Raw genomic sequence first — 72,089 nt, 5'->3', positions numbered from 1 at the left:
CCTGGCTGCAAATGTGAAAATAAAACACTTCACATACTCAGGAAAGTGTTTTTATCTCCTTTACAGTATCAGAATAGGGCCTGCAAGGCCTTGGGCCTACTTCCAGCCTCCTGGCACCAGTTTTTCTGATACTTGTGACATTTGCAGGTGTTAGGCTTTAAGGGGATGAAGTCGCACCTTCTACCCAGGGTTATGGAACTCCGCGCAGGGTGAGATTTCAGGGACCACCCCTGGATGGAAGTGTGAACATAAAACACTTCAAATACTCAGGAAAGTGTATTTAGCTGCTTTACAGTATCAGAATAAGGCCTGCAAGGCCGTGGGCCTACTTTCAGCCTCCTGGCACCAGTTGTACTGATACTTGTGACATTTTGCAGGTGTTAGGCATCAAGGGGATGAAGTCGCACCTTCTACCCAGGGTTATGGAGCTCCGCGCAGGGTAAGATTACAGGTTTCACGCTTGGCTGCAGGGGTTAAAACAAAACACTTCACAGACTCAGGAAAGTGTATTTAACTCCTTCACAGCATCAGAACAAGACAAGGCCTGCAAGGTCTTGGGTGTGTTTCCAGCCTCCAGGCACCAATTTACTGATACTTGTGACATTTTAAGGTGTTAAGCTGTGAGGGGATGAAGTCGCACCTTCTACCCAGGGTTATGGAGCTCCGCGCAGGGTAAGATTTCAGGTTTCACCCTTGGCTGCAGGTGTGAAAACAAAACACTTCACAGACTCAGTAAAGTGTATTTAACTCCTTCACAGCATCAGAACAAGGCCTGCAAGGTCTTGGGTGTGTTTCCAGCCTCCAGGCACCAATTTACTGATACTTGTGACATTTGCAGGTGTTAGGCATCAAGGGGATGAAGTCGCACCTTCTACCCAGGGTTATGGAGCTCCGCGCAGGGTAAGATTACAGGTTTCACCCCTGGCTGCAGGGGTGAAAACAAAACACTTCACAGACTCAGGAAAGTGTATTTAACTCCTTCACAGCATCAGAACAAGGCCTGCAAGGTCTTGGGTGTGTTTCCAGCCTCCAGGCACCAATTTACTGATACTTGTGACATTTTAAGGTGTTAAGCTTCAAGGGGATGAAGTCGCACCTTCTACCCAGGGTTATGGAGCTCCTCGCAGGGTAAGATTTCAGGTTTCACCCCTGGCTGCAGGGGTGAAAACAAAACACTTCACAGACTCAGGAAAGTGTATTTAACTCCTTCACAGCATCAGAACAAGGCCTGCAAGGTCTTGGGTGTGTTTCCAGCCTCCAGGCACCAATTTACTGATACTTGTGACATTTGCAGGTGTTAGGCATCAAGGGGATGAAGTCGCACCTTCTACCCAGGGTTATGGAGCTCCGCGCAGGGTAAGATTACAGGTTTCACCCCTGGCTGCAGGGGTGAAAACAAAACACTTCACAGACTCAGGAAAGTGTATTTAACTCCTTCACAGCATCAGAACAAGGCCTGCAAGGTCTTGGGTGTGTTTCCAGCCTCCAGGCACCAATTTACTGATACTTGTGACATTTTAAGGTGTTAAGCTTCAAGGGGATGAAGTCGCACCTTCTACCCAGGGTTATGGAGCTCCTCGCAGGGTAAGATTTCAGGTTTCACCCCTGGCTGCAGGGGTGAAAACAAAACACTTCACAGACTCAGTAAAGTGTATTTAACTCCTTCACAGCATCAGAACAAGGCCTGCAAGGTCTTGGGTGTGTTTCCAGACTCCAGGCACCAATTTACTGATACTTGTGACATTTGCAGGTGTTAGGCATCAAGGGGATGAAGTCGCACCTTCTACCCAGGGTTATGGAGCTCCGCGCAGGGTAAGATTTCCGGTTTCACCCCTGGCTGCAGGGGTGAAAACAAAACACTTCGCATACTCAGTAAAGTGCATTTCACTCCTTTACAGTATCAGAACAAGGCCTGCAAGGCCTTGGGCCTACTTCCAGCCTCCTGGCACCAATTTACTGATACTTGTGACATTTGCAGGGGTTAGGCTTCAAGGGGATGAAGTCGCACCTTCTACCCAGGGTTATGGAGCTCCGCGCAGGGTGAGATTTCAGGGTTTACCCCTGGATGGAAGTGTGAACATAAAACACTTCACATACTCAGGAAAGTGTATGTAGCTGCTTTACAGTATCAGAATAAGGCATGCAAGGCCTTGGGCCTACTTCCAGCCTCCCTGCACCAGTTTTACTGATACTTGTGACATTTGCAGGTGTTAGGCATCAAGGGGATGAAGTCGCACCTTCTACCCAGGGTCATGGAGCTCCGCGCAGGGTGAGATTTCAGGGTTCACCCCTGGCTGCAGGTGGGAAAATAAAACACTTCACATACTCAGGAAAGTGTATTTAGCTCCTTTACAGTATCAGAATGAGGCCTGCAAGGCCTTGGGCCTACTTCCAGACTCCTGGCACCAGTTTTACTGATACTTGTGACATTTGCAGGTGTTAGGCTTCAAGGGGATGAAGTCGCACCTTCTACCCAGGTTTATGGAGCTCCGCGCAGGGTAAGATTTCAGGTTTCACCCCCGGCTGCAGGTGTGAAAACAAAACACTTCACAGACTCAGTAAAGTGTATTTAACTCCTTCACAGCATCAGAACAAGGCCTGCAAGGTCTTGGGTGTGTTTCCAGCCTCCAGGCACCAATTTACTGATACTTGTGACATTTGCAGGTGTGAGGCATCATGGGGATGAAGTCGCACCTTCTACCCAGGGTTATGGAGCTCCGCGCAGGGTAAGATTTCAGGTTTCACCCCTGGCTGCAGGGGTGAAAACAAAACACTTCACAGACTCAGTAAAGTGTATTTAACTCCTTCACAGCATCAGAACAAGGCCTGCAAGGTCTTGGGTGTGTTTCCAGCCTCCAGGCACCAATTTACTGATACTTGTGACATTTGCAGGTGTTAGGCATCAAGGGGATGAAGTCGCACCTTCTACCCAGGGTTATGGAGCTCCGCGCAGGGTAAGATTTCAGGTTTCACCCCTGGCTGCAGGGGTGAAAACAAAACACTTCACAGACTCAGTAAAGTGTATTTAACTCCTTCACAGCATCAGAACAAGGCCTGCAAGGTCTTGGGTGTGTTTCCAGCCTCCAGGCACCAATTTACTGATACTTGTGACATTTGCAGGTGTTAGGCATCAAGGGGATGAAGTCGCACCTTCTACCCAGGGTTAAGGAGCTCCGCGCAGGGTAAGATTTCAGGTTTCACCCCTGGCTGCAGGGGTGAAAACAAAACACTTCGCATACTCAGTAAAGTGCATTTCACTCCTTTACAGTATCAGAACAAGGCCTGCAAGGCCTTGGGCCTACTTCCAGCCTCCTGGCACCAATTTACTGATACTTGTGACATTTGCAGGTGTTAGGCTTCAAGGGGATGAAGTCGCACCTTCTACCCAGGTTTATGGAGCTCCGCGCAGGGTAAGATTTCAGGTTTCACCCCCGGCTGCAGGTGTGAAAACAAAACACTTCACAGACTCAGTAAAGTGTATTTAACTCCTTCACAGCATCAAAACAAGGCCTGCAAGGTCTTGGGTGTGTTTCCAGCCTCCAGGCACCAATTTACTGATACTTGTGACATTTGCAGGTGTGAGGCATCATGGGGATGAAGTCGCACCTTCTACCCAGGGTTATGGAGCTCCGCGCAGGGTGAGATTTCAGGGTTCACCCCTGGATGGAAGTGTGAACATAAAACACTTCACATACTCAGGAAAGAGTATTTAGCTGCTTTACAGTATCAGAATAAGGCCTGCAAGGCCTTGGGACTACTTCCAGCCTCCTGGCACCAGTTTTACTGATACTTGTGACATTTGCAGGGGTTAGGCTTCAAGGGGATGAAGTCGCACCTTCTACCCAGGGTTATGGAGCTCCGCGCAGGGTGAGATTTCAGGGTTTACCCCTGGATGGAAGTGTGAAAATAAAACACTTCACATACTCAGGAAAGTGTATTAGGTGCTTTACAGTATCAGAATAGGGCCTGCAAGGCCTTGGGCCTACTTCCAGCCTCCTGGCACCAGTTTACTGATACTTGTGACATTTGCAGGGGTTAGGCTTCAAGGGGATGAAGTCGCACCTTCTACCCAGGGTTATGGAGCTCCGCGCAGGGTGAGATTTCAAGGTTTACCCCTGGATGGAAGTGTGAAAATAAAACACTTCACATACTCAGGAAAGTGTATTTAGCTGCTTTACAGTATCAGAATAAGGCCTGCAAGGCCTTGGGCCTACTTCCAGCCTCCTGGCACCAGTTGTTCTGATACTTGTGACATTTGCAGGTGTTAGGCTTTAAGGGGATGAAGTCGCACCTTCTACCCAGGGTTATGGAACTCCGCGCAGGGTGAGATTTCAGGGACCACCCCTGGATGGAAGTGTGAACATAAAACACTTCACATACTCAGGAAAGTGTATTTAGCTGCTTTACAGTATCAGAATAAGGCCTGCAAGGCCTTAGGCCTACTTTCAGCCTCCTGGCACCAGTTGTACTGATACTTGTGACATTTTGCAGGTGTTAGGCATCAAGGGGATGAAGTCGCACCTTCTACCCAGGGTTATGGAGCTCCGCGCAGGGTAAGATTACAGGTTTCACCCCTGGCTGCAGGGGTGAAAACAAAACACTTCACAGACTCAGTAAAGTGTATTTAACTCCTTCACAGCATCAGAACAAGGCCTGCAAGGTCTTGGGTGTGTTTCCAGCCTCCAGGCACCAATTTACTGATACTTGTGACATTTGCAGGTGTTAGGCATCAAGGGGATGAAGTCGCACCTTCTACCCAGGGTTATGGAGCTCCGCGCAGAGTAAGATTTCAGGTTTCACCCCTGGCTGCAGGGGTGAAAACAAAACACTTCGCATACTCAGTAAAGTGCATTTCACTCCTTTACAGTATCAGAACAAGGCCTGCAAGGCCTTGGGCCTACTTCCAGCCTCCTGGCACCAATTTACTGATACTTGTGACATTTGCAGGGGTTAGGCTTCAAGGGGATGAAGTCGCACCTTCTACCCAGGGTTATGGAGCTCCGCGCAGGGTGAGATTTCAGGGTTTACCCCTGGATGGAAGTGTGAACATAAAACACTTCACATACTCAGGAAAGTGTATGTAGCTGCTTTACAGTATCAGAATAAGGCATGCAAGGCCTTGGGCCTACTTCCAGCCTCCTGGCACCAGTTTTACTGATACTTGTGACATTTGCAGGTGTTAGGCATCAAGGGGATGAAGTCGCACCTTCTACCCAGGGTCATGGAGCTCCGCGCAGGGTGAGATTTCAGGGTTCACCCCTGGCTGCAGGTGGGAAAATAAAACACTTCACATACTCAGGAAAGTGTATTTAGCTCCTTTACAGTATCAGAATGAGTCCTGCAAGGCCTTGGGCCTACTTCCAGACTCCTGGCACCAGTTTTACTGATACTTGTGACATTTGCAGGTGTTAGGCTTCAAGGGGATGAAATCGCACCTTCTACCCAGGTTTATGGAGCTCCGCGCAGGGTAAGATTTCAGGATTCACCCCCGGCTGCAGGTGTGAAAACAAAACACTTCACAGACTCAGTAAAGTGTATTTAACTCCTTCACAGCATCAAAACAAGGCCTGCAAGGTCTTGGGTGTGTTTCCAGCCTCCAGGCACCAATTTACTGATACTTGTGACATTTGCAGGTGTGAGGCATCATGGGGATGAAGTCGCACCTTCTACCCAGGGTCATGGAGCTCCACGCAGGGTAAGATTTCAGGCTTCGCCCCAGGCTGGAGGAGTGAAAATAAAACACATCACATACTCAGGAAAGTGTATTTAACTCCTTTACAGTATCAGAATAAGGCCTGCAAGGCCTTGGGCCTACATCCAGCCTCCTGGCACCAGTTTTACTGATACTTGTGACATTTGTAGTTGTTAGGCTTCAAGGGGATGAAGTCGCGCCTTCTACCCGGGGTCATGGAGCTCCGCGCAGGGTAAGATTTCAGGCTTCGCCCCAGGCTGGAGGAGTGAAAATAAAACACATCACATACTCAGGAAAGTGTATTTAACTCCTTTACAGTATCAGAATAAGGCCTGCAAGGCCTTGGGCCTACATCCAGCCTCCTGGCACCAGTTTTACTGATACTTGTGACATTTGTAGTTGTTAGGCTTCAAGGGGATGAAGTCGCGCCTTCTACCCGGGGTCATGGAGCTCCGCGCAGGGTGAGATTTCAGGGTTCACCCCTGGATGGAAGTGTGAGAATAAAACACTTGACATACTCAGGAAAGTGTATTTAGCTGCTTTACAGTATCAGAATAAGGCCTGCAAGGCCTTGGGCCTACTTACAGCCTCCTGGCACCAGTGTTACTGATACTTGTGACATTTGCAGGTGTTAGGCTTCAAGGGGATGAAGTAGCACCTTCTACCCGGGGTCATGGAGCTCTGCGCAGGGTGAGATTTCAGGGTTCACCCCTGGCTGCAAATGTGAAAATAAAACACTTCACATACTCAGGAAAGTGTTTTTATCTCCTTTACAGTATCAGAATAGGGCCTGCAAGGCCTTGGGCCTACTTCCAGCCTCCTGGCACCAGTTTTTCTGATACTTGTGACATTTGCAGGTGTTAGGCTTTAAGGGGATGAAGTCGCACCTTCTACCCAGGGTTATGGAACTCCGCGCAGGGTGAGATTTCAGGGACCACCCCTGGATGGAAGTGTGAACATAAAACACTTCACATACTCAGGAAAGTGTATTTAGCTGCTTTACAGTATCAGAATAAGGCCTGCAAGGCCGTGGGCCTACTTTCAGCCTCCTGGCACCAGTTGTACTGATACTTGTGACATTTTGCAGGTGTTAGGCATCAAGGGGATGAAGTCGCACCTTCTACCCAGGGTTATGGAGCTCCGCGCAGGGTAAGATTACAGGTTTCACCCTTGGCTGCAGGGGTGAAAACAAAACACTTCACAGACTCAGGAAAGTGTATTTAACTCCTTCACAGCATCAGAACAAGGCCTGCAAGGTCTTGGGTGTGTTTCCAGCCTCCAGGCACCAATTAACTGATACTTGTGACATTTGCAGGTGTTAGGCATCAAGGGGATGAAGTCGCACCTTCTACCCAGGGTTATGGAGCTCCGCGCAGGGTAAGATTACAGGTTTCACCCCTGGCTGCAGGGGTGAAAACAAAACACTTCACAGACTCAGGAAAGTGTATTTAACTCCTTCACAGCATCAGAACAAGGCCTGCAAGGTCTTGGGTGTGTTTCCAGCCTCCAGGCACCAATTTACTGATACTTGTGACATTTTAAGGTGTTAAGCTTCAAGGGGATGAAGTCGCACCTTCTACCCAGGGTTATGGAGCTCCTCGCAGGGTAAGATTTCAGGTTTCACCCCTGGCTGCAGGGGTGAAAACAAAACACTTCACAGACTCAGTAAAGTGTATTTAACTCCTTCACAGCATCAGAACAAGGCCTGCAAGGTCTTGGGTGTGTTTCCAGACTCCAGGCACCAATTTACTGATACTTGTGACATTTGCAGGTGTTAGGCATCAAGGGGATGAAGTCGTACCTTCTACCCAGGGTTATGGAGCTCCGCGCAGGGTAAGATTTCCGGTTTCACCCCTGGCTGCAGGGGTGAAAACAAAACACTTCGCATACTCAGTAAAGTGCATTTCACTCCTTTACAGTATCAGAACAAGGCCTGCAAGGCCTTGGGCCTACTTCCAGCCTCCTGGCACCAATTTACTGATACTTGTGACATTTGCAGGGGTTAGGCTTCAAGGGGATGAAGTCGCACCTTCTACCCAGGGTTATGGAGCTCCGCGCAGGGTGAGATTTCAGGGTTTACCCCTGGATGGAAGTGTGAACATAAAACACTTCACATACTCAGGAAAGTGTATGTAGCTGCTTTACAGTATCAGAATAAGGCATGCAAGGCCTTGGGCCTACTTCCAGCCTCCTGGCACCAGTTTTACTGATACTTGTGACATTTGCAGGTGTTAGGCATCAAGGGGATGAAGTCGCACCTTCTACCCAGGGTCATGGAGCTCCGCGCAGGGTGAGATTTCAGGGTTCACCCCTGGCTGCAGGTGGGAAAATAAAACACTTCACATACTCAGGAAAGTGTATTTAGCTCCTTTACAGTATCAGAATGAGGCCTGCAAGGCCTTGGGCCTACTTCCAGACTCCTGGCACCAGTTTTACTGATACTTGTGACATTTTCAGGTGTTAGGCTTCAAGGGGATGAAGTCGCACCTTCTACCCAGGTTTATGGAGCTCCGCGCAGGGTAAGATTTCAGGTTTCACCCCCGGCTGCAGGTGTGAAAACAAAACACTTCACAGACTCAGTAAAGTGTATTTAACTCCTTCACAGCATCAGAACAAGGCCTGCAAGGTCTTGGGTGTGTTTCCAGCCTCCAGGCACCAATTTACTGATACTTGTGACATTTGCAGGTGTGAGGCATCATGGGGATGAAGTCGCACCTTCTACCCAGGGTTATGGAGCTCCGCGCAGGGTAAGATTTCAGGTTTCACCCCTGGCTGCAGGGGTGAAAACAAAACACTTCACAGACTCAGTAAAGTGCATTTCACTCCTTTACAGTATCAGAACAAGGCCTGCAAGGCCTTGGGCCTACTTCCAGCCTCCTGGCACCAATTTACTGATACTTGTGACATTTGCAGGTGTTAGGCTTCAAGGGGATGAAGTCGCACCTTCTACCCAGGTTTATGGAGCTCAGCGCAGGGTAAGATTTCAGGTTTCACCCCCGGCTGCAGGTGTGAAAACAAAACACTTCACAGACTCAGTAAAGTGTATTTAACTCCTTCACAGCATCAAAACAAGGACTGCAAGGTCTTGGGTGTGTTTCCAGCCTCCAGGCACCAATTTACTGATACTTGTGACATTTGCAGGTGTGAGGCATCATGGGGATGAAGTCGCACCTTCTACCCAGGGTTATGGAGCTCCGCGCAGGGTGAGATTTCAGGGTTCACCCCTGGATGGAAGTGTGAACATAAAACACTTCACATACTCAGGAAAGAGTATTTAGCTGCTTTACAGTATCAAAATAAGGCCTGCAAGGCCTTGGGACTACTTCCAGCCTCCTGGCACCAGTTTTACTGATACTTGTGACATTTGCAGGGGTTAGGCTTCAAGGGGATGAAGTCGCACCTTCTACCCAGGGTTATGGAGCTCCGCGCAGGGTGAGATTTCAGGGTTTACCCCTGGATGGAAGTGTGAAAATAAAACACTTCACATACTCAGGAAAGTGTATTAGGTGCTTTACAGTATCAGAATAAGGCCTGCAAGGCCTTGGGCCTACTTCCAGCCTCCTGGCACCAGTTTACTGATACTTGTGACATTTGCAGGGGTTAGGCTTCAAGGGGATGAAGTCGCACCTTCTACCCAGGGTTATGGAGCTCCGCGCAGGGTGAGATTTCAAGGTTTACCCCTGGATGGAAGTGTGAAAATAAAACACTTCACATACTCAGGAAAGTGTATTTAGCTGCTTTACAGTATCAGAATAAGGCCTGCAAGGCCTTGGGCCTACTTCCAGCCTCCTGGCACCAGTTTTACTGATACTTGTGACATTTGCAGGTGTTAGGCTTCAAGGGGATGAAGTAGCACCTTCTACCCGGGGTCATGGAGCTCCGCGCAGGGTGAGATTTCAGGGTTCACCCCTGGCTGCAAATGTGAAAATAAAACACTTCACATACTCAGGAAAGTGTTTTTATCTCCTTTACAGTATCAGAATAGGGCCTGCAAGGCCTTGGGCCTACTTCCAGCCTCCTGGCACCAGTTGTTCTGATACTTGTGACATTTGCAGGTGTTAGGCTTTAAGGGGATGAAGTCGCACCTTCTACCCAGGGTTATGGAACTCCGCGCAGGGTGAGATTTCAGGGACCACCCCTGGATGGAAGTGTGAACATAAAACACTTCACATACTCAGGAAAGTGTATTTAGCTGCTTTACAGTATCAGAATAAGGCCTGCAAGGCCTTAGGCCTACTTTCAGCCTCCTGGCACCAGTTGTACTGATACTTGTGACATTTTGCAGGTGTTAGGCATCAAGGGGATGAAGTCGCACCTTCTACCCAGGGTTATGGAGCTCCGCGCAGGGTAAGATTACAGGTTTCACCCCTGGCTGCAGGGGTGAAAACAAAACACTTCACAGACTCAGTAAAGTGTATTTAACTCCTTCACAGCATCAGAACAAGGCCTGCAAGGTCTTGGGTGTGTTTCCAGCCTCCAGGCACCAATTTACTGATACTTGTGACATTTGCAGGTGTTAGGCATCAAGGGGATGAAGTCGCACCTTCTACCCAGGGTTATGGAGCTCCGCGCAGAGTAAGATTTCAGGTTTCACCCCTGGCTGCAGGGGTGAAAACAAAACACTTCGCATACTCAGTAAAGTGCATTTCACTCCTTTACAGTATCAGAACAAGGCCTGCAAGGCCTTGGGCCTACTTCCAGCCTCCTGGCACCAATTTACTGATACTTGTGACATTTGCAGGGGTTAGGCTTCAAGGGGATGAAGTCGCACCTTCTACCCAGGGTTATGGAGCTCCGCGCAGGGTGAGATTTCAGGGTTTACCCCTGGATGGAAGTGTGAACATAAAACACTTCACATACTCAGGAAAGTGTATGTAGCTGCTTTACAGTATCAGAATAAGGCATGCAAGGCCTTGGGCCTACTTCCAGCCTCCTGGCACCAGTTTTACTGATACTTGTGACATTTGCAGGTGTTAGGCATCAAGGGGATGAAGTCGCACCTTCTACCCAGGGTCATGGAGCTCCGCGCAGGGTGAGATTTCAAGGTTCACCCCTGGCTGCAGGTGGGAAAATAAAACACTTCACATACTCAGGAAAGTGTATTTAGCTCCTTTACAGTATCAGAATGAGGCCTGCAAGGCCTTGGGCCTACTTCCAGACTCCTGGCACCAGTTTTACTGATACTTGTGACATTTGCAGGTGTTAGGCTTCAAGGGGATGAAGTCGCACCTTCTACACAGGTTTATGGAGCTCCGCGCAGGGTAAGATTTCAGGATTCACCCCCGGCTGCAGGTGTGAAAACAAAACACTTCACAGACTCAGTAAAGTGTATTTAACTCCTTCACAGCATCAAAACAAGGCCTGCAAGGTCTTGGGTGTGTTTCCAGCCTCCAGGCACCAATTTACTGATACTTGTGACATTTGCAGGTGTGAGGCATCATGGGGATGAAGTCGCACCTTCTACCCAGGGTTATGGAGCTCCGCGCAGGGTGAGATTTCAGGGTTCACCCCTGGATGGAAGTGTGAACATAAAACACTTCACATACTCAGGAAAGAGTATTTAGCTGCTTTACAGTATCAGAATAAGGCCTGCAAGGCCTTGGGACTACTTCCAGCCTCCTGGCACCAGTTTTACTGATACTTGTGACATTTGCAGGTGTTAGGCTTCAAGGGGATGAAGTCGCACCTTCTACCCAGGGTCATGGAGCTCCACGCAGGGTAAGATTTCAGGCTTCGCCCCAGGCTGGAGGAGTGAAAATAAAACACATCACATACTCAGGAAAGTGTATTTAACTCCTTTACAGTATCAGAATAAGGCCTGCAAGGCCTTGGGCCTACATCCAGCCTCCTGGCACCAGTTTTACTGATACTTGTGACATTTGTAGTTGTTAGGCTTCAAGGGGATGAAGTCGCGCCTTCTACCCGGGGTCATGGAGCTCCGCGCAGGGTGAGATTTCAGGGTTCACCCCTGGATGGAAGTGTGAGAATAAAACACTTGACATACTCAGGAAAGTGTATTTAGCTGCTTTACAGTATCAGAATAAGGCCTGCAAGGCCTTGGGCCTACTTAGAGCCTCCTGGCACCAGTTTTACTGATACTTGTGACATTTGCAGGTGTTAGGCTTCAAGGGGATGAAGTAGCACCTTCTACCCGGGGTCATAGAGCTCCGCGCAGGGTGAGATTTCAGGGTTCACCCCTGGCTGCAAATGTGAAAATAAAACACTTCACATACTCAGGAAAGTGTTTTTATCTCCTTTACAGTATCAGAATAGGGCCTGCAAGGCCTTGGGCCTACTTCCAGCCTCCTGGCACCAGTTTTTCTGATACTTGTGACATTTGCAGGTGTTAGGCTTTAAGGGGATGAAGTCGCACCTTCTACCCGGAGTCATGGAGCTCCGCGCAGGGTGAGATTTCAGGGACCACCCCTGGATGGAAGTGTGAGAATAAAACACTTCAAATACTCAGGAAAGTGTATTTAGCTGCTTTACAGTATCAGAATAAGGCCTGCAAGGCCGTGGGCCTACTTTCAGCCTCCTGGCACCAGTTGTACTGATACTTGTGACATTTTGCAGGTGTTAGGCATCAAGGGGATGAAGTCGCACCTTCTACCCAGGGTTATGGAGCTCCGCGCAGGGTAAGATTACAGGTTTCACGCTTGGCTGCAGGGGTTAAAACAAAACACTTCACAGACTCAGGAAAGTGTATTTAACTCCTTCACAGCATCAGAACAAGACAAGGCCTGCAAGGTCTTGGGTGTGTTTCCAGCCTCCAGGCACCAATTTACTGATACTTGTGACATTTTAAGGTGTTAAGCTGTGAGGGGATGAAGTCGCACCTTCTACCCAGGGTTATGGAGCTCCGCGCAGGGTAAGATTTCAGGTTTCACCCTTGGCTGCAGGTGTGAAAACAAAACACTTCACAGACTCAGTAAAGTGTATTTAACTCCTTCACAGCATCAGAACAAGGCCTGCAAGGTCTTGGGTGTGTTTCCAGCCTCCAGGCACCAATTTACTGATACTTGTGACATTTGCAGGTGTTAGGCATCAAGGGGATGAAGTCGCACCTTCTACCCAGGGTTATGGAGCTCCGCGCAGGGTAAGATTACAGGTTTCACCCCTGGCTGCAGGGGTGAAAACAAAACACTTCACAGACTCAGGAAAGTGTATTTAACTCCTTCACAGCATCAGAACAAGGCCTGCAAGGTCTTGGGTGTGTTTCCAGCCTCCAGGCACCAATTTACTGATACTTGTGACATTTTAAGGTGTTAAGCTTCAAGGGGATGAAGTCGCACCTTCTACCCAGGGTTATGGAGCTCCTCGCAGGGTAAGATTTCAGGTTTCACCCCTGGCTGCAGGGGTGAAAACAAAACACTTCACAGACTCAGGAAAGTGTATTTAACTCCTTCACAGCATCAGAACAAGGCCTGCAAGGTCTTGGGTGTGTTTCCAGCCTCCAGGCACCAATTTACTGATACTTGTGACATTTGCAGGTGTTAGGCATCAAGGGGATGAAGTCGCACCTTCTACCCAGGGTTATGGAGCTCCGCGCAGGGTAAGATTACAGGTTTCACCCCTGGCTGCAGGGGTGAAAACAAAACACTTCACAGACTCAGGAAAGTGTATTTAACTCCTTCACAGCATCAGAACAAGGCCTGCAAGGTCTTGGGTGTGTTTCCAGCCTCCAGGCACCAATTTACTGATACTTGTGACATTTTAAGGTGTTAAGCTTCAAGGGGATGAAGTCGCACCTTCTACCCAGGGTTATGGAGCTCCTCGCAGGGTAAGATTTCAGGTTTCACCCCTGGCTGCAGGGGTGAAAACAAAACACTTCACAGACTCAGTAAAGTGTATTTAACTCCTTCACAGCATCAGAACAAGGCCTGCAAGGTCTTGGGTGTGTTTCCAGACTCCAGGCACCAATTTACTGATACTTGTGACATTTGCAGGTGTTAGGCATCAAGGGGATGAAGTCGCACCTTCTACCCAGGGTTATGGAGCTCCGCGCAGGGTAAGATTTCCGGTTTCACCCCTGGCTGCAGGGGTGAAAACAAAACACTTCGCATACTCAGTAAAGTGCATTTCACTCCTTTACAGTATCAGAACAAGGCCTGCAAGGCCTTGGGCCTACTTCCAGCCTCCTGGCACCAATTTACTGATACTTGTGACATTTGCAGGGGTTAGGCTTCAAGGGGATGAAGTCGCACCTTCTACCCAGGGTTATGGAGCTCCGCGCAGGGTGAGATTTCAGGGTTTACCCCTGGATGGAAGTGTGAACATAAAACACTTCACATACTCAGGAAAGTGTATGTAGCTGCTTTACAGTATCAGAATAAGGCATGCAAGGCCTTGGGCCTACTTCCAGCCTCCTGGCACCAGTTTTACTGATACTTGTGACATTTGCAGGTGTTAGGCATCAAGGGGATGAAGTCGCACCTTCTACCCAGGGTCATGGAGCTCCGCGCAGGGTGAGATTTCAGGGTTCACCCCTGGCTGCAGGTGGGAAAATAAAACACTTCACATACTCAGGAAAGTGTATTTAGCTCCTTTACAGTATCAGAATGAGGCCTGCAAGGCCTTGGGCCTACTTCCAGACTCCTGGCACCAGTTTTACTGATACTTGTGACATTTGCAGGTGTTAGGCTTCAAGGGGATGAAGTCGCACCTTCTACCCAGGTTTATGGAGCTCCGCGCAGGGTAAGATTTCAGGTTTCACCCCCGGCTGCAGGTGTGAAAACAAAACACTTCACAGACTCAGTAAAGTGTATTTAACTCCTTCACAGCATCAGAACAAGGCCTGCAAGGTCTTGGGTGTGTTTCCAGCCTCCAGGCACCAATTTACTGATACTTGTGACATTTGCAGGTGTGAGGCATCATGGGGATGAAGTCGCACCTTCTACCCAGGGTTATGGAGCTCCGCGCAGGGTAAGATTTCAGGTTTCACCCCTGGCTGCAGGGGTGAAAACAAAACACTTCACAGACTCAGTAAAGTGTATTTAACTCCTTCACAGCATCAGAACAAGGCCTGCAAGGTCTTGGGTGTGTTTCCAGCCTCCAGGCACCAATTTACTGATACTTGTGACATTTGCAGGTGTTAGGCATCAAGGGGATGAAGTCGCACCTTCTACCCAGGGTTATGGAGCTCCGCGCAGGGTAAGATTTCAGGTTTCACCCCTGGCTGCAGGGGTGAAAACAAAACACTTCACAGACTCAGTAAAGTGTATTTAACTCCTTCACAGCATCAGAACAAGGCCTGCAAGGTCTTGGGTGTGTTTCCAGCCTCCAGGCACCAATTTACTGATACTTGTGACATTTGCAGGTGTTAGGCATCAAGGGGATGAAGTCGCACCTTCTACCCAGGGTTAAGGAGCTCCGCGCAGGGTAAGATTTCAGGTTTCACCCCTGGCTGCAGGGGTGAAAACAAAACACTTCGCATACTCAGTAAAGTGCATTTCACTCCTTTACAGTATCAGAACAAGGCCTGCAAGGCCTTGGGCCTACTTCCAGCCTCCTGGCACCAATTTACTGATACTTGTGACATTTGCAGGTGTTAGGCTTCAAGGGGATGAAGTCGCACCTTCTACCCAGGTTTATGGAGCTCCGCGCAGGGTAAGATTTCAGGTTTCACCCCCGGCTGCAGGTGTGAAAACAAAACACTTCACAGACTCAGTAAAGTGTATTTAACTCCTTCACAGCATCAAAACAAGGCCTGCAAGGTCTTGGGTGTGTTTCCAGCCTCCAGGCACCAATTTACTGATACTTGTGACATTTGCAGGTGTGAGGCATCATGGGGATGAAGTCGCACCTTCTACCCAGGGTTATGGAGCTCCGCGCAGGGTGAGATTTCAGGGTTCACCCCTGGATGGAAGTGTGAACATAAAACACTTCACATACTCAGGAAAGAGTATTTAGCTGCTTTACAGTATCAGAATAAGGCCTGCAAGGCCTTGGGACTACTTCCAGCCTCCTGGCACCAGTTTTACTGATACTTGTGACATTTGCAGGGGTTAGGCTTCAAGGGGATGAAGTCGCACCTTCTACCCAGGGTTATGGAGCTCCGCGCAGGGTGAGATTTCAGGGTTTACCCCTGGATGGAAGTGTGAAAATAAAACACTTCACATACTCAGGAAAGTGTATTAGGTGCTTTACAGTATCAGAATAGGGCCTGCAAGGCCTTGGGCCTACTTCCAGCCTCCTGGCACCAGTTTACTGATACTTGTGACATTTGCAGGGGTTAGGCTTCAAGGGGATGAAGTCGCACCTTCTACCCAGGGTTATGGAGCTCCGCGCAGGGTGAGATTTCAAGGTTTACCCCTGGATGGAAGTGTGAAAATAAAACACTTCACATACTCAGGAAAGTGTATTTAGCTGCTTTACAGTATCAGAATAAGGCCTGCAAGGCCTTGGGCCTACTTCCAGCCTCCTGGCACCAGTTGTTCTGATACTTGTGACATTTGCAGGTGTTAGGCTTTAAGGGGATGAAGTCGCACCTTCTACCCAGGGTTATGGAACTCCGCGCAGGGTGAGATTTCAGGGACCACCCCTGGATGGAAGTGTGAACATAAAACACTTCACATACTCAGGAAAGTGTATTTAGCTGCTTTACAGTATCAGAATAAGGCCTGCAAGGCCTTAGGCCTACTTTCAGCCTCCTGGCACCAGTTGTACTGATACTTGTGACATTTTGCAGGTGTTAGGCATCAAGGGGATGAAGTCGCACCTTCTACCCAGGGTTATGGAGCTCCGCGCAGGGTAAGATTACAGGTTTCACCCCTGGCTGCAGGGGTGAAAACAAAACACTTCACAGACTCAGTAAAGTGTATTTAACTCCTTCACAGCATCAGAACAAGGCCTGCAAGGTCTTGGGTGTGTTTCCAGCCTCCAGGCACCAATTTACTGATACTTGTGACATTTGCAGGTGTTAGGCATCAAGGGGATGAAGTCGCACCTTCTACCCAGGGTTATGGAGCTCCGCGCAGAGTAAGATTTCAGGTTTCACCCCTGGCTGCAGGGGTGAAAACAAAACACTTCGCATACTCAGTAAAGTGCATTTCACTCCTTTACAGTATCAGAACAAGGCCTGCAAGGCCTTGGGCCTACTTCCAGCCTCCTGGCACCAATTTACTGATACTTGTGACATTTGCAGGGGTTAGGCTTCAAGGGGATGAAGTCGCACCTTCTACCCAGGGTTATGGAGCTCCGCGCAGGGTGAGATTTCAGGGTTTACCCCTGGATGGAAGTGTGAACATAAAACACTTCACATACTCAGGAAAGTGTATGTAGCTGCTTTACAGTATCAGAATAAGGCATGCAAGGCCTTGGGCCTACTTCCAGCCTCCTGGCACCAGTTTTACTGATACTTGTGACATTTGCAGGTGTTAGGCATCAAGGGGATGAAGTCGCACCTTCTACCCAGGGTCATGGAGCTCCGCGCAGGGTGAGATTTCAGGGTTCACCCCTGGCTGCAGGTGGGAAAATAAAACACTTCACATACTCAGGAAAGTGTATTTAGCTCCTTTACAGTATCAGAATGAGTCCTGCAAGGCCTTGGGCCTACTTCCAGACTCCTGGCACCAGTTTTACTGATACTTGTGACATTTGCAGGTGTTAGGCTTCAAGGGGATGAAATCGCACCTTCTACCCAGGTTTATGGAGCTCCGCGCAGGGTAAGATTTCAGGATTCACCCCCGGCTGCAGGTGTGAAAACAAAACACTTCACAGACTCAGTAAAGTGTATTTAACTCCTTCACAGCATCAAAACAAGGCCTGCAAGGTCTTGGGTGTGTTTCCAGCCTCCAGGCACCAATTTACTGATACTTGTGACATTTGCAGGTGTGAGGCATCATGGGGATGAAGTCGCACCTTCTACCCAGGGTCATGGAGCTCCACGCAGGGTAAGATTTCAGGCTTCGCCCCAGGCTGGAGGAGTGAAAATAAAACACATCACATACTCAGGAAAGTGTATTTAACTCCTTTACAGTATCAGAATAAGGCCTGCAAGGCCTTGGGCCTACATCCAGCCTCCTGGCACCAGTTTTACTGATACTTGTGACATTTGTAGTTGTTAGGCTTCAAGGGGATGAAGTCGCGCCTTCTACCCGGGGTCATGGAGCTCCGCGCAGGGTAAGATTTCAGGCTTCGCCCCAGGCTGGAGGAGTGAAAATAAAACACATCACATACTCAGGAAAGTGTATTTAACTCCTTTACAGTATCAGAATAAGGCCTGCAAGGCCTTGGGCCTACATCCAGCCTCCTGGCACCAGTTTTACTGATACTTGTGACATTTGTAGTTGTTAGGCTTCAAGGGGATGAAGTCGCGCCTTCTACCCGGGGTCATGGAGCTCCGCGCAGGGTGAGATTTCAGGGTTCACCCCTGGATGGAAGTGTGAGAATAAAACACTTGACATACTCAGGAAAGTGTATTTAGCTGCTTTACAGTATCAGAATAAGGCCTGCAAGGCCTTGGGCCTACTTACAGCCTCCTGGCACCAGTGTTACTGATACTTGTGACATTTGCAGGTGTTAGGCTTCAAGGGGATGAAGTAGCACCTTCTACCCGGGGTCATGGAGCTCTGCGCAGGGTGAGATTTCAGGGTTCACCCCTGGCTGCAAATGTGAAAATAAAACACTTCACATACTCAGGAAAGTGTTTTTATCTCCTTTACAGTATCAGAATAGGGCCTGCAAGGCCTTGGGCCTACTTCCAGCCTCCTGGCACCAGTTTTTCTGATACTTGTGACATTTGCAGGTGTTAGGCTTTAAGGGGATGAAGTCGCACCTTCTACCCAGGGTTATGGAACTCCGCGCAGGGTGAGATTTCAGGGACCACCCCTGGATGGAAGTGTGAACATAAAACACTTCACATACTCAGGAAAGTGTATTTAGCTGCTTTACAGTATCAGAATAAGGCCTGCAAGGCCGTGGGCCTACTTTCAGCCTCCTGGCACCAGTTGTACTGATACTTGTGACATTTTGCAGGTGTTAGGCATCAAGGGGATGAAGTCGCACCTTCTACCCAGGGTTATGGAGCTCCGCGCAGGGTAAGATTACAGGTTTCACCCTTGGCTGCAGGGGTGAAAACAAAACACTTCACAGACTCAGGAAAGTGTATTTAACTCCTTCACAGCATCAGAACAAGGCCTGCAAGGTCTTGGGTGTGTTTCCAGCCTCCAGGCACCAATTAACTGATACTTGTGACATTTGCAGGTGTTAGGCATCAAGGGGATGAAGTCGCACCTTCTACCCAGGGTTATGGAGCTCCGCGCAGGGTAAGATTACAGGTTTCACCCCTGGCTGCAGGGGTGAAAACAAAACACTTCACAGACTCAGGAAAGTGTATTTAACTCCTTCACAGCATCAGAACAAGGCCTGCAAGGTCTTGGGTGTGTTTCCAGCCTCCAGGCACCAATTTACTGATACTTGTGACATTTTAAGGTGTTAAGCTTCAAGGGGATGAAGTCGCACCTTCTACCCAGGGTTATGGAGCTCCTCGCAGGGTAAGATTTCAGGTTTCACCCCTGGCTGCAGGGGTGAAAACAAAACACTTCACAGACTCAGTAAAGTGTATTTAACTCCTTCACAGCATCAGAACAAGGCCTGCAAGGTCTTGGGTGTGTTTCCAGACTCCAGGCACCAATTTACTGATACTTGTGACATTTGCAGGTGTTAGGCATCAAGGGGATGAAGTCGTACCTTCTACCCAGGGTTATGGAGCTCCGCGCAGGGTAAGATTTCCGGTTTCACCCCTGGCTGCAGGGGTGAAAACAAAACACTTCGCATACTCAGTAAAGTGCATTTCACTCCTTTACAGTATCAGAACAAGGCCTGCAAGGCCTTGGGCCTACTTCCAGCCTCCTGGCACCAATTTACTGATACTTGTGACATTTGCAGGGGTTAGGCTTCAAGGGGATGAAGTCGCACCTTCTACCCAGGGTTATGGAGCTCCGCGCAGGGTGAGATTTCAGGGTTTACCCCTGGATGGAAGTGTGAACATAAAACACTTCACATACTCAGGAAAGTGTATGTAGCTGCTTTACAGTATCAGAATAAGGCATGCAAGGCCTTGGGCCTACTTCCAGCCTCCTGGCACCAGTTTTACTGATACTTGTGACATTTGCAGGTGTTAGGCATCAAGGGGATGAAGTCGCACCTTCTACCCAGGGTCATGGAGCTCCGCGCAGGGTGAGATTTCAGGGTTCACCCCTGGCTGCAGGTGGGAAAATAAAACACTTCACATACTCAGGAAAGTGTATTTAGCTCCTTTACAGTATCAGAATGAGGCCTGCAAGGCCTTGGGCCTACTTCCAGACTCCTGGCACCAGTTTTACTGATACTTGTGACATTTTCAGGTGTTAGGCTTCAAGGGGATGAAGTCGCACCTTCTACCCAGGTTTATGGAGCTCCGCGCAGGGTAAGATTTCAGGTTTCACCCCCGGCTGCAGGTGTGAAAACAAAACACTTCACAGACTCAGTAAAGTGTATTTAACTCCTTCACAGCATCAGAACAAGGCCTGCAAGGTCTTGGGTGTGTTTCCAGCCTCCAGGCACCAATTTACTGATACTTGTGACATTTGCAGGTGTGAGGCATCATGGGGATGAAGTCGCACCTTCTACCCAGGGTTATGGAGCTCCGCGCAGGGTAAGATTTCAGGTTTCACCCCTGGCTGCAGGGGTGAAAACAAAACACTTCACAGACTCAGTAAAGTGCATTTCACTCCTTTACAGTATCAGAACAAGGCCTGCAAGGCCTTGGGCCTACTTCCAGCCTCCTGGCACCAATTTACTGATACTTGTGACATTTGCAGGTGTTAGGCTTCAAGGGGATGAAGTCGCACCTTCTACCCAGGTTTATGGAGCTCAGCGCAGGGTAAGATTTCAGGTTTCACCCCCGGCTGCAGGTGTGAAAACAAAACACTTCACAGACTCAGTAAAGTGTATTTAACTCCTTCACAGCATCAAAACAAGGACTGCAAGGTCTTGGGTGTGTTTCCAGCCTCCAGGCACCAATTTACTGATACTTGTGACATTTGCAGGTGTGAGGCATCATGGGGATGAAGTCGCACCTTCTACCCAGGGTTATGGAGCTCCGCGCAGGGTGAGATTTCAGGGTTCACCCCTGGATGGAAGTGTGAACATAAAACACTTCACATACTCAGGAAAGAGTATTTAGCTGCTTTACAGTATCAAAATAAGGCCTGCAAGGCCTTGGGACTACTTCCAGCCTCCTGGCACCAGTTTTACTGATACTTGTGACATTTGCAGGGGTTAGGCTTCAAGGGGATGAAGTCGCACCTTCTACCCAGGGTTATGGAGCTCCGCGCAGGGTGAGATTTCAGGGTTTACCCCTGGATGGAAGTGTGAAAATAAAACACTTCACATACTCAGGAAAGTGTATTAGGTGCTTTACAGTATCAGAATAAGGCCTGCAAGGCCTTGGGCCTACTTCCAGCCTCCTGGCACCAGTTTACTGATACTTGTGACATTTGCAGGGGTTAGGCTTCAAGGGGATGAAGTCGCACCTTCTACCCAGGGTTATGGAGCTCCGCGCAGGGTGAGATTTCAAGGTTTACCCCTGGATGGAAGTGTGAAAATAAAACACTTCACATACTCAGGAAAGTGTATTTAGCTGCTTTACAGTATCAGAATAAGGCCTGCAAGGCCTTGGGCCTACTTCCAGCCTCCTGGCACCAGTTTTACTGATACTTGTGACATTTGCAGGTGTTAGGCTTCAAGGGGATGAAGTAGCACCTTCTACCCGGGGTCATGGAGCTCCGCGCAGGGTGAGATTTCAGGGTTCACCCCTGGCTGCAAATGTGAAAATAAAACACTTCACATACTCAGGAAAGTGTTTTTATCTCCTTTACAGTATCAGAATAGGGCCTGCAAGGCCTTGGGCCTACTTCCAGCCTCCTGGCACCAGTTGTTCTGATACTTGTGACATTTGCAGGTGTTAGGCTTTAAGGGGATGAAGTCGCACCTTCTACCCAGGGTTATGGAACTCCGCGCAGGGTGAGATTTCAGGGACCACCCCTGGATGGAAGTGTGAACATAAAACACTTCACATACTCAGGAAAGTGTATTTAGCTGCTTTACAGTATCAGAATAAGGCCTGCAAGGCCTTAGGCCTACTTTCAGCCTCCTGGCACCAGTTGTACTGATACTTGTGACATTTTGCAGGTGTTAGGCATCAAGGGGATGAAGTCGCACCTTCTACCCAGGGTTATGGAGCTCCGCGCAGGGTAAGATTACAGGTTTCACCCCTGGCTGCAGGGGTGAAAACAAAACACTTCACAGACTCAGTAAAGTGTATTTAACTCCTTCACAGCATCAGAACAAGGCCTGCAAGGTCTTGGGTGTGTTTCCAGCCTCCAGGCACCAATTTACTGATACTTGTGACATTTGCAGGTGTTAGGCATCAAGGGGATGAAGTCGCACCTTCTACCCAGGGTTATGGAGCTCCGCGCAGAGTAAGATTTCAGGTTTCACCCCTGGCTGCAGGGGTGAAAACAAAACACTTCGCATACTCAGTAAAGTGCATTTCACTCCTTTACAGTATCAGAACAAGGCCTGCAAGGCCTTGGGCCTACTTCCAGCCTCCTGGCACCAATTTACTGATACTTGTGACATTTGCAGGGGTTAGGCTTCAAGGGGATGAAGTCGCACCTTCTACCCAGGGTTATGGAGCTCCGCGCAGGGTGAGATTTCAGGGTTTACCCCTGGATGGAAGTGTGAACATAAAACACTTCACATACTCAGGAAAGTGTATGTAGCTGCTTTACAGTATCAGAATAAGGCATGCAAGGCCTTGGGCCTACTTCCAGCCTCCTGGCACCAGTTTTACTGATACTTGTGACATTTGCAGGTGTTAGGCATCAAGGGGATGAAGTCGCACCTTCTACCCAGGGTCATGGAGCTCCGCGCAGGGTGAGATTTCAAGGTTCACCCCTGGCTGCAGGTGGGAAAATAAAACACTTCACATACTCAGGAAAGTGTATTTAGCTCCTTTACAGTATCAGAATGAGGCCTGCAAGGCCTTGGGCCTACTTCCAGACTCCTGGCACCAGTTTTACTGATACTTGTGACATTTGCAGGTGTTAGGCTTCAAGGGGATGAAGTCGCACCTTCTACACAGGTTTATGGAGCTCCGCGCAGGGTAAGATTTCAGGATTCACCCCCGGCTGCAGGTGTGAAAACAAAACACTTCACAGACTCAGTAAAGTGTATTTAACTCCTTCACAGCATCAAAACAAGGCCTGCAAGGTCTTGGGTGTGTTTCCAGCCTCCAGGCACCAATTTACTGATACTTGTGACATTTGCAGGTGTGAGGCATCATGGGGATGAAGTCGCACCTTCTACCCAGGGTTATGGAGCTCCGCGCAGGGTGAGATTTCAGGGTTCACCCCTGGATGGAAGTGTGAACATAAAACACTTCACATACTCAGGAAAGAGTATTTAGCTGCTTTACAGTATCAGAATAAGGCCTGCAAGGCCTTGGGACTACTTCCAGCCTCCTGGCACCAGTTTTACTGATACTTGTGACATTTGCAGGTGTTAGGCTTCAAGGGGATGAAGTCGCACCTTCTACCCAGGGTCATGGAGCTCCACGCAGGGTAAGATTTCAGGCTTCGCCCCAGGCTGGAGGAGTGAAAATAAAACACATCACATACTCAGGAAAGTGTATTTAACTCCTTTACAGTATCAGAATAAGGCCTGCAAGGCCTTGGGCCTACATCCAGCCTCCTGGCACCAGTTTTACTGATACTTGTGACATTTGTAGTTGTTAGGCTTCAAGGGGATGAAGTCGCGCCTTCTACCCGGGGTCATGGAGCTCCGCGCAGGGTGAGATTTCAGGGTTCACCCCTGGATGGAAGTGTGAGAATAAAACACTTGACATACTCAGGAAAGTGTATTTAGCTGCTTTACAGTATCAGAATAAGGCCTGCAAGGCCTTGGGCCTACTTAGAGCCTCCTGGCACCAGTTTTACTGATACTTGTGACATTTGCAGGTGTTAGGCTTCAAGGGGATGAAGTAGCACCTTCTACCCGGGGTCATAGAGCTCCGCGCAGGGTGAGATTTCAGGGTTCACCCCTGGCTGCAAATGTGAAAATAAAACACTTCACATACTCAGGAAAGTGTTTTTATCTCCTTTACAGTATCAGAATAGGGCCTGCAAGGCCTTGGGCCTACTTCCAGCCTCCTGGCACCAGTTTTTCTGATACTTGTGACATTTGCAGGTGTTAGGCTTTAAGGGGATGAAGTCGCACCTTCTACCCAGGGTTATGGAACTCCGCGCAGGGTGAGATTTCAGGGACCACCCCTGGATGGAAGTGTGAACATAAAACACTTCACATACTCAGGAAAGTGTATTTAGCTGCTTTACAGTATCAGAATAAGGCCTGCAAGGCCGTGGGCCTACTTTCAGCCTCCTGGCACCAGTTGTACTGATACTTGTGACATTTTGCAGGTGTTAGGCATCAAGGGGATGAAGTCGCACCTTCTACCCAGGGTTATGGAGCTCCGCGCAGGGTAAGATTACAGGTTTCACCCTTGGCTGCAGGGGTGAAAACAAAACACTTCACAGACTCAGGAAAGTGTATTTAACTCCTTCACAGCATCAGAACAAGGCCTGCAAGGTCTTGGGTGTGTTTCCAGCCTCCAGGCACCAATTTACTGATACTTGTGACATTTTAAGGTGTTAAGCTGTGAGGGGATGAAGTCGCACCTTCTACCCAGGGTTATGGAGCTCCGCGCAGGGTAAGATTTCAGGTTTCACCCCTGGCTGCAGGTGTGAAAACAAAACACTTCAAAGACTCAGTAAAGTGTATTTAACTCCTTCACAGCATCAGAACAAGGCCTGCAAGGTCTTGGGTGTGTTTCCAGCCTCCAGGCACCAATTTACTGATACTTGTGACATTTGCAGGTGTTAGGCATCAAGGGGATGAAGTCGCACCTTCTACCCAGGGTTATGGAGCTCCGCGCAGGGTAAGATTACAGGTTTCACCCCTGGCTGCAGGGGTGAAAACAAAACACTTCACAGACTCAGGAAAGTGTATTTAACTCCTTCACAGCATCAGAACAAGGCCTGCAAGGTCTTGGGTGTGTTTCCAGCCTCCAGGCACCAATTTACTGATACTTGTGACATTTTAAGGTGTTAAGCTTCAAGGGGATGAAGTCGCACCTTCTACCCAGGGTTATGGAGCTCCTCGCAGGGTAAGATTTCAGGTTTCACCCCTGGCTGCAGGGGTGAAAACAAAACACTTCACAGACTCAGTAAAGTGTATTTAACTCCTTCACAGCATCAGAACAAGGCCTGCAAGGTCTTGGGTGTGTTTCCAGACTCCAGGCACCAATTTACTGATACTTGTGACATTTGCAGGTGTTAGGCATCAAGGGGATGAAGTCGCACCTTCTACCCAGGGTTATGGAGCTCCGCGCAGGGTAAGATTTCCGGTTTCACCCCTGGCTGCAGGGGTGAAAACAAAACACTTCGCATACTCAGTAAAGTGCATTTCACTCCTTTACAGTATCAGAACAAGGCCTGCAAGGCCTTGGGCCTACTTCCAGCCTCCTGGCACCAATTTACTGATACTTGTGACATTTGCAGGGGTTAGGCTTCAAGGGGATGAAGTCGCACCTTCTACCCAGGGTTATGGAGCTCCGCGCAGGGTGAGATTTCAGGGTTTACCCCTGGATGGAAGTGTGAACATAAAACACTTCACATACTCAGGAAAGTGTATGTAGCTGCTTTACAGTATCAGAATAAGGCAAGCAAGGCCTTGGGCCTACTTCCAGCCTCCTGGCACCAGTTTTACTGATACTTGTGACATTTGCAGGTGTTAGGCATCAAGGGGATGAAGTCGCACCTTCTACCCAGGGTCATGGAGCTCCGCGCAGGGTGAGATTTCAGGGTTCACCCCTGGCTGCAGGTGGGAAAATAAAACACTTCACATACTCAGGAAAGTGTATTTAGCTCCATTACAGTATCAGAATGAGGCCTGCAAGGCCTTGGGCCTACTTCCAGACTCCTGGCACCAGTTTTACTGATACTTGTGACATTTGCAGGTGTTAGGCTTCAAGGGGATGAAGTCGCACCTTCTACCCAGGTTTATGGAGCTCCGCGCAGGGTAAGATTTCAGGTTTCACCCCCGGCTGCAGGTGTGAAAACAAAACACTTCACAGACTCAGTAAAGTGTATTTAACTCCTTCACAGCATCAGAACAAGGCCTGCAAGGTCTTGGGTGTGTTTCCAGCCTCCAGGCACCAATTTACTGATACTTGTGACATTTGCAGGTGTGAGGCATCATGGGGATGAAGTCGCACCTTCTACCCAGGGTTATGGAGCTCCGCGCAGGGTAAGATTTCAGGTTTCACCCCTGGCTGCAGGGGTGAAAACAAAACACTTCACAGACTCAGTAAAGTGTATTTAACTCCTTCACAGCATCAGAACAAGGCCTGCAAGGTCTTGGGTGTGTTTCCAGCCTCCAGGCACCAATTTACTGATACTTGTGACATTTGCAGGTGTTAGGCATCAAGGGGATGAAGTCGCACCTTCTACCCAGGGTTATGGAGCTCCGCGCAGGGTAAGATTTCAGGTTTCACCCCTGGCTGCAGGGGTGAAAACAAAACACTTCACAGACTCAGTAAAGTGTATTTAACTCCTTCACAGCATCAGAACAAGGCCTGCAAGGTCTTGGGTGTGTTTCCAGCCTCCAGGCACCAATTTACTGATACTTGTGACATTTGCAGGTGTTAGGCATCAAGGGGATGAAGTCGCACCTTCTACCCAGGGTTAAGGAGCTCCGCGCAGGGTAAGATTTCAGGTTTCACCCCTGGCTGCAGGGGTGAAAACAAAACACTTCGCATACTCAGTAAAGTGCATTTCACTCCTTTACAGTATCAGAACAAGGCCTGCAAGGCCTTGGGCCTACTTCCAGCCTCCTGGCACCAATTTACTGATACTTGTGACATTTGCAGGTGTTAGGCTTCAAGGGGATGAAGTCGCACCTTCTACCCAGGTTTATGGAGCTCCGCGCAGGGTAAGATTTCAGGTTTCACCCCCGGCTGCAGGTGTGAAAACAAAACACTTCACAGACTCAGTAATGTGTATTTAACTCCTTCACAGCATCAAAACAAGGCCTGCAAGGTCTTGGGTGTGTTTCCAGCCTCCAGGCACCAATTTACTGATACTTGTGACATTTGCAGGTGTGAGGCATCATGGAAATGAAGTCGCACCTTCTACCCAGGGTTATGGAGCTCCGCGCAGGGTGAGATTTCAGGGTTCACCCCTGGATGGAAGTGTGAACATAAAACACTTCACATACTCAGGAAAGAGTATTTAGCTGCTTTACAGTATCAGAATAAGGCCTGCAAGGCCTTGGGACTACTTCCAGCCTCCTGGCACCAGTTTTACTGATACTTGTGACATTTGCAGGGGTTAGGCTTCAAGGGGATGAAGTCGCACCTTCTACCCAGGGTTATGGAGCTCCGCGCAGGGTGAGATTTCAAGGTTTACCCCTGGATGGAAGTGTGAAAATAAAACACTTCACATACTCAGGAAAGTGTATTTAGCTGCTTTACAGTATCAGAATAAGGCCTGCAAGGCCTTGGGCCTACTTCCAGCCTCCTGGCACCAGTTTTACTGATACTTGTGACATTTGCAGGTGTTAGGCTTCAAGGGGATGAAGTAGCACCTTCTACCCGGGGTCATGGAGCTCCGCGCAGGGTGAGATTTCAGGGTTCACCCCTGGCTGCAAATGTGAAAATAAAACACTTCACATACTCAGGAAAGTGTTTTTATCTCCTTTACAGTATCAGAATAGGGCCTGCAAGGCCTTGGGCCTACTTCCAGCCTCCTGGCACCAGTTTTTCTGATACTTGTGACATTTGCAGGTGTTAGGCTTTAAGGGGATGAAGTCGCACCTTCTACCCAGGGTTATGGAACTCCGCGCAGGGTGAGATTTCAGGGACCACCCCTGGATGGAAGTGTGAACATAAAACACTTCACATACTCAGGAAAGTGTATTTAGCTGCTTTACAGTATCAGAATAAGGCCTGCAAGGCCTTAGGCCTACTTTCAGCCTCCTGGCACCAGTTGTACTGATACTTGTGACATTTTGCAGGTGTTAGGCATCAAGGGGATGAAGTCGCACCTTCTACCCAGGGTTATGGAGCTCCGCGCAGGGTAAGATTACAGGTTTCACCCCTGGCTGCAGGGGTGAAAACAAAACACTTCACAGACTCAGTAAAGTGTATTTAACTCCTTCACAGCATCAGAACAAGGCCTGCAAGGTCTTGGGTGTGTTTCCAGCCTCCAGGCACCAATTTACTGATACTTGTGACATTTGCAGGTGTTAGGCATCAAGGGGATGAAGTCGCACCTTCTACCCAGGGTTATGGAGCTCCGCGCAGAGTAAGATTTCAGGTTTCACCCCTGGCTGCAGGGGTGAAAACAAAACACTTCGCATACTCAGTAAAGTGCATTTCACTCCTTTACAGTATCAGAACAAGGCCTGCAAGGCCTTGGGCCTACTTCCAGCCTCCTGGCACCAATTTACTGATACTTGTGACATTTGCAGGGGTTAGGCTTCAAGGGGATGAAGTCGCACCTTCTACCCAGGGTTATGGAGCTCCGCGCAGGGTGAGATTTCAGGGTTTACCCCTGGATGGAAGTGTGAACATAAAACACTTCACATACTCAGGAAAGTGTATGGAGCTGCTTTACAGTATCAGAATAAGGCATGCAAGGCCTTGGGCCTACTTCCAGCCTCCTGGCACCAGTTTTACTGATACTTGTAACATTTGCAGGTGTTAGGCATCAAGGGGATGAAGTCGCACCTTCTACCCAGGGTCATGGAGCTCCGCGCAGGGTGAGATTTCAGGGTTCACCCCTGGCTGCAGGTGGGAAAATAAAACACTTCACATACTCAGGAAAGTGTATTTAGCTCCTTTACAGTATCAGAATGAGGCCTGCAAGGCCTTGGGCCTACTTCCAGACTCCTGGCACCAGTTTTACTGATACTTGTGACATTTGCAGGTGTTAGGCTTCAAGGGGATGAAGTCGCACCTTCTACCCAGGTTTATGGAGCTCCGCGCAGGGTAAGATTTCAGGTTTCACCCCCGGCTGCAGGTGTGAAAACAAAACACTTCACAGACTCAGTAAAGTGTATTTAACTCCTTCACAGCATCAAAACAAGGCCTGCAAGGTCTTGGGTGTGTTTCCAGCCTCCAGGCACCAATTTACTGATACTTGTGACATTTGCAGGTGTGAGGCATCATGGGGATGAAGTCGCACCTTCTACCCAGGGTTATGGAGCTCCGCGCAGGGTGAGATTTCAGGGTTCACCCCTGGATGGAAGTGTGAACATAAAACACTTCACATACTCAGGAAAGAGTATTTAGCTGCTTTACAGTATCAGAATAAGGCCTGCAAGGCCTTGGGACTACTTCCAGCCTCCTGGCACCAGTTTTACTGATACTTGTGACATTTGCAGGTGTTAGGCTTCAAGGGGATGAAGTCGCACCTTCTACCCAGGGTCATGGAGCTCCACGCAGGGTAAGATTTCAGGCTTCGCCCCAGGCTGGAGGAGTGAAAATAAAACACATCACATACTCAGGAAAGTGTATTTAACTCCTTTACAGTATCAGAATAAGGCCTGCAAGGCCTTGGGCCTACATCCAGCCTCCTGGCACCAGTTTTACTGATACTTGTGACATTTGTAGTTGTTAGGCTTCAAGGGGATGAAGTCGCGCCTTCTACCCAGGGTCATGGAGCTCCGCGCAGGGTAAGATTTCAGGTTTCACCCCTGGCTGCAGGGGTGAAAACAAAACACTTCACAGACTCAGTAAAGTGTATTTAACTCCTTCACAGCATCAGAACAAGGCCTGCAAGGTCTTGGGTGTGTTTCCAGCCTCCAGGCACCAATTTACTGATACTTGTGACATTTGCAGGTGTTAGGCATCATGGGGATGAAGTCGCACCTTCTACCCAGGGTTATGGAGCTCCGCGCAGGGTAAGATTTCAGGTTTCACCCCTGGCTGCAGGGGTGAAAACAAAACACTTCACATACTCAGTAAAGTGCATTTCACTCCTTTACAGTATCAGAACAAGGCCTGCAAGGCCTTGGGCCTACTTCCAGCCTCCTGGCACCAATTTACTGATACTTGTGACATTTGCAGGGATTAGGCTTCAAGGGGATGAAGTCGCACCTTCTACCCAGGGTTATGGAACTCCGCGCAGGGTGAGATTTCGGGGTTCACCCCTGGATGGAAGTGTGAACATAAAACACTTCACATACTCAGGAAACAGTATTTAGCTGCTTTACAGTATCAGAATAAGGCCTGCAAGGCCTTGGGACTACTTCCAGCCTCCTGGCACCAGTTTTACTGATACATGTGACATTTGCAGGGGTTAGGCTTCAAGGGGATGAAGTCGCACCTTCTACCCAGGGTTATGGAGCTCCGCGCAGGGTGAGATTTCAGGGTTTACCCCTGGATGGAAGTGTGGAAATAAAACACTTCACATACTCAGGAAAGTGTATTAGGTGCTTTACAGTATCAGAATAAGGCCTGCAAGGCCTTGGGCCTACTTCCAGCCTCCTGGCACCAGTTTACTGATACTTGTGACATTTGCAGGGGTTAGGCTTCAAGGGGATGAAGTCGCACCTTCTACCCAGGGTTATGGAGCTCCGCGCAGGGTGAGATTTCAGGGTTTACCCCTGGATGGAAGTGTGAACATAAAACACTTCACATACTCAGGAAAGTGTATGTAGCTGCTTTACAGTATCAGAATAAGGCATGCAAGGCCTTGGGCCTACTTCCAGCCTCCTGGCACCAGTTTTACTGATACTTGTGACATTTGCAGGTGTTAGGCATCAAGGGGATGAAGTCGCACCTTCTACCCAGGGTCATGGAGCTCCGCGCAGGGTGAGATTTCAGGGTTCACCCCTGGCTGCAGGAGGGAAAATAAAACACTTCACATACTCAGGAAAGTGTATTTAGCTCCTTTACAGTATCAGAATGAGGCCTGCAAGGCCTTGGGCCTACTTCCAGACTCCTGGCACCAGTTTTACTGATACTTGTGACATTTGCAGGTGTTAGGCTTCAAGGGGATGAAGTCGCACCTTCTACCCAGGTTTATGGAGCTCCGCGCAGGGTAAGATTTCAGGTTTCACCCCCGGCTGCAGGTGTGAAAACAAAACACTTCACAGACTCAGTAAAGTGTATTTAACTCCTTCACAGCATCAAAACAAGGCCTGCAAGGTCTTGGGTGTGTTTCCAGCCTCCAGGCACCAATTTACTGATACTTGTGACATTTGCAGGTGTGAGGCATCATGGGGATGAAGTCGCACCTTCTACCCAGGGTTATGGAGCTCCGCGCAGGGTGAGATTTCAGGGTTCACCCCTGGATGGAAGTGTGAACATAAAACACTTCACATACTCAGGAAAGAGTATTTAGCTGCTTTACAGTATCAGAATAAGGCCTGCAAGGCCTTGGGACTACTTCCAGCCTCCTGGCACCAGTTTTACTGATACTTGTGACATTTGCAGGTGTTAGGCTTCAAGGGGATGAAGTCGCACCTTCTACCCAGGGTCATGGAGCTCCACGCAGGGTAAGATTTCAGGCTTCGCCCCAGGCTGGAGGAGTGAAAATAAAACACATCACATACTCAGGAAAGTGTATTTAACTCCTTTACAGTATCAGAATAAGGCCTGCAAGGCCTTGGGCCTACATCCAGCCTCCTGGCACCAGTTTTACTGATACTTGTGACATTTGTAGTTGTTAGGCTTCAAGGGGATGAAGTCGCGCCTTCTACCCGGGGTCATGGAGCTCCGCGCAGGGTGAGATTTCAGGGTTCACCCCTGGATGGAAGTGTGAGAATAAAACACTTGACATACTCAGGAAAGTGTATTTAGCTGCTTTACAGTATCAGAATAAGGCCTGCAAGGCCTTGGGCCTACTTACAGCCTCCTGGCACCAGTTTTACTGATACTTGTGACATTTGCAGGTGTTAGGCTTCAAGGGGATGAAGTAGCACCTTCTACCCGGGGTCATGGAGCTCCGCGCAGGGTGAGATTTCAGGGTTCACCCCTGGCTGCAAATGTGAAAATAAAACACTTCACATACTCAGGAAAGTGTTTTTATCTCCTTTACAGTATCAGAATAGGGCCTGCAAGGCCTTGGGCCTACTTCCAGCCTCCTGGCACCAGTTTTTCTGATACTTGTGACATTTGCAGGTGTTAGGCTTTAAGGGGATGAAGTCGCACCTTCTACCCAGGGTTATGGAACTCCGCGCAGGGTGAGATTTCAGGGACCACCCCTGGATGGAAGTGTGAACATAAAACACTTCACATACTCAGGAAAGTGTATTTAGCTGCTTTACAGTATCAGAATAAGGCCTGCAAGGCCGTGGGCCTACTTTCAGCCTCCTGGCACCAGTTGTACTGATACCTGTGACATTTTGCAGGTGTTAGGCATCAAGGGGATGAAGTCGCACCTTCTACCCAGGGTTATGGAGCTCCGCGCAGGGTAAGATTACAGGTTTCACCCTTGGCTGCAGGGGTGAAAACAAAACACTTCACAGACTCAGGAAAGTGTATTTAACTCCTTCACAGCATCAGAACAAGGCCTGCAAGGTCTTGGGTGTGTTTCCTGCCTCCAGGCACCAATTTACTGATACTTGTGACATTTTAAGGTTTAAGCTGTGAGGGGATGAAGTCGCACCTTCTACCCAGGGTTATGGAGCTCCGCGCAGGGTAAGATTTCAGGTTTCACCCCTGGCTGCAGGTGTGAAAACAAAACACTTCACAGACTCAGTAAAGTGTATTTAACTCCTTCACAGCATCAGAACAAGGCCTGCAAGGTCTTGGGTGTGTTTCCAGCCTCCAGGCTCCAATTTACTGATACTTGTGACATTTGCAGGTGTTAGGCATCAAGGGGATGAAGTCGCACCTTCTACCCAGGGTTATGGAGCTCCGCACAGGGTAAGATTACAGGTTTCACCCCTGGCTGCAGGGGTGAAAACAAAACACTTCACAGACTCAGGAAAGTGTATTTAACTCCTTCACAGCATCAGAACAAGGCCTGCAAGGTCTTGGGTGTGTTTCCAGCCTCCAGGCACCAATTTACTGATACTTGTGACATTTTAAGGTGTTAAGCTTCAAGGGGATGAAGTCGCACCTTCTACCCAGGGTTATGGAGCTCCTCGCAGGGTAAGATTTCAGGTTTCACCCCTGGCTGCAGGGGTGAAAACAAAACACTTCACAGACTCAGGAAAGTGTATTTAACTCCTTCACAGCATCAGAACAAGGCCTGCAAGGTCTTGGGTGTGTTTCCAGACTCCAGGCACCAATTTACTGATACTTGTGACATTTGCAGGTGTTAGGCATCAAGGGGATGAAGTCGCACCTTCTACCCAGGGTTATGGAGCTCCGCGCAGGGTAAGATTTCCGGTTTCACCCCTGGCTGCAGGGGTGAAAACAAAACAGTTCGCATAGTCAGTAAAGTGCATTTCACTCCTTTACAGTATCAGAACAAGGCCTGCAAGGCCTTGGGCCTACTTCCAGCCTCCTGGCACCAATTTACTGATACTTGTGACATTTGCAGGGGTTAGGCTTCAAGGGGATGAAGTCGCACCTTCTACCCAGGGTTATGGAGCTCCGCGCAGGGTGAGATTTCAGGGTTTACCCCTGGATGGAAGTGTGAACATAAAACACTTCACATACTCAGGAAAGTGTATGTAGCTGCTTTACAGTATCAGAATAAGGCATGCAAGGCCTTGGGCCTACTTCCAGCCTCCTGGCACCAGTTTTACTGATACTTGTGACATTTGCAGGTGTTAGGCATCAAGGGGATGAAGTCGCACCTTCTACCCAGGGTCATGGAGCTCCGCGCAGGGTGAGATTTCAGGGTTCACCCCTGGCTGCAGGTGGGAAAATAAAACACTTCACATACTCAGGAAAGTGTATTTAGCTCCTTTACAGTATCAGAATGAGGCCTGCAAGGCCTTGGGCCTACTTCCAGACTCCTGGCACCAGTTTTACTGATACTTGTGACATTTGCAGGTGTTAGGCTTCAAGGGGATGAAGTCGCACCTTCTACCCAGGTTTATGGAGCTCCGCGCAGGGTAAGATTTCAGGTTTCACCCCCGGCTGCAGGTGTGAAAACAAAACACTTCACAGACTCAGTAAAGTGTATTTAACTCCTTCACAGCATCAGAACAAGGCCTGCAAGGTCTTGGGTGTGTTTCCAGCCTCCAGGCACCAATTTACTGATACTTGTGACATTTGCAGGTGTGAGGCATCATGGGGATGAAGTCGCACCTTCTACCCAGGGTTATGGAGCTCCGCGCAGGGTAAGATTTCAGGTTTCACCCCTGGCTGCAGGGGTGAAAACAAAACACTTCACAGACTCAGTAAAGTGTATTTAACTCCTTCACAGCATCACAACAAGGCCTGCAAGGTCTTGGGTGTGTTTCCAGCCTCCAGGCACCAATTTACTGATACTTGTGACATTTGCAGGTGTTAGGCATCAAGGGGATGAAGTCGCACCTTCTACCCAGGGTTATGGAGCTCCGCGCAGGGTAAGATTTCAGGTTTCACCCCTGGCTGCAGGGGTGAAAACAAAACACTTCACAGACTCAGTAAAGTGTATTTAACTCCTTCACAGCATCAGAACAAGGCCTGCAAGGTCTTGGGTGTGTTTCCAGCCTCCAGGCACCAATTTACTGATACTTGTGACATTTGCAGGTGTTAGGCATCAAGGGGATGAAGTCGCACCTTCTACCCAGGGTTAAGGAGCTCCGCGCAGGGTAAGATTTCAGGTTTCACCCCTGGCTGCAGGGGTGAAAACAAAACACTTCGCATACTCAGTAAAGTGCATTTCACTCCTTTACAGTATCAGAACAAGGCCTGCAAGGCCTTGGGCCTACTTCCAGCCTCCTGGCACCAATTTACTGATACTTGTGACATTTGCAGGTGTTAGGCTTCAAGGGGATGAAGTCGCACCTTCTACCCAGGTTTATGGAGCTCCGCGCAGGGTAAGATTTCAGGTTTCACCCCCGGCTGCAGGTGTGAAAACAAAACACTTCACAGACTCAGTAAAGTGTATTTAACTCCTTCACAGCATCAAAACAAGGCCTGCAAGGTCTTGGGTGTGTTTCCAGCCTCCAGGCACCAATTTACTGATACCTGTGACATTTGCAGGTGTGAGGCATCATGGGGATGAAGTCGCACCTTCTACCCAGGGTTATGGAGCTCCGCGCAGGGTGAGATTTCAGGGTTCACCCCTGGATGGAAGTGTGAACATAAAACACTTCACATACTCAGGAAAGAGTATTTAGCTGCTTTACAGTATCAGAATAAGGCCTGCAAGGCCTTGGGACTACTTCCAGCCTCCTGGCACCAGTTTTACTGATACTTGTGACATTTGCAGGGGTTAGGCTTCAAGGGGATGAAGTCGCACCTTCTACCCAGGGTTATGGAGCTCCGCGCAGGGTGAGATTTCAAGGTTTACCCCTGGATGGAAGTGTGAAAATAAAACACTTCACATACTCAGGAAAGTGTATTTAGCTCCTTTACAGTATCAGAATAAGGCCTGCAAGGCCTTGGGCCTACTTCCAGCCTCCTGGCACCAGTTTTACTGATACTTGTGACATTTGCAGGTGTTAGGCTTCAAGGGGATGAAGTAGCACCTTCTACCCGGGGTCATGGAGCTCCGCGCAGGGTGAGATTTCAGGGTTCACCCCTGGCTGCAAATGTGAAAATAAAACACTTCACATACTCAGGAAAGTGTTTTTATCTCCTTTACAGTATCAGAATAGGGCCTGCAAGGCCTTGGGCCTACTTCCAGCCTCCTGGCACCAGTTTTTCTGATACTTGTGACATTTGCAGGTGTTAGGCTTTAAGGGGATGAAGTCGCACCTTCTACCCAGGGTTATGGAACTCCGCGCAGGGTGAGATTTCAGGGACCACCCCTGGATGGAATTGTGAACATAAAACACTTCACATACTCAGGAAAGTGTATTTAGCTGCTTTACAGTATCAGAATAAGGCCTGCAAGGCCTTAGGCCTACTTTCAGCCTCCTGGCACCAGTTGTACTGATACTTGTGACATTTTGCAGGTGTTAGGCATCAAGGGGATGAAGTCGCACCTTCTACCCAGGGTTATGGAGCTCCGCGCAGGGTAAGATTACAGGTTTCACCCCTGGCTGCAGGGGTGAAAACAAAACACTTCACAGACTCAGTAAAGTGTATTTAACTCCTTCACAGCATCAGAACAAGGCCTGCAAGGTCTTGGGTGTGTTTCCAGCCTCCAGGCACCAATTTACTGATACTTGTGACATTTGCAGGTGTTAGGCATCAAGGGGATGAAGTCGCACCTTCTACCCAGGGTTATGGAGCTCCGCGCAGAGTAAGATTTCAGGTTTCACCCCTGGCTGCAGGGGTGAAAACAAAACACTTCGCATACTCAGTAAAGTGCATTTCACTCCTTTACAGTATCAGAACAAGGCCTGCAAGGCCTTGGGCCTACTTCCAGCCTCCTGGCACCAATTTACTGATACTTGTGACATTTGCAGGGGTTAGGCTTCAAGGGGATGAAGTCGCACCTTCTACCCAGGGTTATGGAGCTCCGCGCAGGGTGAGATTTCAGGGTTTACCCCTGGATGGAAGTGTGAACATAAAACACTTCACATACTCAGGAAAGTGTATGTAGCTGCTTTACAGTATCAGAATAAGGCATGCAAGGCCTTGGGCCTACTTCCAGCCTCCTGGCACCAGTTTTACTGATACTTGTGACATTTGCAGGTGTTAGGCATCAAGGGGATGAAGTCGCACCTTCTACCCAGGGTCATGGAGCTCCGCGCAGGGTGAGATTTCAGGGTTCACCCCTGGCTGCAGGTGGGAAAATAAAACACTTCACATACTCAGGAAAGTGTATTTAGCTCCTTTACAGTATCAGAATGAGGCCTGCAAGGCCTTGGGCCTACTTCCAGACTCCTGGCACCAGTTTTACTGATACTTGTGACATTTGCAGGTGTTAGGCTTCAAGGGGATGAAGTCGCACCTTCTACCCAGGTTTATGGAGCTCCGCGCAGGGTAAGATTTCAGGTTTCACCCCCGGCTGCAGGTGTGAAAACAAAACACTTCACAGACTCAGTAAAGTGTATTTAACTCCTTCACAGCATCAAAACAAGGCCTGCAAGGTCTTGGGTGTGTTTCCAGCCTCCAGGCACCAATTTACTGATACTTGTGACATTTGCAGGTGTGAGGCATCATGGGGATGAAGTCGCACCTTCTACCCAGGGTTATGGAGCTCCGCGCAGGGTGAGATTTCAGGGTTCACCCCTGGATGGAAGTGTGAACATAAAACACTTCACATACTCAGGAAAGAGTATTTAGCTGCTTTACAGTATCAGAATAAGGCCTGCAAGGCCTTGGGACTACTTCCAGCCTCCTGGCACCAGTTTTACTGATACTTGTGACATTTGCAGGTGTTAGGCTTCAAGGGGATGAAGTCGCACCTTCTACCCAGGGTCATGGAGCTCCACACAGGGTAAGATTTCAGGCTTCGCCCCAGGCTGGAGGAGTGAAAATAAAACACATCACATACTCAGGAAAGTGTATTTAACTCCTTTACAGTATCAGAATAAGGCCTGCAAGGCCTTGGGCCTACATCCAGCCTCCTGGCACCAGTTTTACTGATACTTGTGACATTTGTAGTTGTTAGGCTTCAAGGGGATGAAGTCGCGCCTTCTACCCGGGGTCATGGAGCTCCGCGCAGGGTGAGATTTCAGGGTTCACCCCTGGATGGAAGTGTGAGAATAAAACACTTGACATACTCAGGAAAGTGTATTTAGCTGCTTTACAGTATCAGAATAAGGCCTGCAAGGCCTTGGGCCTACTTACAGCCTCCTGGCACCAGTTTTACTGATACTTGTGACATTTGCAGGTGTTAGGCTTCAAGGGGATGAAGTAGCACCTTCTACCCGGGGTCATGGAGCTCCGCGCAGGGTGAGATTTCAGGGTTCACCCCTGGCTGCAAATGTGAAAATAAAACACTTCACATACTCAGGAAAGTGTTTTTATCTCCTTTACAGTATCAGAATAGGGCCTGCAAGGCCTTGGGCCTACTTCCAGCCTCCTGGCACCATTTTTTCTGATACTTTTGACATTTGCAGGTGTTAGGCTTTAAGGGGATGAAGTCGCACCTTCTACCCAGGGTTATGGAACTCCGCGCAGGGTGAGATTTCAGGGACCACCCCTGGATGGAAGTGTGAACATAAAACACTTCACATACTCAGGAAAGTGTATTTAGCTGCTTTACAGTATCAGAATAAGGCCTGCAAGGCCGTGGGCCTACTTTCAGCCTCCTGGCACCAGTTGTACTGATACTTGTGACATTTTGCAGGTGTTAGGCATCAAGGGGATGAAGTCGCACCTTCTACCCAGGGTTATGGAGCTCCGCGCAGGGTAAGATTACAGGTTTCACCCTTGGCTGCAGGGGTGAAAACAAAACACTTCACAGACTCAGGAAAGTGTATTTAACTCCTTCACAGCATCAGAACAAGGCCTGCAAGGTCTTGGGTGTGTTTCCAGCCTCCAGGCACCAATTTACTGATACTTGTGACATTTTAAGGTGTTAAGCTGTGAGGGGATGAAGTCGCACCTTCTACCCAGGGTTATGGAGCTCCGCGCAGGGTAAGATTTCAGGTTTCACCCCTGGCTGCAGGTGTGAAAACAAAACACTTCACAGACTCAGTAAAGTGTATTTAACTCCTTCACAGCATCAGAACAAGGCCTGCAAGGTCTTGGGTGTGTTTCCAGCCTCCAGGCACCAATTTACTGATACTTGTGACATTTGCAGGTGTTAGGCATCAAGGGGATGAAGTCGCACCTTCTACCCAGGGTTATGGAGCTCCGCGCAGGGTAAGATTTCAGGTTTCACCCCTGGCTGCAGGGGTGAAAACAAAACACTTCACAGACACAGTAAAGTGTATTTAACTCCTTCACAGCATCAGAACAAGGCCTGCAAGGTCTTGGGTGTGTTTCCAGACTCCAGGCACCAATTTACTGATACTTGTGACATTTGCAGGTGTTAGGCATCAAGGGGATGAAGTCGCACCTTCTACCCAGGGTTATGGAGCTCCGCTCAGGGTAAGATTTCCGGTTTCACCCCTGGCTGCAGGGGTGAAAACAAAACACTTCGCATACTCAGTAAAGTGCATTTCACTCCTTTACAGTATCAGAACAAGGCCTGCAAGGCCTTGGGCCTACTTCCAGCCTCCTGGCACCAATTTACTGATACTTGTGACATTTGCAGGGGTTAGGCTTCAAGGGGATGAAGTCGCACCTTCTACCCAGGGTTATGGAGCTCCGCGCAGGGTGAGATTTCAGGGTTTACCCCTGGATGGAAGTGTGAACATAAAACACTTCACATACTCAGGAAAGTGTATGTAGCTGCTTTACAGTATCAGAATAAGGCATGCAAGGCCTTGGGCCTACTTCCAGCCTCCTGGCACCAGTTTTACTGATACTTGTGACATTTGCAGGTGTTAGGCATCAAGGGGATGAAGTCGCACCTTCTACCCAGGGTCATGGAGCTCCGCGCAGGGTGAGATTTCAGGGTTCACCCCTGGCTGCAGGTGGGAAAATAAAACACTTCACATACTCAGGAAAGTGTATTTAGCTCCTTTACAGTATCAGAATGAGGCCTGCAAGGCCTTGGGCCTACTTCCAGACTCCTGGCACCAGTTTTACTGATACTTGTGACATTTGCAGGTGTTAGGCTTCAAGGGGAGGAAGTCGCACCTTCTACCCAGGTTTATGGAGCTCCGCGCAGGGTAAGATTTCAGGTTTCACCCCCGGCTGCAGGTGTGAAAACAAAACACTTCACAGACTCAGTAAAGTGTATTTAACTCCTTCACAGCATCAGAACAAGGCCTGCAAGGTCTTGGGTGTGTTTCCAGCCTCCAGGCACCAATTTACTGATACTTGTGACATTTGCAGGTGTGAGGCATCATGGGGATGAAGTCGCACCTTCTACCCAGGGTTATGGAGCTCCGCGCAGGGTAAGATTTCAGGTTTCACCCCTGGCTGCAGGGGTGAAAACAAAACACTTCACAGACTCAGTAAAGTGTATTTAACTCCTTCACAGCATCAGAACAAGGCCTGCAAGGTCTTGGGTGTGTTTCCAGCCTCCAGGCACCAATTTACTGATACTTGTGACATTTGCAGGTGTTAGGCATCAAGGGGATGAAGTCGCACCTTCTACCCAGGGTTATGGAGCTCCGCGCAGGGTAAGATTTCAGGTTTCACCCCTGGCTGCAGGGGTGAAAACAAAACACTTCACAGACTCAGTTAAGTGTATTTAACTCCTTCACAGCATCAGAACAAGGCCTGCAAGGTCTTGGGTGTGTTTCCAGCCTCCAGGCACCAATTCACTGATACTTGTGACATTTGCAGGTGTTAGGCATCAAGGGGATGAAGTCGCACCTTCTACCCAGGGTTAAGGAGCTCCGCGCAGGGTAAGATTTCAGGTTTCACCCCTGGCTGCAGGGGTGAAAACAAAACACTTCGCATACTCAGTAAAGTGCATTTCACTCCTTTACAGTATCAGAACAAGGCCTGCAAGGCCTTGGGCCTACTTCCAGCCTCCTGGCACCAATTTACTGATACTTGTGACATTTGCAGGTGTTAGGCTTCAAGGGGATGAAGTCGCACCTTCTACCCAGGTTTATGGAGCTCCGCGCAGGGTAAGATTTCAGGTTTCACCCCCGGCTGCAGGTGTGAAAACAAAACACTTCACAGACTCAGTAAAGTGTATTTAACTCCTTCACAGCTTCAAAACAAGGCCTGCAAGGTCTTGGGTGTGTTTCCAGCCTCCAGGCACCAATTTACTGATACTTGTGACATTTGCAGGTGTGAGGCATCATGGGGATGAAGTCGCACCTTCTACCCAGGGTTATGGAGCTCCGCGCAGGGTGAGATTTCAGGGTTCACCCCTGGATGGAAGTGTGAACATAAAACACTTCACATACTCAGGATAGAGTATTTAGCTGCTTTACAGTATCAGAATAAGGCCTGCAAGGCCTTGGGACTACTTCCAGCCTCCTGGCACCAGTTTTACTGATACTTGTGACATTTGCAGGGGTTAGGCTTCAAGGGGATGAAGTCGCACCTTCTACCCAGGGTTATGGAGGTCCGCGCAGGGTGAGATTTCAGGGTTTACCCCTGGGTGGAAGTGTGAAAATAAAACACTTCACATACTCAGGAAAGTGTATTAGGTGCTTTACAGTATCAGAATAAGGCCTGCAAGGCCTTGGGCCTACTTCCAGCCTCCTGGCACCAGTTTACTGATACTTGTGACATTTGCAGGGGTTAGGCTTCAAGGGGATGAAGTTGCACCTTCTACCCAGGGTTATGGAGCTCCGCGCAGGGTGAGATTTCAAGGTTTACCGCTGGATGGAAGTGTGAAAATAAAACACTTCACATACTCAGGAAAGTGTATTTAGCTGCTTTACAGTATCAGAATAAGGCCTGCAAGGCCTTGGGCCTACTTCCAGCCTCCTGGCACCAGTTTTACTGATACTTGTGACATTTGCAGGTGTTAGGCTTCAAGGGGATGAAGTAGCACCTTCTACCCAGGGTCATGGAGCTCCGCGCAGGGTGAGATTTCAGGGTTCACCCCTGGCTGCAAATGTGAAAATAAAACACTTCACATACTCAGGAAAGTGTTTTTATCTCCTTTACAGTATCAGAATAGGGCCTGCAAGGCCTTGGGCCTACTTCCAGCCTCCTGGCACCAGTTTTTCTGATACTTGTGACATTTGCAGGTGTTAGGCTTTAAGGGGATGAAGTCGCACCTTCTACCCAGGGTTATGGAACTCCGCGCAGGGTGAGATTTCAGGGACCACCCCTGGATGGAAGTGTGAACATAAAACACTTCACATACTCAGGAAAGTGTATTTAGCTGCTTTACAGTATCAGAATAAGGCCTGCAAGGCCTTAGGCCTACTTTCAGCCTCCTGGCACCAGTTGTACTGATACTTGTGACATTTTGCAGGTGTTAGGCATCAAGGGGATGAAGTCGCACCTTCTACCCAGGGTTATGGAGCTCCGCGCAGGGTAAGATTACAGGTTTCACCCCTGGCTGCAGGGGTGAAAACAAAACACTTCACAGACTCAGTAAAGTGTATTTAACTCCTTCACAGCATCAGAACAAGGCCTGCAAGGTCTTGGGTGTGTTTCCAGCCTCCAGGCACCAATTTACTGATACTTGTGACATTTGCAGGTGTTAGGCATCAAGGGGATGAAGTCGCACCTTCTACCCAGGGTTATGGAGCTCCGCGCAGAGTAAGATTTCAGGTTTCACCCCTGGCTGCAGGGGTGAAAACAAAACACTTCGCATACTCAGTAAAGTGCATTTCACTCCTTTACAGTATCAGAACAAGGCCTGCAAGGCCTTGGGCCTACTTCCAGCCTCCTGGCACCAATTTACTGATACTTGTGACATTTGCAGGGGTTAGGCTTCAAGGGGATGAAGTCGCACCTTCTACCCAGGGTTATGGAGCTCCGCGCAGGGTGAGATTTCAGGGTTTACCCCTGGATGGAAGTGTGAACATAAAACACTTCACATACTCAGGAAAGTGTATGTAGCTGCTTTACAGTATCAGAATAAGGCATGCAAGGCCTTGGGCCTACTTCCAGCCTCCTGGCACCAGTTTTACTGATACTTGTAACATTTGCAGGTGTTAGGCATCAAGGGGATGAAGTCGCACCTTCTACCCAGGGTCATGGAGCTCCGCGCAGGGTGAGATTTCAGGGTTCACCCCTGGCTGCAGGTGGGAAAATAAAACACTTCACATACTCAGGAAAGTGTATTTAGCTCCTTTACAGTATCAGAATGAGGCCTGCAAGGCCTTGGGCCTACTTCCAGACTCCTGGCACCAGTTTTACTGATACTTGTGACATTTGCAGGTGTTAGGCTTCAAGGGGATGAAGTCGCACCTTCTACCCAGGTTTATGGAGCTCCGCGCAGGGTAAGATTTCAGGTTTCACCCCCGGCTGCAGGTGTGAAAACAAAACACTTCACAGACTCAGTAAAGTGTATTTAACTCCTTCACAGCATCAAAACAAGGCCTGCAAGGTCTTGGGTGTGTTTCCAGCCTCCAGGCACCAATTTACTGATACTTGTGACATTTGCAGGTGTGAGGCATCATGGGGATGAAGTCGCACCTTCTACCCAGGGTTATGGAGCTCCGCGCAGGGTGAGATTTCAGGGTTCACCCCTGGATGGAAGTGTGAACATAAAACACTTCACATACTCAGGAAAGAGTATTTAGCTGCTTTACAGTATCAGAATAAGGCCTGCAAGGCCTTGGGACTACTTCCAGCCTCCTGGCACCAGTTTTACTGATACTTGTGACATTTGCAGGTGTTAGGCTTCAAGGGGATGAAGTCGCACCTTCTACCCAGGGTCATGGAGCTCCACGCAGGGTAAGATTTCAGGCTTCGCCCCAGGCTGGAGGAGTGAAAATAAAACACATCACATACTCAGGAAAGTGTATTTAACTCCTTTACAGTATCAGAATAAGGCCTGCAAGGCCTTGGGCCTACATCCAGCCTCCTGGCACCAGTTTTACTGATACTTGTGACATTTGTAGTTGTTAGGCTTCAAGGGGATGAAGTCGCGCCTTCTACCCAGGGTCATGCAGCTCCGCGCAGGGTAAGATTTCAGGTTTCACCCCTGGCTGCAGGGGTGAAAACAAAACACTTCACAGACTCAGTAAAGTGTATTTAACTCCTTCACAGCATCAGAACAAGGCCTGCAAGGTCTTGGGTGTGTTTCCAGCCTCCAGGCACCAATTTACTGATACTTGTGACATTTGCAGGTGTTAGGCATCAAGGGGATGAAGTCGCACCTTCTACCCAGGGTTATGGAGCTCCGCGCAGGGTAAGATTTCAGGTTTCACCCCTGGCTGCAGGGGTGAAAACAAAACACTTCACATACTCAGTAAAGTGCATTTCACTCCTTTACAGTATCAGAACAAGGCCTGCAAGGCCTTGGGCCTACTTCCAGCCTCCTGGCACCAATTTACTGATACTTGTGACATTTGCAGGGGTTAGGCTTCAAGGGGATGAAGTCGCCCCTTCTACCCAGGGTTATGGAACTCCGCGCAGGGTGAGATTTCAGGGTTCACCCCTGGATGGAAGTGTGAACATAAAACACTTCACATACTCAGGAAAGAGTATTTAGCTGCTTTACAGTATCAGAATAAGGCCTGCAAGGCCTTGGGACTACTTCCAGCCTCCTGGCACCAGTTTTACTGATACTTGTGACATTTGCAGGGGTTAGGCTTCAAGGGGATGAAGTCGCACCTTCTACCCAGGATTATGGAGCTCCGCGCAGGGTGAGATTTCAGGGTTTACCCCTGGATGGAAGTGTGAAAATAAAACACTTCACATACTCAGGAAAGTGTATTAGGTGCTTTACAGTATCAGAATAAGGCCTGCAAGGCCTTGGGCCTACGTCCAGCCTCCTGGCACCAGTTTACTGATACTTGTGACATTTGCAGGGGTTAGGCTTCAAGGGGATGAAGTCGCACCTTCTACCCAGGGTTATGGAGCTCCGCGCAGGGTGAGATTTCAGGGTTTACCCCTGGATGGAAGTGTGAACATAAAACACTTCACATACTCAGGAAAGTGTATGTAGCTGCTTTACAGTATCAGAATAAGGCATGCAAGGCCTTGGGCCTACTTCCAGCCTCCTGGCACCAGTTTTACTGATACTTGTGACATTTGCAGGTGTTAGGCATCAAGGGGATGAAGTCGCACCTTCTACCCAGGGTCATGGAGCTCCGCGCAGGGTGAGATTTCAGGGTTCACCCCTAGCTGCAGGTGGGAAAATAAAACACTTCACATACTCAGGAAAGTGTATTTAGCTCCTTTACAGTATCAGAATGAGGCCTGCAAGGCCTTGGGCCTACTTCCAGACTCCTGGCACCAGTTTTACTGATACTTGTGACATTTGCAGGTGTTAGGCTTCAAGGGGATGAAGTCGCACCTTCTACCCAGGTTTATGGAGCTCCGCGCAGGGTAAGATTTCAGGTTTCACCCCCGGCTGCAGGTGTGAAAACAAAACACTTCACAGACTCAGTAAAGTGTATTTAACTCCTTCACAGCATCAAAACAAGGCCTGCAAGGTCTTGGGTGTGTTTCCAGCCTCCAGGCACCAATTTACTGATACTTGTGACATTTGCAGGTGTGAGGCATCATGGGGATGAAGTCGCACCTTCTACCCAGGGTTATGGAGCTCCGCGCAGGGTGAGATTTCAGGGTTCACCCCTGGATGGAAGTGTGAACATAAAACACTTCACATACTCAGGAAAGAGTATTTAGCTGCTTTACAGTATCAGAATAAGGCCTGCAAGGCCTTGGGACTACTTCCAGCCTCCTGGCACCAGTTTTACTGATACTTGTGACATTTGCAGGTGTTAGGCTTCAAGGGGATGAAGTCGCACCTTCTACCCAGGGTCATGGAGCTCCACGCAGGGTAAGATTTCAGGCTTCGCCCCAGGCTGGAGGAGTGAAAATAAAACACATCACATACTCAGGAAAGTGTATTTAACTCCTTTACAGTATCAGAATAAGGCCTGCAAGGCCTTGGGCCTACATCCAGCCTCCTGGCACCAGTTTTACTGATACTTGTGACATTTGTAGTTGTTAGGCTTCAAGGGGATGAAGTCGCGCCTTCTACCAGGGGTCATGGAGCTCCGCGCAGGGTGAGATTTCAGGGTTCACCCCTGGATGGAAGTGTGAGAATAAAACACTTGACATACTCAGGAAAGTGTATTTAGCTGCTTTACAGTATCAGAATAAGGCCTGCAAGGCCTTGGGCCTACTTACAGCCTCCTGGCACCAGTTTTACTGATACTTGTGACATTTGCAGGTGTTAGGCTTCAAGGGGATGAAGTAGCACCTTCTACCCGGGGTCATGGAGCTCCGCGCAGGGTGAGATTTCAGGGTTCACCCCTGGCTGCAAATGTGAAAATAAAACACTTCACATACTCAGGAAAGTGTTTTTATCTCCTTTACAGTATCAGAATAGGGCCTGCAAGGCCTTGGGCCTACTTCCAGCCTCCTGGCACCAGTTTTTCTGATACTTGTGACATTTGCAGGTGTTAGGCTTTAAGGGGATGAAGTCGCACCTTCTACCCAGGGTTATGGAACTCCGCGCAGGGTGAGATTTCAGGGACCACCCCTGGATGGAAGTGTGAACATAAAACACTTCACATACTCAGGAAAGTGTATTTAGCTGCTTTACAGTATCAGAATAAGGCCTGCAAGGCCGTGGGCCTACTTTCAGCCTCCTGGCACCAGTTGTACTGATACTTGTGACATTTTGCAGGTGTTAGGCATCAAGGGGATGAAGTCGCACCTTCTACCCAGGGTTATGGAGCTCCGCGCAGGGTAAGATTACAGGTTTCACCCTTGGCTGCAGGGGTGAAAACAAAACACTTCACAGACTCAGGAAAGTGTATTTAACTCCTTCACAGCATCAGAACAAGGCCTGCAAGGTCTTGGGTGTGTTTCCAGCCTCTAGGCACCAATTTACTGATACTTGTGACATTTTAAGGTGTTAAGCTGTGAGGGGATGAAGTCGCACCTTCTACCCAGGGTTATGGAGCTCCGCGCAGGGTAAGATTTCAGGTTTCACCCCTGGCTGCAGGTGTGAAAACAAAACACTTCACAGACTCAGTAAAGTGTATTTAACTCCTTCACAGCATCAGAACAAGGCCTGCAAGGTCTTGGGTGTGTTTCCAGCCTCCAGGCACCAATTTACTGATACTTGTGACTTTTGCAGGTGTTAGGCATCAAGGGGATGAAGTCGCACCTTCTACCCAGGGTTATGGAGCTCCGCGCAGGGTAAGATTACAGGTTTCACCCCTGGCTGCAGGGGTGAAAACAAAACACTTCACAGACTCAGGAAAGTGTATTTAACTCCTTCACAGCATCAGAACAAGGCCTGCAAGGTCTTGGGTGTGTTTCCAGCCTCCAGGCACCAATTTACTGATACTTGTGACATTTTAAGGTGTTAAGCTGTGAGGGGATGAAGTCGCACCTTCTACCCAGGGTTATGGAGCTCCGCGCAGAGTAAGATTTCAGGTTTCACCCCTGGCTGCAGGTGTGAAAACAAAACACTTCACAGACTCAGTAAAGTGTATTTAACTCCTTCACAGCATCAGAACAAGGCCTGCAAGGTCTTGGGTGTGTTTCCAGCCTCCAGGCACCAATTTACTGATACTTGTGACATTTGCAGGTGTTAGGCATCAAGGGGATGAAGTCGCACCTTCTACCCAGGGTTATGGAGCTCCGCGCAGGGTAAGATTACAGGTTTCACCCCTGGCTGCAGGGGTGAAAACAAAACACTTCACAGACTCAGGAAACTGTATTAAACTCCTTCACAGCATCAGAACAAGGCCTGCAAGGTCTTGGGTGTGTTTCCAGCCTCCAGGCACCAATTTACTGATACTTGTGACATTTTAAGGTGTTAAGCTTCAAGGGGATGAAGTCGCACCTTCTACCCAGGGTTATGGAGCTCCTCGCAGGGTAAGATTTCAGGTTTCACCCCTGGCTGCAGGGGTGAAAACAAAACACTTCACAGACTCAGTAAAGTGTATTTAACTCCTTCACAGCATCAGAACAAGGCCTGCAAGGTCTTGGGTGTGTTTCCAGACTCCAGGCACCAATTTACTGATACTTGTGACATTTGCAGGTGTTAGGCATCAAGGGGATGAAGTCGCACCTTCTACCCAGGGTTATGGAGCTCCGCGCAGGGTAAGATTTCCGGTTTCACCCCTGGCTGCAGGGGTGAAAACAAAACACTTCGCATACTCAGTAAAGTGCATTTCACTCCTTTACAGTATCAGAACAAGGCCTGCAAGGCCTTGGGCCTACTTCCAGCCTCCTGGCACCAATTTACTGATACGTGTGACATTTGCAGGGGTTAGGCTTCAAGGGGATGAAGTCGCACCTTCAACCCAGGGTTATGGAGCTCCGCGCAGGGTGAGATTTCAGGGTTTACCCCTGGATGGAAGTGTGAACATAAAACACTTCACATACTCAGTAAAGTGCATTTCACTCCTTTACAGTATCAGAACAAGGCCTGCAAGGCCTTGGGCCTACTTCCAGCCTCCTGGCACCAATTTACTGATACTTGTGACATTTGCAGGTGTTAGGCTTCAAGGGGATGAAGTCGCACCTTCTACCCAGGGTTATGGAGCTCCGCGCAGGGTGAGATTTCAGGGTTTACCCCTGGATGGAAGTGTGAACATAAAACACTTCACATACTCAGGAAAGTGTATGTAGCTGCTTTACAGTATCAGAATAAGGCATGCAAGGCCTTGGGCCTACTTCCAGCCTCCTGGCACCAGTTTTACTGATACTTGTGACATTTGCAGGTGTTAGGCATCAAGGGGATGAAGTCGCACCTTCTACCCAGGGTCATGGAGCTCCGCGCAGGGTGAGATTTCAGGGTTCACCCCTAGCTGCAGGTGGGAAAATAAAACACTTCACATACTCAGGAAAGTGTATTTAGCTCCTTTACAGTATCAGAATGAGGCCTGCAAGGCCTTGGGCCTACTTCCAGACTCCTGGCACCAGTTTTACTGATACTTGTGACATTTGCAGGTGTTAGGCTTCAAGGGGATGAAGTCGCACCTTCTACCCAGGTTTATGGAGCTCCGCGCAGGGTAAGATTTCAGGTTTCACCCCCGGCTGCAGGTGTGAAAACAAAACACTTCACAGACTCAGTAAAGTGTATTTAACTCCTTCACAGCATCAAAACAAGGCCTGCAAGGTCTTGGGTGTGTTTCCAGCCTCCAGGCACCAATTTACTGATACTTGTGACATTTGCAGGTGTGAGGCATCATGGGGATGAAGTCGCACCTTCTACCCAGGGTTATGGAGCTCCGCGCAGGGTGAGATTTCAGGGTTCACCCCTGGATGGAAGTGTGAACATAAAACACTTCACATACTCAGGAAAGAGTATTTAGCTGCTTTACAGTATCAGAATAAGGCCTGCAAGGCCTTGGGACTACTTCCAGCCTCCTGGCACCAGTTTTACTGATACTTGTGACATTTGCAGGTGTTAGGCTTCAAGGGGATGAAGTCGCACCTTCTACCCAGGGTCATGGAGCTCCACGCAGGGTAAGATTTCAGGCTTCGCCCCAGGCTGGAGGAGTGAAAATAAAACACATCACATACTCAGGAAAGTGTATTTAACTCCTTTACAGTATCAGAATAAGGCCTGCAAGGCCTTGGGCCTACATCCAGCCTCCTGGCACCAGTTTTACTGATACTTGTGACATTTGTAGTTGTTAGGCTTCAAGGGGATGAAGTCGCGCCTTCTACCAGGGGTCATGGAGCTCCGCGCAGGGTGAGATTTCAGGGTTCACCCCTGGATGGAAGTGTGAGAATAAAACACTTGACATACTCAGGAAAGTGTATTTAGCTGCTTTACAGTATCAGAATAAGGCCTGCAAGGCCTTGGGCCTACTTACAGCCTCCTGGCACCAGTTTTACTGATACTTGTGACATTTGCAGGTGTTAGGCTTCAAGGGGATGAAGTAGCACCTTCTACCCGGGGTCATGGAGCTCCGCGCAGGGTGAGATTTCAGGGTTCACCCCTGGCTGCAAATGTGAAAATAAAACACTTCACATACTCAGGAAAGTGTTTTTATCTCCTTTACAGTATCAGAATAGGGCCTGCAAGGCCTTGGGCCTACTTCCAGCCTCCTGGCACCAGTTTTTCTGATACTTGTGACATTTGCAGGTGTTAGGCTTTAAGGGGATGAAGTCGCACCTTCTACCCAGGGTTATGGAACTCCGCGCAGGGTGAGATTTCAGGGACCACCCCTGGATGGAAGTGTGAACATAAAACACTTCACATACTCAGGAAAGTGTATTTAGCTGCTTTACAGTATCAGAATAAGGCCTGCAAGGCCGTGGGCCTACTTTCAGCCTCCTGGCACCAGTTGTACTGATACTTGTGACATTTTGCAGGTGTTAGGCATCAAGGGGATGAAGTCGCACCTTCTACCCAGGGTTATGGAGCTCCGCGCAGGGTAAGATTACAGGTTTCACCCTTGGCTGCAGGGGTGAAAACAAAACACTTCACAGACTCAGGAAAGTGTATTTAACTCCTTCACAGCATCAGAACAAGGCCTGCAAGGTCTTGGGTGTGTTTCCAGCCTCTAGGCACCAATTTACTGATACTTGTGACATTTTAAGGTGTTAAGCTGTGAGGGGATGAAGTCGCACCTTCTACCCAGGGTTATGGAGCTCCGCGCAGGGTAAGATTTCAGGTTTCACCCCTGGCTGCAGGTGTGAAAACAAAACACTTCACAGACTCAGTAAAGTGTATTTAACTCCTTCACAGCATCAGAACAAGGCCTGCAAGGTCTTGGGTGTGTTTCCAGCCTCCAGGCACCAATTTACTGATACTTGTGACATTTGCAGGTGTTAGGCATCAAGGGGATGAAGTCGCACCTTCTACCCAGGGTTATGGAGCTCCGCGCAGGGTAAGATTACAGGTTTCACCCCTGGCTGCAGGGGTGAAAACAAAACACTTCACAGACTCAGGAAAGTGTATTTAACTCCTTCACAGCATCAGAACAAGGCCTGCAAGGTCTTGGGTGTGTTTCCAGCCTCCAGGCACCAATTTACTGATACTTGTGACATTTTAAGGTGTTAAGCTGTGAGGGGATGAAGTCGCACCTTCTACCCAGGGTTATGGAGCTCCGCGCAGGGTAAGATTTCAGGTTTCACCCCTGGCTGCAGGTGTGAAAACAAAACACTTCACAGACTCAGTAAAGTGTATTTAACTCCTTCACAGCATCAGAACAAGGCCTGCAAGGTCTTGGGTGTGTTTCCAGCCTCCAGGCACCAATTTACTGATACTTGTGACATTTGCAGGTGTTAGGCATCAAGGGGATGAAGTCGCACCTTCTACCCAGGGTTATGGAGCTCCGCGCAGGGTAAGATTACAGGTTTCACCCCTGGCTGCAGGGGTGAAAACAAAACACTTCACAGACTCAGGAAACTGTATTTAACTCCTTCACAGCATCAGAACAAGGCCTGCAAGGTCTTGGGTGTGTTTCCAGCCTCCAGGCACCAATTTACTGATACTTGTGACATTTTAAGGTGTTAAGCTTCAAGGGGATGAAGTCGCACCTTCTACCCAGGGTTATGGAGCTCCTCGCAGGGTAAGATTTCAGGTTTCACCCCTGGCTGCAGGGGTGAAAACAAAACACTTCACAGACTCAGTAAAGTGTATTTAACTCCTTCACAGCATCAGAACAAGGCCTGCAAGGTCTTGGGTGTGTTTCCAGACTCCAGGCACCAATTTACTGATACTTGTGACATTTGCAGGTGTTAGGCATCAAGGGGATGAAGTCGCACCTTCTACCCAGGGTTATGGAGCTCCGCGCAGGGTAAGATTTCCGGTTTCACCCCTGGCTGCAGGGGTGAAAACAAAACACTTCGCATACTCAGTAAAGTGCATTTCACTCCTTTACAGTATCAGAACAAGGCCTGCAAGGCCTTGGGCCTACTTCCAGCCTCCTGGCACCAATTTACTGATACTTGTGACATTTGCAGGGGTTAGGCTTCAAGGGGATGAAGTCGCACCTTCAACCCAGGGTTATGGAGCTCCGCGCAGGGTGAGATTTCAGGGTTTACCCCTGGATGGAAGTGTGAACATAAAACACTTCACATACTCAGGAAAGTGTATGTAGCTGCTTTACAGTATCAGAATAAGGCATGCAAGGCCTTGGGCCTACTTCCAGCCTCCTGGCACCAGTTTTACTGATACTTGTGACATTTGCAGGTGTTAGGCATCAAGGGGATGAAGTCGCACCTTCTACCCAGGGTCATGGAGCTCCGCGCAGGGTGAGATTTCAGGGTTCACCCCTGGCTGCAGGTGGGAAAATAAAACACTTCACATACTCAGGAAAGTGTATTTAGCTCCTTTACAGTATCAGAATGAGGCCTGCAAGGCCTTGGGCCTACTTCCAGACTCCTGGCACCAGTTTTACTGATACTTGTGACATTTGCAGGTGTTAGGCTTCAAGGGGATGAAGTCGCACCTTCTACCCAGGTTTATGGAGCTCCGCGCAGGGTAAGATTTCAGGTTTCACCCCCGGCTGCAGGTGTGAAAACAAAACACTTCACAGACTCAGTAAAGTGTATTTAACTCCTTCACAGCATCAGAACAAGGCCTGCAAGGTCTTGGGTGTGTTTCCAGCCTCCAGGCACCAATTTACTGATACTTGTGACATTTGCAGGTGTGAGGCATCATGGGGATGAAGTCGCACCTTCTACCCAGGGTTATGGAGCTCCGCGCAGGGTAAGATTTCAGGTTTCACCCCTGGCTGCAGGGGTGAAAACAAAACACTTCACAGACTCAGTAAAGTGTATTTAACTCCTTCACAGCATCAGAACAAGGCCTGCAAGGTCTTGGGTGTGTTTCCAGCCTCCAGGCACCAATTTACTGATACTTGTGACATTTGCAGGTGTTAGGCATCAAGGGGATGAAGTCGCACCTTCTACCCAGGGTTATGGAGCTCCGCGCAGGGTAAGATTTCAGGTTTCACCCCTGGCTGCAGGGGTGAAAACAAAACACTTCACATACTCAGTAAAGTGCATTTCACTCCTTTACAGTATCAGAACAAGGCCTGCAAGGCCTTGGGCCTACTTCCAGCCTCCTGGCACCAATTTACTGATACTTGTGACATTTGCAGGTGTTAGGCTTCAAGGGGATGAAGTCGCACCTTCTACCCAGGTTTATGGAGCTCCGCGCAGGGTAAGATTTCAGGTTTCACCCCCGGCTGCAGGTGTGAAAACAAAACACTTCACAGACTCAGTAAAGTGTATTTAACTCCTTCACAGCATCAAAACAAGGCCTGCAAGGTCTTGGGTGTGTTTCCAGCCTCCAGGCACCAATTTACTGATACTTGTGACATTTGCAGGTGTGAGGCATCATGGGGATGAAGTCGCACCTTCTACCCAGGGTTATGGAGCTCCGCGCAGGGTGAGATTTCAGGGTTCACCCCTGGATGGAAGTGTGAACATAAAACACTTCACATACTCAGGAAAGAGTATTTAGCTGCTTTACAGTATCAGAATAAGGCCTGCAAGGCCTTGGGACTACTTCCAGCCTCCTGGCACCAGTTTTACTGATACTTGTGACATTTGCAGGGGTTAGGCTTCAAGGGGATGAAGTCGCACCTTCTACCCAGGGTTATGGAGCTCCGCGCAGGGTGAGATTTCAGGGTTTACCCCTGGATGGAAGTGTGAAAATAAAACACTTCACATACTCAGGAAAGTGTATTAGGTGCTTTACAGTATCAGAATAAGGCCTGCAAGGCCTTGGGCCTACTTCCAGCCTCCTTGCACCAGTTTACTGATACTTGTGACATTTGCAGGGGTTAGGCTTCAAGGGGATGAAGTCGCACCTTCTACCCAGGGTTATGGAGCTCCGCGCAGGGTGAGATTTCAAGGTTTACCCCTGGATGGAAGTGTGAAAATAAAACACTTCACATACTCAGGAAAGTGTATTTAGCTGCTTTACAGTATCAGAATAAGGCCTGCAAGGCCTTGGGCCTACTTCCAGCCTCCTGGCACCAGTTTTACTGATACTTGTGACATTGGCAGGTGTTAGGCTTCAAGGGGATGAAGTAGCACCTTCTACCCGGGGTCATGGAGCTCCGCGCAGGGTGAGATTTCAGGGTTCACCCCTGGCTGCAAATGTGAAAATAAAACACTTCACATACTCAGGAAAGTGTTTTTATCTCCTTTACAGTATCAGAATAGGGCCTGCAAGGCCTTGGGCCTACTTCCAGCCTCCTGGCACCAGTTTTTCTGATACTTTTGACATTTGCAGGTGTTAGGCTTTAAGGGGATGAAGTCGCACCTTCTACCCAGGGTTATGGAACTCCGCGCAGGGTGAGATTTCAGGGACCACCCCTGGATGGAAGTGTGAACATAAAACACTTCACATACTCAGGAAAGTGTATTTAGCTGCTTTACAGTATCAGAATAAGGCCTGCAAGGCCTTAGGCCTACTTTCAGCCTCCTGGCACCAGTTGTACTGATACTTGTGACATTTTGCAGGTGTTAGGCATCAAGGGGATGAAGTCGCACCTTCTACCCAGGGTTATGGAGCTCCGCGCAGGGTAAGATTACAGGTTTCACAACTGGCTGCAGGGGTGAAAACAAAACACTTCACAGACTCAGTAAAGTGTATTTAACTCCTTCACAGCATCAGAACAAGGCCTGCAAGGTCTTGGGTGTGTTTCCAGCCTCCAGGCACAAATTTACTGATACTTGTGACATTTGCAGGTGTTAGGCATCAAGGGGATGAAGTCGCACCTTCTACCCAGGGTTATGGAGCTCCGCGCAGGGTAAGATTTCAGGTTTCACCCCTGGCTGCAGGGGTGAAAACAAAACACTTCGCATACTCAGTAAAGTGCATTTCACTCCTTTACAGTATCAGAACAAGGCCTGCAAGGCCTTGGGCCTACTTCCAGCCTCCTGGCACCAATTTACTGATACTTGTGACATTTGCAGGGGTTAGGCTTCAAGGGGATGAAGTCGCACCTTCTACCCAGGGTTATGGAGCTCCGCGCAGGGTGAGATTTCAGGGTTTACCCCTGGATGGAAGTGTGAACATAAAACACTTCACATACTCAGGAAAGTGTATGTAGCTGCTTTACAGTATCAGAATAAGGCATGCAAGGCCTTGGGCCTACTTCCAGCCTCCTGGCACCAGTTTTACTGATACTTGTAACATTTGCAGGTGTTAGGCATCAAGGGGATGAAGTCGCACCTTCTACCCAGGGTCATGGAGCTCCGCGCAGGGTGAGATTTCAGGGTTCACCCCTGGCTGCAGGTGGGAAAATAAAACACTTCACATACTCAGGAAAGTGTATTTAGCTCCTTTACAGTATCAGAATGAGGCCTGCAAGGCCTTGGGCCTACTTCCAGACTCCTGGCACCAGTTTTACTGATACTTGTGACATTTGCAGGTGTTAGGCTTCAAGGGGATGAAGTGGCACCTTCTACCCAGGTTTATGGAGCTCCGTGCAGGGTAAGATTTCAGGTTTCACCCCCGGCTGCAGGGGTGAAAACAAAACACTTCGCATACTCAGTAAAGTGTATTTAACTCCTTCACAGCATCAGAACAAGGCCTGCAAGGTCTTGGGTGTGTTTCCAGCCTCCAGGCACCAATTTACTGATACTTGTGACATTTGCAGGTGTTAGGCATCAAGGGGATGAAGTCGCACCTTCTACCCAGGGTTATGGAGCTCCGCGCAGGGTAAGATTTCAGGTTTCACCCCTGGCTGCAGGGGTGAAAACAAAACACTTCACATACTCAGTAAAGTGCATTTCACTCCTTTACAGCATCAAAACAAGGCCTGCAAGGTCTTGGGTGTGTTTCCAGCCTCCAGGCACCAATTTACTGATACTTGTGACATTTGCAGGTGTGAGGCATCATGGGGATGAAGTCGCACCTTCTACCCAGGGTTATGGAGCTCCGCGCAGGGTGAGATTTCAGGGTTCACCCCTGGATGGAAGTGTGAACATAAAACACTTCACATACTCAGGAAAGAGTATTTAGCTGCTTTACAGTATCAGAATAAGGCCTGCAAGGCCTTGGGACTACTTCCAGCCTCCTGGCACCAGTTTTACTGATACTTGTGACATTTGCAGGTGTTAGGCTTCAAGGGGATGAAGTCGCACCTTCTACCCAGGGTCATGGAGCTCCACGCAAGGTAAGATTTCAGGCTTCGCCCCAGGCTGGAGGAGTGAAAATAAAACACATCACATACTCAGGAAAGTGTATTTAACTCCTTTACAGTATCAGAATAAGGCCTGCAAGGCCTTGGGCCTACATCCAGCCTCCTGGCACCAGTTTTACTGATACTTGTGACATTTGTAGTTGTTAGGCTTCAAGGGGATGAAGTCGCGCCTTCTACCCAGGGTCATGGAGCTCCGCGCAGGGTAAGATTTCAGGTTTCACCCCTGGCTGCAGGGGTGAAAACAAAACACTTCACAGACTCAGTAAAGTGTATTTAACTCCTTCACAGCATCAGAACAAGGCCTGCAAGGTCTTGGGTGTGTTTCCAGCCTCCAGGCACCAATTTACTGATACTTGTGACATTTGCAGGTGTTAGGCATCAAGGGGATGAAGTCGCACCTTCTACCCAGGGTTATGGAGCTCCGCGCAGGGTAAGATTTCAGGTTTCACCCCTGGCTGCAGGGGTGAAAACAAAACACTTCACATACTCAGTAAAGTGCATTTCACTCCTTTACAGTATCAGAACAAGGCCTGCAAGGCCTTGGGCCTACTTCCAGCCTCCTGGCACCAATTTACTGATACTTGTGACATTTGCAGGGGTTAGGCTTCAAGGGGATGAAGTCGCCCCTTCTACCCAGGGTTATGGAACTCCGCGCAGGGTGAGATTTCAGGGTTCACCCCTGGATGGAAGTGTGAACATAAAACACTTCACATACTCAGGAAAGAGTATTTAGCTGCTTTACAGTATCAGAATAAGGCCTGCAAGGCCTTGGGACTACTTCCAGCCTCCTGGCACCAGTTTTACTGATACTTGTGACATTTGCAGGGGTTAGGCTTCAAGGGGATGAAGTCGCACCTTCTACCCAGGATTATGGAGCTCCGCGCAGGGTGAGATTTCAGGGTTTACCCCTGGATGGAAGTGTGAAAATAAAACACTTCACATACTCAGGAAAGTGTATTAGGTGCTTTACAGTATCAGAATAAGGCCTGCAAGGCCTTGGGCCTACTTCCAGCCTCCTGGCACCAGTTTACTGATACTTGTGACATTTGCAGGGGTTAGGCTTCAAGGGGATGAAGTCGCACCTTCTACCCAGGGTTATGGAGCTCCGTGCAGGGTGAGATTTCAGGGTTTACCCCTGGATGGAAGTGTGAACATAAAACACTTCACATACTCAGGAAAGTGTATGCAGCTCGGACCCGGACTGGAAAGTGTGGTGGCCAGAGAACATGTTTCCACCAGCAAGTTCGTCCCAGGTAGCGAAAAACCTTGGGATTAAGATCGACAATGGCCTCACACTACGTTCGCAGGTAATCGGTCTCACAGGAACCTGCTTTGGCTTACTCCGGATGCTTCGCAAGTTCCTTCCCTTGCTATCGGAGGAACATAGGAAGATCACGGTGCAGGCGATGATAGGCTCGAGAATAGACTATTCCAACGTTCTCTATCTCGGCCTGCCAGAATACCTGCTTCAACGACTACAGGTCGTTCAGAATTCGGCAGCGCGTGCTATTTTTGGACTACCTCGCCGTGCCAGAGCCTCGGGCCTTTTGGAGGCTCTGCACTGGCTTCCTGTCCGGAAGCGGATAGTTTTTAAATCTCTCACCCTGGCACACAAAGCCTTGTACAGATCTGGAGCAAAATATCTCCAGGAAAGGCTGTCCTTCTACCGTCCTGCCAGATCGCTCAGGTCTGAAGCCTTGTTTTTTGCTGTAGTGCCCCGCGCGAAGAGAGCTCGCATCGGTGGCCGCTCCTTTAAATGTTTAGCGCCTCAGCTGTGGAATAAATTACCTGTGTCCCTGCGCAGCACCCCTAACTTGTTGGCCTTTAGGAAGGGGCTTAAAACTTGGCTTTTCACTTCTTAGTTTCAGGTCCTATCAGGTTTCCTCTTTTTCTGTTTCTGTTCACTTTCCCTGTTGTGTTTCTGCGATTAGTGTGCAATTCAAAGCGTCGGGACACTCTTTCGAGTAGCCGTACGCTATACAAAAAACCTGCATAACATAACATCACATAACATAACGTAGCTGCTTTACAGTATCAGAATAAGGCATGCAAGGCCTTGGGCCTACTTCCAGCCTCCTGGCACCAGTTTTACTGATACTTGTGACATTTGCAGGTGTTAGGCATCAAGGGGATGAAGTCGCACCTTCTACCCAGGGTCATGGAGCTCCGCGCAGGGTGAGATTTCAGGGTTCACCCCTGGCTGCAGGTGGGAAAATAAAACACTTCACATACTCAGGAAAGTGTATTTAGCTCCTTTACAGTATCAGAATGAGGCCTGCAAGGCCTTGGGCCTACTTCCAGACTCCTGGCACCAGTTTTACTGATACTTGTGACATTTGCAGGTGTTAGGCTTCAAGGGGATGAAGCCGCACCTTCTACCCAGGTTTATGGAGCTCCGCGCAGGGTAAGATTTCAGGTTTCACCCCCGGCTGCAGGTGTGAAAACAAAACACTTCACAGACTCAGTAAAGTGTATTTAACTCCTTCACAGCATCAAAACAAGGCCTGCAAGGTCTTGGGTGTGTTTCCAGCCTCCAGGCACCAATTTACTGATACTTGTGACATTTGCAGGTGTGAGGCATCATGGGGATGAAGTCGCACCTTCTACCCAGGGTTATGGAGCTCCGCGCAGGGTGAGATTTCAGGGTTCACCCCTGGATGGAAGTGTGAACATAAAACACTTCACATACTCAGGAAAGAGTATTTAGCTGCTTTACAGTATCAGAATAAGGCCTGCAAGGCCTTGGGACTACTTCCAGCCTCCTGGCACCAGTTTTACTGATACTTGTGACATTTGCAGGTGTTAGGCTTCAAGGGGATGAAGTCGCACCTTCTACCCAGGGTCATGGAGCTCCACGCAGGGTAAGATTTCAGGCTTCGCCCCAGGCTGGAGGAGTGAAAATAAAACACATCACATACTCAGGAAAGTGTATTTAACTCCTTTACAGTATCAGAATAAGGCCTGCAAGGCCTTGGGCCTACATCCAGCCTCCTGGCACCAGTTTTACTGATACTTGTGACATTTGTAGTTGTTAGGCTTCAAGGGGATGAAGTCGCGCCTTCTACCCGGGGTCATGGAGCTCCGCGCAGGGTGAGATTTCAGGGTTCACCCCTGGATGGAAGTGTGAGAATAAAACACTTGACATACTCAGGAAAGTGTATTTAGCTGCTTTACAGTATCAGAATAAGGCCTGCAAGGCCTTGGGCCTACTTACAGCCTCCTGGCACCAGTTTTACTGATACTTGTGACATTTGCAGGTGTTAGGCTTCAAGGGGATGAAGTAGCACCTTCTACCCGGGGTCATGGAGCTCCGCGCAGGGTGAGATTTCAGGGTTCACCCCTGGCTGCAAATGTGAAAATAAAACACTTCACATACTCAGGAAAGTGTTTTTATCTCCTTTACAGTATCAGAATAGGGCCTGCAAGGCCTTGGGCCTACTTCCAGCCTCCTGGCACCAGTTTTTCTGATACTTGTGACATTTGCAGGTGTTAGGCTTTAAGGGGATGAAGTCGCACCTTCTACCCAGGGTTATGGAACTCCGCGCAGGGTGAGATTTCAGGGACCACCCCTGGATGGAAGTGTGAACATAAAACACTTCACATACTCAGGAAAGTGTATTTAGCTGCTTTACAGTATCAGAATAAGGCCTGCAAGGCCGTGGGCCTACTTTCAGCCTCCTGGCACCAGTTGTACTGATACTTGTGACATTTTGCAGGTGTTAGGCATCAAGGGGATGAAGTCGCACCTTCTACCCAGGGTTATGGAGCTCCGCGCAGGGTAAGATTACAGGTTTCACCCTTGGCTGCAGGGGTGAAAACAAAACACTTCACAGACTCAGGAAAGTGTATTTAACTCCTTCACAGCATCAGAACAAGGCCTGCAAGGTCTTGGGTGTGTTTCCAGCCTCCAGGCACCAATTTACTGATACTTGTGACATTTTAAGGTGTTAAGCTGTGAGGGGATGAAGTCGCACCTTCTACCCAGGGTTATGGAGCTCCTCGCAGGGTAAGATTTCAGGTTTCACCCCTGGCTGCAGGGGTGAAAACAAAACACTTCACAGACTCAGTAAAGTGTATTTAACTCCTTCACAGCATCAGAACAAGGCCTGCAAGGTCTTGGGTGTGTTTCCAGACTCCAGGCACCAATTTACTGATACTTGTGACATTTGCAGGTGTTAGGCATCAAGGGGATGAAGTCGCACCTTCTACCCAGGGTTATGGAGCTCCGCGCAGGGTAAGATTTCCGGTTTCACCCCTGGCTGCAGGGGTGAAAACAAAACAGTTTGCATAGTCAGTAAAGTGCATTTCACTCCTTTACAGTATCAGAACAAGGCCTGCAAGGCCTTGGGCCTACTTCCAGCCTCCTGGCACCAATTTACTGATACTTGTGACATTTGCAGGGGTTAGGCTTCAAGGGGATGAAGTCGCACCTTCTACCCAGGGTTATGGAGCTCTGCGCAGGGTGAGATTTCAGGGTTTACCCCTGGATGGAAGTGTGAACATAAAACACTTCACATACTCAGGAAAGTGTATGTAGCTGCTTTACAGTATCAGAATAAGGCATGCAAGGCCTTGGGCCTACTTCCAGCCTCCTGGCACCAGTTTTACTGATACTTGTGACATTTGCAGGTGTTAGGCATCAAGGGGATGAAGTCGCACCTTCTACCCAGGGTCATGGAGCTCCGCGCAGGGTGAGATTTCAGGGTTCACCCCTGGCTGCAGGTGGGAAAATAAAACACTTCACATACTCAGGAAAGTGTATTTAGCTCCTTTACAGTATCAGAATGAGGCCTGCAAGGCCTTGGGCCTACTTCCAGACTCCTGGCACCAGTTTTACTGATACTTGTGACATTTGCAGGTGTTAGGCTTCAAGGGGATGAAGTCGCACCTTCTACCCAGGTTTATGGAGCTCCGCGCAGGGTAAGATTTCAGGTTTCACCCCTGGCTGCAGGGGTGAAAACAAAACACTTCACAGACTCAGTAAAGTGTATTTAACTCCTTCACAGCATCAGAATGAGGCCTGCAAGGCCTTGGGCCTACTTCCAGACTCCTGGCACCAGTTTTACTGATACTTGTGACATTTGCAGGTGTTAGGCATCAAGGGGATGAAGTCGCACCTTCTACCCAGGGTTATGGAGCTCCGCGCAGGGTAAGATTTCAGGTTTCACCCCTGGCTGCAGGGGTGAAAACAAAACACTTCACAGACTCAGTAAAGTGTATTTAACTCCTTCACAGCATCAGAACAAGGCCTGCAAGGTCTTGGGTGTGTTTCTAGCCTCCAGGCACCAATTTACTGATACTTGTGACATTTGCAGGTGTTAGGCATCAAGGGGATGAAGTCGCACCTTCTACCCAGGGTTAAGGAGCTCCGCGCAGGGTAAGATTTCAGGTTTCACCCCTGGCTGCAGGGGTGAAAACAAAACACTTCGCATACTCAGTAAAGTGCATTTCACTCCTTTACAGTATCAGAACAAGGCCTGCAAGGCCTTGGGCCTACTTCCAGCCTCCTGGCACCAATTTACTGATACTTGTGACATTTGCAGGTGTTAGGCTTCAAGGGGATGAAGTCGCACCTTCTACCCAGGTTTATGGAGCTCCGCGCAGGGTAAGATTTCAGGTTTCACCCCCGGCTGCAGGTGTGAAAACAAAACACTTCACAGACTCAGTAAAGTGTATTTAACTCCTTCACAGCATCAAAACAAGGCCTGCAAGGTCTTGGGTGTGTTTCCAGCCTCCAGGCACCAATTTACTGATACTTGTGACATTTGCAGGTGTGAGGCATCATGGGGATGAAGTCGCACCTTCTACCCAGGGTTATGGAGCTCCGCGCAGGGTGAGATTTCAGGGTTCACCCCTGGATGGAAGTGTGAACATAAAACACTTCACATACTCAGGAAAGAGTATTTAGCTGCTTTACAGTATCAGAATAAGGCCTGCAAGGCCTTGGGACTACTTCCAGCCTCCTGGCACCAGTTTTACTGATACTTGTGACATTTGCAGGGGTTAGGCTTCAAGGGGATGAAGTCGCACCTTCTACCCAGGGTTATGGAGCTCCGCGCAGGGTGAGATTTCAGGGTTTACCCCTGGATGGAAGTGTGAAAATAAAACACTTCACATACTCAGGAAAGTGTATTAGGTGCTTTACAGTATCAGAATAAGGCCTGCAAGGCCTTGGGCCTACTTCCAGCCTCCTGGCACCAGTTTACTGATACTTGTGACATTTGCAGGGGTTAGGCTTCAAGGGGATGAAGTCGCACCTTCTACCCAGGGTTATGGAGCTCCGCGCAGGGTGAGATTTCAAGGTTTACCCCTGGATGGAAGTGTGAAAATAAAACACTTCACATACTCAGGAAAGTGTATTTAGCTGCTTTACAGTATCAGAATAAGGCCTGCAAGGCCTTGGGCCTACTTCCAGCCTCCTGGCACCAGTTTTACTGATACTTGTGACATTTGCAGGTGTTAGGCTTCAAGGGGATGAAGTAGCACCTTCTACCCGGGGTCATGGAGCTCCGCGCAGGGTGAGATTTCAGGGTTCACCCCTGGCTGCAAATGTGAAAATAAAACACTTCACATACTCAGGAAAGTGTTTTTATCTCCTTTACAGCATCAGAATAGGGCCTGCAAGGCCTTGGGCCTACTTCCAGCCTCCTGGCACCAGTTTTTCTGATACTTGTGACATTTGCAGGTGTTAGGCTTTAAGGGGATGAAGTCGCACCTTCTACCCAGGGTTATGGAACTCCGCGCAGGGTGAGATTTCAGGGACCACCCCTGGATGGAAGTGTGAACATAAAACACTTCACATACTCAGGAAAGTGTATTTAGCTGCTTTACAGTATCAGAATAAGGCCTGCAAGGCCTTAGGCCTACTTTCAGCCTCCTGGCACCAGTTGTACTGATACTTGTGACATTTTGCAGGTGTTAGGCATCAAGGGGATGAAGTCGCACCTTCTACCCAGGGTTATGGAGCTCCGCGCAGGGTAAGATTACAGGTTTCACCCCTGGCTGCAGGGGTGAAAACAAAACACTTCACAGACTCAGTAAAGTGTATTTAACTCCTTCACAGCATCAGAACAAGGCCTGCAAGGTCTTGGGTGTGTTTCCAGCCTCCAGGCACCAATTTACTGATACTTGTGACATTTGCAGGTGTTAGGCATCAAGGGGATGAAGTCGCACCTTCTACCCAGGGTTATGGAGCTCCGCGCAGAGTAAGATTTCAGGTTTCACCCCTGGCTGCAGGGGTGAAAACAAAACACTTCGCATACTCAGTAAAGTGCATTTCACTCCTTTACAGTATCAGAACAAGGCCTGCAAGGCCTTGGGCCTACTTCCAGCCTCCTGGCACCAATTTACTGATACTTGTGACATTTGCAGGGGTTAGGCTTCAAGGGGATGAAGTCGCACCTTCTACCCAGGGTTATGGAGCTCCGCGCAGGGTGAGATTTCAGGGTTTACCCCTGGATGGAAGTGTGAACATAAAACACTTCACATACTCAGGAAAGTGTATGTAGCTGCTTTACAGTATCAGAATAAGGCATGCAAGGCCTTGGGCCTACTTCCAGCCTCCTGGCACCAGTTTTACTGATACTTGTGACATTTGCAGGTGTTAGGCATCAAGGGGATGAAGTCGCACCTTCTACCCAGGGTCATGGAGCTCCGCGCAGGGTGAGATTTCAGGGTTCACCCCTGGCTGCAGGTGGGAAAATAAAACACTTCACATACTCAGGAAAGTGTATTTAGCTCCTTTACAGTATCAGAATGAGGCCTGCAAGGCCTTGGGCCTACTTCCAGACTCCTGGCACCAGTTTTACTGATACTTGTGACATTTGCAGGTGTTAGGCTTCAAGGGGATGAAGTCGCACCTTCTACCCAGGTTTATGGAGCTCCGCGCAGGGTAAGATTTCAGGTTTCACCCCCGGCTGCAGGTGTGAAAACAAAACACTTCACAGACTCAGTAAAGTGTATTTAACTCCTTCACAGCATCAGAACAAGGCCTGCAAGGTCTTGGGTGTGTTTCCAGCCTCCAGGCACCAATTTACTGATACTTGTGACATTTGCAGGTGTGAGGCATCATGGGGATGAAGTCGCACCTTCTACCCAGGGTTATGGAGCTCCGCGCAGGGTAAGATTTCAGGTTTCACCCCTGGCTGCAGGGGTGAAAACAAAACACTTCACAGACTCAGTAAAGTGTATTTAACTCCTTCACAGCATCAGAATGAGGCCTGCAAGGCCTTGGGCCTACTTCCAGACTCCTGGCACCAGTTTTACTGATACTTGTGACATTTGCAGGTGTTAGGCATCAAGGGGATGAAGTCGCACCTTCTACCCAGGGTTATGGAGCTCCGCGCAGGGTAAGATTTCAGGTTTCACCCCTGGCTGCAGGGGTGAAAACAAAACACTTCACAGACTCAGTAAAGTGTATTTAACTCCTTCACAGCATCAGAACAAGGCCTGCAAGGTCTTGGGTGTGTTTCCAGCCTCCAGGCACCAATTTACTGATACTTGTGACATTTGCAGGTGTTAGGCATCAAGGGGATGAAGTCGCACCTTCTACCCAGGGTTAAGGAGCTCCGCGCAGGGTAAGATTTCAGGTTTCACCCCTGGCTGCAGGGGTGAAAACAAAACACTTCGCATACTCAGTAAAGTGCATTTCACTCCTTTACAGTATCAGAACAAGGCCTGCAAGGCCTTGGGCCTACTTCCAGCCTCCTGGCACCAATTTACTGATACTTGTGACATTTGCAGGTGTTAGGCTTCAAGGGGATGAAGTCGCACCTTCTACCCAGGTTTATGGAGCTCCGCGCAGGGTAAGATTTCAGGTTTCACCCCCGGCTGCAGGTGTGAAAACAAAACACTTCACAGACTCAGTAAAGTGTATTTAACTCCTTCACAGCATCAAAACAAGGCCTGCAAGGTCTTGGGTGTGTTTCCAGCCTCCAGGCACCAATTTACTGATACTTGTGACATTTGCAGGTGTGAGGCATCATGGGGATGAAGTCGCACCTTCTACCCAGGGTTATGGAGCTCCGCGCAGGGTGAGATTTCAGGGTTCACCCCTGGATGGAAGTGTGAACATAAAACACTTCACATACTCAGGAAAGAGTATTTAGCTGCTTTACAGTATCAGAATAAGGCCTGCAAGGCCTTTGGACTACTTCCAGCCTCCTGGCACCAGTTTTACTGATACTTGTGACATTTGCAGGGGTTAGGCTTCAAGGGGATGAAGTCGCACCTTCTACCCAGGGTTATGGAGCTCCGCGCAGGGTGAGATTTCAGGGTTTACCCCTGGATGGAAGTGTGAAAATAAAACACTTCACATACTCAGGAAAGTGTATTAGGTGCTTTACAGTATCAGAATAAGGCCTGCAAGGCCTTGGGCCTACTTCCAGCCTCCTGGCACCAGTTTACTGATACTTGTGACATTTGCAGGGGTTAGGCTTCAAGGGGATGAAGTCGCACCTTCTACCCAGGGTTATGGAGCTCCGCGCAGGGTGAGATTTCAGGGTTCACCCCTGGATGGAAGTGTGAACATAAAACACTTCACATACTCAGGAAAGAGTATTTAGCTGCTTTACAGTATCAGAATAAGGCCTGCAAGGCCTTGGGACTACTTCCAGCCTCCTGGCACCAGTTTTACTGATACTTGTGACATTTGCAGGGGTTAGGCTTCAAGGGGATGAAGTCGCACCTTCTACCCAGGGTTATGGAGCTCCGCGCAGGGTGAGATTTCAGGGTTTACCCCTGGATGGAAGTGTGAAAATAAAACACTTCACATACTCAGGAAAGTGTATTAGGTGCTTTACAGTATCAGAATAAGGCCTGCAAGGCCTTGGGCCTACTTCCAGCCTCCTGGCACCAGTTTACTGATACTTGTGACATTTGCAGGGGTTAGGCTTCAAGGGGATGAAGTCGCACCTTCTACCCAGGGTTATGGAGCTCCGCGCAGGGTGAGATTTCAAGGTTTACCCCTGGATGGAAGTGTGAAAATAAAACACTTCACATACTCAGGAAAGTGTATTTAGCTGCTTTACAGTATCAGAATAAGGCCTGCAAGGCCTTGGGCCTACTTCCAGCCTCCTGGCACCAGTTTTACTGATACTTGTGACATTTGCAGGTGTTAGGCTTCAAGGGGATGAAGTAGCACCTTCTACCCGGGGTCATGGAGCTCCGCGCAGGGTGAGATTTCAGGGTTCACCCCTGGCTGCAAATGTGAAAATAAAACACTTCACATACTCAGGAAAGTGTTTTTATCTCCTTTACAGCATCAGAATAGGGCCTGCAAGGCCTTGGGCCTACTTCCAGCCTCCTGGCACCAGTTTTTCTGATACTTGTGACATTTGCAGGTGTTAGGCTTTAAGGGGATGAAGTCGCACCTTCTACCCAGGGTTATGGAACTCCGCGCAGGGTGAGATTTCAGGGACCACCCCTGGATGGAAGTGTGAACATAAAACACTTCACATACTCAGGAAAGTGTATTTAGCTGCTTTACAGTATCAGAATAAGGCCTGCAAGGCCTTAGGCCTACTTTCAGCCTCCTGGCACCAGTTGTACTGATACTTGTGACATTTTGCAGGTGTTAGGCATCAAGGGGATGAAGTCGCACCTTCTACCCAGGGTTATGGAGCTCCGCGCAGGGTAAGATTACAGGTTTCACCCCTGGCTGCAGGGGTGAAAACAAAACACTTCACAGACTCAGTAAAGTGTATTTAACTCCTTCACAGCATCAGAACAAGGCCTGCAAGGTCTTGGGTGTGTTTCCAGCCTCCAGGCACCAATTTACTGATACTTGTGACATTTGCAGGTGTTAGGCATCAAGGGGATGAAGTCGCACCTTCTACCCAGGGTTATGGAGCTCCGCGCAGAGTAAGATTTCAGGTTTCACCCCTGGCTGCAGGGGTGAAAACAAAACACTTTGCATACTCAGTAAAGTGCATTTCACTCCTTTACAGTATCAGAACAAGGCCTGCAAGGCCTTGGGCCTACTTCCAGCCTCCTGGCACCAATTTACTGATACTTGTGACATTTGCAGGGGTTAGGCTTCAAGGGGATGAAGTCGCACCTTCTACCCAGGGTTATGGAGCTCCGCGCAGGGTGAGATTTCAGGGTTTACCCCTGGATGGAAGTGTGAACATAAAACACTTCACATACTCAGGAAAGTGTATGTAGCTGCTTTACAGTATCAGAATAAGGCATGCAAGGCCTTGGGCCTACTTCCAGCCTCCTGGCACCAGTTTTACTGATACTTGTAACATTTGCAGGTGTTAGGCATCAAGGGGATGAAGTCGCACCTTCTACCCAGGGTCATGGAGCTCCGCGCAGGGTGAGATTTCAGGGTTCACCCCTGGCTGCAGGTGGGAAAACAAAACACTTCACATACTCAGGAAAGTGTATTTAGCTCCTTTACAGTATCAGAATGAGGCCTGCAAGGCCTTGGGCCTACTTCCAGACTCCTGGCACCAGTTTTACTGATACTTGTGACATTTGCAGGTGTTAGGCTTCAAGGGGATGAAGTCGCACCTTCTACCCAGGTTTATGGAGCTCCGCGCAGGGTAAGATTTCAGGTTTCACCCCCGGCTGCAGGTGTGAAAACAAAACACTTCACAGACTCAGTAAAGTGTATTTAACTCCTTCACAGCATCAAAACAAGGCCTGCAAGGTCTTGGGTGTGTTTCCAGCCTCCAGGCACCAATTTACTGATACTTGTGACATTTGCAGGTGTGAGGCATCATGGGGATGAAGTCGCACCTTCTACCCAGGGTTATGGAGCTCCGCGCAGGGTGAGATTTCAGGGTTCACCCCTGGATGGAAGTGTGAACATAAAACACTTCACATACTCAGGAAAGAGTATTTAGCTGCTTTACAGTATCAGAATAAGGCCTGCAAGGCCTTGGAACTACTTCCAGCCTCCTGGCACCAGTTTTACTGATACTTGTGACATTTGCAGGTGTTAGGCTTCAAGGGGATGAAGTCGCACCTTCTACCCAGGGTCATGGAGCTCCACGCAGGGTAAGATTTCAGGCTTCGCCCCAGGCTGGAGGAGTGAAAATAAAACACATCACATACTCAGGAAAGTGTATTTAACTCCTTTACAGTATCAGAATAAGGCCTGCAAGGCCTTGGGCCTACATCCAGCCTCCTGGCACCAGTTTTACTGATACTTGTGACATTTGTAGTTGTTAGGCTTCAAGGGGATGAAGTCGCGCCTTCTACCCAGGGTCATGGAGCTCCGCGCAGGGTAAGATTTCAGGTTTCACCCCTGGCTGCAGGGGTGAAAACAAAACACTTCACAGACTCAGTAAAGTGTATTTAACTCCTTCACAGCATCAGAACAAGGCCTGCAAGGTCTTGGGTGTGTTTCCAGCCTCCAGGCACCAATTTACTGATACTTGTGACATTTGCAGGTGTTAGGCATCAAGGGGATGAAGTCGCACCTTCTACCCAGGGTTATGGAGCTCCGCGCAGGGTAAGATTTCAGGTTTCACCCCTGGCTGCAGGGGTGAAAACAAAACACTTCACATACTCAGTAAAGTGCATTTCACTCCTTTACAGTATCAGAACAAGGCCTGCAAGGCCTTGGGCCTACTTCCAGCCTCCTGGCACCAATTTACTGATACTTGTGACATTTGCAGGGGTTAGGCTTCAAGGGGATGAAGTCGCCCCTTCTACCCAGGGTTATGGAACTCCGCGCAGGGTGAGATTTCAGGGTTCACCCCTGGATGGAAGTGTGAACATAAAACACTTCACATACTCAGGAAAGAGTATTTAGCTGCTTTACAGTATCAGAATAAGGCCTGCAAGGCCTTGGGACTACTTCCAGCCTCCTGGCACCAGTTTTACTGATACTTGTGACATTTGCAGGGGTTAGGCTTCAAGGGGATGAAGTCGCACCTTCTACCCAGGATTATGGAGCTCCGCGCAGGGTGAGATTTCAGGGTTTACCCCTGGATGGAAGTGTGAAAATAAAACACTTCACATACTCAGGAAAGTGTATTAGGTGCTTTACAGTATCAGAATAAGGCCTGCAAGGCCTTGGGCCTACTTCCAGCCTCCTGGCACCAGTTTACTGATACTTGTGACATTTGCAGGGGTTAGGCTTCAAGGGGATGAAGTCGCACCTTCTACCCAGGGTTATGGAGCTCCGCGCAGGGTGAGATTTCAGGGTTTACCCCTGGATGGAAGTGTGAACATAAAACACTTCACATACTCAGGAAAGTGTATGTAGCTGCTTTACAGTATCAGAATAAGGCATGCAAGGCCTTGGGCCTACTTCCAGCCTCCTGGCACCAGTTTTACTGATACTTGTGACATTTGCAGGTGTTAGGCATCAAGGGGATGAAGTCGCACCTTCTACCCAGGGTCATGGAGCTCCGCGCAGGGTGAGATTTCAGGGTTCACCCCTGGCTGCAGGTGGGAAAATAAAACACTTCACATACTCAGGAAAGTGTATTTAGCTCCTTTACAGTATCAGAATGAGGCCTGCAAGGCCTTGGGCCTACTTCCAGACTCCTGGCACCAGTTTTACTGATACTTGTGACATTTGCAGGTGTTAGGCTTCAAGGGGATGAAGTCGCACCTTCTACCCAGGTTTAAGGAGCTCCGCGCAGGGTAAGATTTCAGGTTTCACCCCCGGCTGCAGGTGTGAAAACAAAACACTTCACAGACTCAGTAAAGTGTATTTAACTCCTTCACAGCATCAAAACAAGGCCTGCAAGGTCTTGGGTGTGTTTCCAGCCTCCAGGCACCAATTTACTGATACTTGTGACATTTGCAGGTGTGAGGCATCATGGGGATGAAGTCGCACCTTCTACCCAGGGTTATGGTGCTCCGCGCAGGGTGAGATTTCAGGGTTCACCCCTGGATGGAAGTGTGAACATAAAACACTTCACATACTCAGGAAAGAGTACTTAGCTGCTTTACAGTATCAGAATAAGGCCTGCAAGGCCTTGGGACTACTTCCAGCCTCCTGGCACCAGTTTTACTGATACTTGTGACATTTGCAGGTGTTAGGCTTCAAGGGGATGAAGTCGCACCTTCTACGCAGGGTCATGGAGCTCCACGCAGGGTAAGATTTCAGGCTTCGCCCCAGGCTGGAGGAGTGAAAATAAAACACATCACATACTCAGGAAAGTGTATTTAACTCCTTTACAGTATCAGAATAAGGCCTGCAAGGCCTTGGGCCCACATCCAGCCTCCTGGCACCAGTTTTACTGATACTTGTGACATTTGTAGTTGTTAGGCTTCAAGGGGATGAAGTCGCGCCTTCTACCCAGAGTCATGGAGCTCCGCGCAGGGTAAGATTTCAGGTTTCACCCCTGGCTGCAGGGGTGAAAACAAAACACTTCACAGACTCAGTAAAGTGTATTTAACTCCTTCACAGCATCAGAACAAGGCCTGCAAGGTCTTGGGTGTGTTTCCAGCCTCCAGGCACCAATTTACTGATACTTGTGACATTTGCAGGTGTTAGGCATCAAGGGGATGAAGTCGCACCTTCTACCCAGGGTTATGGAGCTCCGCGCAGGGTAAGATTTCAGGTTTCACCCCTGGCTGCAGGGGTGAAAACAAAACACTTCACATACTCAGTAAAGTGCATTTCACTCCTTTAAAGTATCAGAACAAGGCCTGCAAGGCCTTGGGCCTACTTCCAGCCTCCTGGCACCAATTTACTGATACTTGTGACATTTGCAGGGGTTAGGCTTCAAGGGGATGAAGTCGCACCTTCTACCCAGGGTTATGGAACTCCGCGCAGGGTGAGATTTCAGGGTTCACCCCTGGATGGAAGTGTGAACATAAAACACTTTACATACTCAGGAAAGAGTATTTAGCTGCTTTACAGTATCAGAATAAGGCCTGCAAGGCCTTGGGACTACTTCCAGCCTCCTGGCACCAGTTTTACTGATACTTGTGACATTTGCAGGGGTTAGGCTTCAAGGGGATGAAGTCGCACCTTCTACCCAGGGTTATGGAGCTCCGCGCAGGGTGAGATTTCAGGGTTTACCCCTGGATGGAAGTGTGAAAATAAAACACTTCACATACTCAGGAAAGTGTATTAGGTGCTTTACAGTATCAGAATAAGGCCTGCAAGGCCTTGGGCCTACTTCCAGCCTCCTGGCACCAGTTTACTGATACTTGTGACATTTGCAGGGGTTAGGCTTCAAGGGGATGAAGTCGCACCTTCTACCCAGGGTTATGGAGCTCCGCGCAGGGTGAGATTTCAGGGTTTACCCCTGGATGGAAGTGTGAAAATAAAACACTTCACATACTCAGGAAAGTGTATTTAGCTGTTTTACAGTATCAGAATAAGGCCTGCAAGGCCTTGGGCCTACTTCCAGCCTCCTGGCACCAGTTTTACTGATACTTGTGACATTTGCAGGTGTTAGGCTTCAAGGGGATGAAGTAGCACCTTCTACCCGGGGTCATGGAGCTCCGCGCAGGGTGAGATTTCAGGGTTCACCCCTGGCTGCAAATGTGAAAATAAAACACTTCACATACTCAGGAAAGTGTTTTTATCTCCTTTACAGTATCAGAATAGGGCCTGCAAGGCCTTGGGCCTACTTCCAGCCTCCTGGCACCAGTTTTTCTGATACTTGTGACATTTGCAGGTGTTAGGCTTTAAGGGGATGAAGTCGCACCTTCTACACAGGGTTATGGAACTCCGCGCAGGGTGAGATTTCAGGGACCATCCCTGGATGGAAGTGTGAACATAAAACACTTCACAGACTCAGTAAAGTGTATTTAACCCCTTCCCTGCTCATGACGGAACCGTTCCGTCATGAGCCACGGTTGGCGTGTGCTCATGACGGAACGGTTCCGTCATGACAATCCTGTTGGCGGCCGCTCCGCCTGCGCGGCGCTGTTTCCCCGCCTGTGCGAGGGGACAACGCAAATGGGCGGAGTCATGACGGAACCGTTCCGTCATGAGCACAGCTCAACTGTGGCTCATGACGGAGCGGCTCCGTCATGAGCACAGGCCCGCCGCGCTGCCCCCCTGCCCCCCCCAGCGCTGCAGCGGAATGTCCGCAGCAGCGAAGGGGTTAACTCCTTCACAGCATCAGAACAAGGCCTCCAAGGTCTTGGGTGTGTTTCCAGCCTCCAGGCACCAATTTACTGATACTTGTGACATTTGCAGGTGTTAGGCATCAAGGGGATGAAGTCGCACCTTCTACCCAGGGTTATGGAGCTCCGCGCAGGGTAAGATTACAGGTTTCACCCCTGGCTGCAGGGGTGAAAACAAAACACTTCACAGACTCAGGAAAGTGTATTTAACTCCTTCACAGCATCAGAACAAGGCCTGCAAGGTCTTGGGTGTGTTTCCAGCCTCCAGGCACCAATTTACTGATACTTGTGACATTTTAAGGTGTTAAGCTTCAAGGGGATGAAGTCGCACCTTCTACCCAGGGTTATGGAGCTCCTCGCAGGGTAAGATTTCAGGTTTCACCCCTGGCTGCAGGGGTGAAAACAAAACACTTCACAGACTCAGTAAAGTGTATTTAACTCCCTCACAGCATCAGAACAAGGCCTGCAAGGTCTTGGGTGTGTTTCCAGACTC

The sequence above is a fragment of the Triturus cristatus genome, chromosome 5_1, assembly GCF_964204655.1.
Source record: "Triturus cristatus chromosome 5_1, aTriCri1.1, whole genome shotgun sequence".
NCBI lineage: Eukaryota > Metazoa > Chordata > Amphibia > Caudata > Salamandridae > Triturus > Triturus cristatus.
The sequence above is the reverse complement of the archived record's forward strand: the minus strand, read 5'-3'. Positions refer to the sequence as shown.